General features: G+C 36.1%; 3 protein-coding genes and 1 pseudogene across 4 annotated transcripts; 1 reads left to right on the forward strand and 3 right to left on the reverse strand.

The window, feature by feature from the left end:
- Window positions 1-19807: 19807 nt before the first annotated feature.
- LOC122038493 (probable RNA helicase SDE3) lies at window positions 19808-25812 on the reverse strand. Its single transcript, XM_042598264.1, has 3 exons — window positions 24614-25812; window positions 21158-21382; window positions 19808-20919 (listed from the first exon to the last, which is right to left on the reverse strand). Exons 1-3 carry the CDS (start codon window positions 25694-25696, stop codon window positions 19987-19989), a joined length of 2241 nt encoding a protein of 746 aa, XP_042454198.1. The 5' UTR covers window positions 25697-25812; the 3' UTR covers window positions 19808-19986.
- A 2141-nt stretch (window positions 25813-27953) lies between these two features.
- Window positions 27954-30344, reverse strand: LOC122038495. Of its 2 annotated transcripts, none has more exons than XM_042598267.1 (7): window positions 30029-30344; window positions 29812-29901; window positions 29179-29396; window positions 28959-29079; window positions 28795-28880; window positions 28548-28639; window positions 27954-28403 (listed from the first exon to the last, which is right to left on the reverse strand). In XM_042598267.1, the coding sequence occupies exons 3-7, from the start codon at window positions 29361-29363 to the stop codon at window positions 28144-28146; spliced, it is 744 nt and encodes a 247-aa protein (XP_042454201.1). In that variant the 5' UTR covers window positions 29364-29396; window positions 29812-29901; window positions 30029-30344; the 3' UTR covers window positions 27954-28143. The 2 variants fall into 2 exon arrangements, with proteins under 2 accessions (XP_042454201.1, XP_042454199.1); XM_042598265.1 differs by having other exon boundaries at window positions 27955-28403; window positions 29682-29901; window positions 30029-30343.
- A 5174-nt stretch (window positions 30345-35518) lies between these two features.
- On the reverse strand, window positions 35519-49047 carry LOC122038494 (annotated as a pseudogene).
- A 13215-nt stretch (window positions 49048-62262) lies between these two features.
- On the forward strand, window positions 62263-63978 carry LOC122007220 (cytokinin dehydrogenase 6-like). The gene is made up of 3 exons (XM_042563037.1): window positions 62263-63174; window positions 63273-63553; window positions 63645-63978. Exons 1-3 carry the CDS (start codon window positions 62263-62265, stop codon window positions 63976-63978), a joined length of 1527 nt encoding a protein of 508 aa, XP_042418971.1.
- Window positions 63979-72089: the final 8111 nt, after the last annotated feature.

The raw sequence follows: 72089 nt of genomic DNA on the forward strand, positions 1-72089 counted from the left end.
CTTGTGATTTCGTAACAAGTTTTTGACGCTGTTGTCAAGGACTATTTTCAATGCAAAGTATAATTTTGATGATGAGTAAATGTTGAACATCTGCAGTGTATGTGGTAGTCTAACCCATCCGAGTGTCATATGTCATCTCTTCTAAAATGAAGTTAGCCCTTCCACAAAACCTATTGATTATACTTGCACAGTTTGTGGCAGCTCATCCCATCCAGCTGTTATATGTCACTTCTTCCAAAAGGCTGCTACCTCTTTCACAGAACTTCAGAATCTATTCCAACTTGTACAACAAGGCATATATGATTCAGTTCCTAGTATTTCTAACTATGATTAGGGAGATCATTAGAGTCAGAATTTTCAGCCCCAGCACACTTCTTAGGAGGATGAGCAGTTACTACCGCAGCAACACTTCTCTGACTCACCTCAACCCTACAATCAAGATTGGGTGCACCATTAAAATTTGGACTATAACTAATATTCAAGGTGTTGAGAAGTCTTCTCAAGCAAATTAGAGTCCATCAGAATTTCAAGATGACTTACTATCAGATGGACCATAACTATTGCAACTGTTGGAATGTATAATAAAAGCTTAGCTTTTGTATAAACATTTATTTAGAAATAAAAATCACATTGGTCAAGTATCTATATTTATACTAAGTGTAGTCATTCAATTAATTTATATTGTAGATAACACAGTGTGTAGTGTCACACACAGAAGATCATGTTATCAGTTCTTTATAAATTATAAACAGTTGCTCACGACTAAGATAGAAAGGAACAAACCGTCGGTAAAGTCGTAGTGTGATTTGGGATTAGTTTATCTTGACTAATAAATTACACTAGTACACTCTGAGTGTATTGAGTAGGACCATTTAAGGTAAGTTCTTTTTATACTGATTTAATAAAAGAACAAGACCTTAGTTATTATGGAAGTGTGTGCTCTTAATCCTAATATAATAACAAGCACATATATTTAGTATTTATTTCTTTGACTTATCAATAGGTGAGATTTAATCAATAAGCCCAATAAGTTGAAAAATGATATTACTTATAGTGTGGAAGTAAATATATGAAGAACCATTTTAGTTCTGTTGAATTTCATAACCTCCATTTTTCGCTTCTATGTAGCGAAATCTCCGTCGAACTTCGGGGGATGGATGTTCGCGCCGGCCATTGTTCTGATCTTTGTGCTTCAGATGGCGGTTAGTCCCTCTGAGGCTGTTGGGCTCTGATACCACTTGTAAGTGCAGCGAGGACCGGCAAGAGGGGGGTGAATTGCCTGCGAATAAAAACTAAACCCTCCTCGAGGCTTTCAACTTAAATAATAAAGCAACAGTTATGAAATTCAACAGAACTAAAATAAACAGAAATAGAAGACTCAGCTATTTACTTGGTTACAACCAAGAAGGTTGTTAATCCAAGGTAGTAAGAGAGCGCACTAAAAGAAGTCTCCTTCTCTGAAGGCAGAGTAGCCTTTTACACTTGAAGAGCACAGAACTGTTGCTTAGGAAATGAGAGTACAAAAGTTGTATTTCGAAATCGTTGTACTCCAATAGCTACCCGAGACCCCCTTTATATAGGGGTTCTAGAGCCTATATGTTAACCTGATCTTCGGGATCAGGTTTGACTCGAGAGAGATCGGTCGACTGATCCCCAGGTTCGGTCGACCGAACCTGCTGTACCTGCCCATCTTTCCGTCCAGGTGCAATCTCTGTGAATCAAGCTCAGGTTCGGTCGACCGATCATTGTGTTCGGTCGACCAATCGGCCACGGTCTTCTTCTGCGCTGGCCCGATCAAAACGCTCGACTGAGTCTCTGGATAAACGTTGGTTCGGTCGACCGATCAGTCCCCCAACGGCTGGCTTGCTGACGTGGCTTTCGACGTGTCTGTTGCGGTTGGCTTCGGTTAATGAAGGGTTCGGTCGACCGATTAATAGGTTCGGTCGACCGAACCGTTGACAAGTCAACTCTAGTTGACTTGCTCCGGTTCGGCTCCTTGGGTGATTGCGACCACCCGAAATAGGGCTCACCCGAACCCAGTTCCCGGTCTTCTCCTCGAGCAGGCTTTCGTCCGGCTTCTCGTCCCTCGAACGCCGCATACGTTTTTCTCGCTCCACCGGAGTACTCTTCCACAGCTCTCTCATCCTTCGGACACACCGAGCCCGTCGGCTCCCTTCCCGTGCCGTCCTTCTTGCTAGCTGCGTCTTCCGCTCGACTTCCTGTGCTTTTAAGTTCCTGCACACTCAGACACAGGGTTCAGACAAAACACAGGACCTAACTAACTTGGTTGATCACATCAAAACTACCACGGGGTCCAACAAAAATAATATATGGAATAAAATGCAGAATGTAAAGAAAAGCAAGAGTGCAAACTAAAGGAAAGATGCAGGAAAAGAAAACAAAGTCTAGTCTAATCTAGTATAACTATCACCAATGTTATAGACGTAGTCCCCGCAATGGCGCTAAAAACTTGTTACGATTCCATAAGTGCACGGATTCGTCGTTAGTAATATAAAAGATTGTCGGACCCACAAGGGCTGGTTATAAGCACTAGTAATGGCACACTTAGGATTAGCTACACTACCGATGGTTGTAAATAATCTAAGAGAAGAGATTAGAAAGCGGGGAACGAAAACTGGCAATAAAAAGAAATCAACCTAGTTAATCAAGAGTCCTAAGAGTTCGGTTTCATTGTGGTGGTATTGATGTGTCTTATACTATCTTATACTCATTGTTCATCGGCATGCATTCACCGGAAGCTAAAGCAACTATCTTTGAGCACCAGACAAAGACGATCCCTACGAAATCCTATTATGGTTAACCCCTATCACTAGGGTGCCTCGGTAGATCACAAGGACACGACTCTTACTGATTTTATCAAGGATAGAATTAAGAAGCTTAGTTTGGTCTCTTATTTCCTTGTGAAGGAGTCGTCTCTCCTTTCAAGGAAGTACCCTAGATGTCCGTAAATGGGTTACCCCTGTCACTAGGGCCCCTCGGGTGTATGATCTAAGGTATTCCCTCTACAAGGTAGGCAATTCCTACACAATCAATCAACACGACAAAGAGATCGAGCAATCGAAACAAGGCAAGCGAAATCATCCAATGAATATAAACGTAATATGAGTTTTACATCAAAATCAATCCATAATTACTCCCTCATCCTAGAACAAGTATTCTACTCTATAGACGCTGGAGAAAAACCTGAACACATGGTGAATCTAAACATACAATCCTCAAAAACAAAGAGAGAAAGAAGAAGTATGTTTATCCAATGACGAGTGATCTTCGGGTCCAATCTTTCGCTTCTGGAGTTGATGTGGTGATGGAAGGTTGCTGGATCGATGTCCTAGACGATGTGGAATGGAACCAAAGTGAATCTCCTCTTGACGGCTCGCATCTCGGCTCTCCCCTCCTCAAAAAAGGGGTTAAAACCCCTTTTATAGGCTAGGGCATGGCGCGGCCGTGCAAGGATGGCACGGTCGTGCCCTAACTGGGCTCTAGATGCGTTGCACGACCGTGCCAATTGGCACGGTCGTGTGATGCTGGGACTTGGTTCCTGGGGACACGGTCGTGGAGGGTTGCACGGCCGTGTGCTACTTGACCTCGGTTATGGGGGGCACGGCCGTGCAGGGTTGCACGGCCGTGTTCTGATCCGCCTCCGGATTGGTCGCACAGCCGTGCAAGGGTTGCACGGTCGTGCATCTCTCCTCTTCTGTTTGGCCACACGGTCGTGCAAGGTTTGCACGGTCGTGCTCTCTAGATCACTCCGGTGCGTCGATAAATGTTGTTTTCGCTCCGAAAGTTGTTCCTGTTAACACAAAACCAAACAAAGAGTAAATATCTGTACAGAAGAGTATATATGATGAATACACGATAAAAGAGGCGATCATACAAAGAATACGTACGTATAAAGCAAGGGAATGTGCGTAAAAGCATGCATAAATTATCATAATATTTACGCACATCACTTGGCGCAACGGTAAAGTTGTTGCTTTGTGGCCAAAAGGTCACGGGTTCAAATCCTGGAAACAGTCTCTTACAAAAAGTAGGGTAAGGTTGCGTGCAATGGATCCTTCTCCGGGACCCCGCATGGCGGAAGCTTCGTGCACCGGGCTACCCTTTTTATCTTCATAACATAAATGTCTCAACTAATTGGAGCTCATCACTTGGTAACTTCTCTAACTTCAAAAAATCTACTCCATATTTCATTTCTAGTTTTCATTGAGACAATAAAAAATTTAAGTCTGGGGGGATGTGTTGGGTTTAGTTTAGTTTTTACATATTTCTTTTTCTAGTTACATCATTCATCACGTCATGATTGCTTATTTCTTAATATAAAATACTAGCATGCTTGTTCTAAATTTCATGTGATTTATTAGTTACTTATAGTGATAGTATATTTAGTGATCTATCTTTTTCTATCTATGATATCATGAAGTGAGCAATGGTTTTACTGTAGAGTTTAAGTATTAGCCTTATTTTAGGATCTCTATAACTATGTCTAGTTTTAATGATAGATAGCTCTGAAAATAGTCATGATTCATATAACTAGACTAGTACTTGTGTTTTTAAGGTGGCCTTTTAATTACATTTTAGTTACTAGATGATCTCAAATCATGACAACTCACTTGGAAAAATCAAAATTCCTACATTTGTATTTGCAACGTGTTAATGCTACATTTTTCAAGCACCAAAAAAATTTAAAAAAAAATCATATGAATAAGAGATAAAAAAAATAGTTATAGTGAGTGAAAACTAACAATTTACCTCTTTGAGATAGAGTTAGGTTACTGAGGAAATAAATATTATGTTTCTCTTGATTCCGAATAGTCCTTTGAGACCTTATGTAGTTTTAGATATATAAACTATGTGTGTGGTAGGTAACTGCCTATCACCAGAAGCGCAAGGAACATAATTTTATGATGACCTGACTAGGCTTTGGGATTGATACTTGACAAATTTATGTCACTATTACACTAAGCATAGATAACTATTACTTAGGTCGTACTCAAACAACTTTTGTATCTTGCTCATCAATGAACTCATTTGATAGGATTAGATTGACTTGCTAGAGATGATGATGCACTATTTAACGACATAAGTTTAGATGTAGTTTTTGTTTGAGAACAAGCAAAGGTTTAAGTCTAGGGGCATGATGTGCATAGATATATATACTTTTATGCATATTTTGATGTACAACTACTTATATTTTATGAGCATAATCTATATTTATTGCACTCTATTTTAATGTAATATCATATTTCCACTTCCTTGTCGGAGATCTACTCTTTGTGTATTTTCTTATTGTCAGGATGCTATTTGGAGTGAAAACGACGTTGATAGACAATTTAGAGAACAAACGAAGACAAAAGGACTTGGCCATGTGGAATCCACAAGACCGTGAAACTTACCAGAGGAGGAGATGACCCTGGCCGTGTGGATTCCACACGACTGTGCAATGAAGTAGAGAAGAAGATAGCCCTGGCCGTGTGGGTTTCCAGAGGCAAAGCAGACTCTAGCTGTGTGGAATTTCTAGAGAAGAAGCAGACTTTGACCGTGTGGAATTTCGCAGGGGTCGTGCCAAGCTCTATTTAAGGGGTTTTTCTCCCCTTTTCACTCATCTTGGAATCTTGGACCTTAGGGAAGGGTTCTCCCCCTTAGGGGAACCCTAGGCTTCATCCTCGCTGATCTTCACCGATCCGTCTACCTTCGGAGTAAGGGAACACCTCCAAAGACGTCACACTTCAAGGATAAGTATTTTCTTCTCTTTCAATCCATGTTTTTTGAGTTATAGATGTTATATTTATCATCTCTTGATTATACCTCCCTTGTAATGGAGTAGGTCTCTAGATCTAGAAGGTAGGAAGTAATTATGTTGTGATGTTGATGTATGAACTTGTATTTGGATATTTTTCCTATACAATGATATGTTTACTACTTGTTCTATATGTTATGTCTTTTATGTGTTTGACAAAATGTGTGAATGTTGTAAACATGTAGAAGTGAGAGGTTTATCTTTATATTAAGGTTGCTACTTAACTAGATAATCAGGGGATCCTTAGTGATAGAGGATACTCATTCAACCGGATATATTATGCCCTTAGTGACAGAGGATATCGATACTTATCCACTTTCTATAGGCAAAAGATCTTAATATAGGGACTAATCTGTAAAGAGTTGGTCACCATATAGAGGAGGTGTCGTGGATTGTAAGATCATGGGATCCGGTGACAGGGGGTATCCCCTACTTTCCATAATATTCCCTTGAAATAGGGATCAATGCTCTACTAGGGGTTTCAATTAGAGTTTTAGGAGTTTTCCTCAAGTTAATGTTAGGAAGTGGATGTGTAATTTAGGAACGTATGACCATAGACTCTCCGGTGCAACCTACATAGGAGTGCTAGGATTTAGTTAGAATTCCTACACGAGTGTAAGCTTAGAGTTAGGTAGATGAACAATGCATAGGGGCATTAACTAGCATCATAACAAAACTAAAATCTTAGCATCTATCATCCATCCCCTTCCAAGATCATCTCTTATTCCTTCTCTTTAATCTTTCTCTCACTCTCTCTTTTCCAACCAACCTTTCATTTGTCTAGGGAATTCACTGTACGAAATCAACTCGTGCTTAATCAACAGTTCCTGTGAGATTGATATTTTTATTACTAGCGATGTAGTCGTACACTTGCGGCTTTATAACAAGGTGCAGAGTACTTGATAGATGTTAAAGTCCTAGTTATGAACTATAGTAATTAAGTCCTAGTGGAGACAAGCTACGTCTTGATTGGGACAAGTAGAAAAAATGTCTAGTTGTAGGCTAGGTGAATCAAGTCTAAGTGATTAAAGTTTAATGGACAAATTCCTAATTGGAGGCTAGTGACTCAAGTCCAAGTGTGTGGAATCACCTGGAGGATGATTGCTTGGTAAAAGTCTAAGTGTGTGAAATCATATGGATGTTATAGGATCGAATTAAGAAGTGTTAGAGGGGGTGAATAGCGTGTGTTGCTTTTTTACATTTTTAAAAAAATCAAGAGATAGTAGAAATAGAAATCAAATACAACGCTAACACAATTTCTTTTTTACTTGGTTCACAACATATGTTGCTAGTCCAAGGGCAACAATTATTGATTGCTTCCGATAGACAATCCATTAAAGATTCGATGTTTACAAAAATCTAAGTATGAAAAATAATTAAAGACAATAATAATAATATTGATAATAAAAGGAATGAAGCTTGATCATCTAACATGACAGTCTTGGGACTATCTGGTCTTGACTTTTGAATGTTTAATGAAACCTAGGTTAGACTGATGTCTACCATTCCCATTAAGGAAACACATCCTCACCTACTTCTCTTGCCTTATCAAACATCCGATCCTTCAGACCTATTTGGACGTCTTGCTCAACATTCGATCCTCCGACCTCCACGACGTCCTCTCGATTTTCAATCCTCTAGACCTATCGACCTGCTAGACCTTTGGTTCTCCGACCCGTCTAGACATTTCTCTTGGGGTACTCGATATGCCAAGTCTTCTATCTAGTATGCGGTCCATCTGACCTAGTAGGGTTTTCCCTTGCCTAGTATCCAGTTAACTTAACTTAATAGGACTTTTGTCTTTGCCTAGTATCCACTAGGACTTTTGTAATACCTAGTATCTAATTAACTTGACTTACTAGGACTTTTTAGTTGAGCTACCTGAACGCTTAATCAACCTGATTAAATCACAATATAACTTAACTTTGAACTATTTGCCAACATCAAAATCAGATTCAATTATCTAGTACTTTCTTCACAAACAGAGGTTTTATCTTTTCAATTCCTATGAAACTTATATTCAAAATATTTCTACTTGGAAATAAAATTTTAACTAAAGAAAACTCTAACAGAACTAACCAACTATGATAAAAATTAATATTCAGTCGACTGTATACCCTCCCTCCCCCCCTCCCCTCCTTGTGCTGTCAATCGTATTCCCTTTATAAAACCAACATCGGGCAACCACCAAGGTTCAATCCAAAACCTATCTTTTGATTTGTTTCATGTTCAAGACTGGATTTGTATTCCTTTCTCAAGTTCTAGTTCTCCTCCCTTCCAATCACCATGCCTAGTTAAGTCTTCTTTATTTAATTTTGCAAATCATTTTTTTCTCTCACTTTGATTATTTCTCTTATTACATCTAGATGTCAATCAACTCAAGCCAATACATCAACAAATTTCGACTCTAGATTAGGCTTAGGTATAAACAAACCACCTATATTCTCATACCTCCTAAATTCCCAAGTCAATAATTCTTTTCAGATTATTGTTCAGACATTCTCGAAATTATTTCACACTTTGGTTTATATAAATATAAACTCATCTATTGCAACCAGACAATCAATCTTGATTTGTACTCTGAAATCTATAACAACTTGACTAGAATAACAATCTTTCTTACATATCTCTAGATGGTGGTATTGATATTACATTTCCACCCAATCTAATCAAGGACGTCATTAACTTTCGATATGGTAAACTTCAAGCTAAAGATTATACTTTGTATAAAGTCCTTGTCTCATGTATCTTATCAATTCACGCTCAAAGTCTAGTTGTAATACGGTTCTTTCACTCATTTCTCTTATATGCACTTAGACAAAAATTGGATATTAACTTAACCTTACACATTTTCAAAGCCATCATTCATCATGGAACAACCAAGTCCTTATGCCATACTATCACATCTTGACTCTCATCTTCAAATCTTTCGATATCCATGTTAACATAGGAAATATCTAACCCTTAAATAATTCCAACACGATAGGTTATCCAGTTTAACCTAGACAAAATGGCCCTTAGAAGAAATATATTAGTCTGGAAGAATAATAGACAGACCTATATAGAGATTGATGAGATCCCAACTGAGCTCATTATTGATACAGATTAGCTACCCACATCTCTAGCACCACAGGCACCTACCACAACTTCATCATCTTTAACCTTAGAGGAACTCATGACTCAACTCGAGACAAACATCATTCGTAGATTTCAACTTATGGAAAAATAGATGATCTCAACCTACAAGCCAGCAAATCCGGCCTTCTGACTAGACCAACTTGTCTTAGATCATTTTAGAAGTTATCATTAATTATGTTTGACTTTATCTTGACATGGATTGAAGTAAATTTTAATAAATTGTTGGATTTATTTATTCATTACACTTGATCTTATTTTACCTTGATTTACTTATTTCTTCTTTCCTATTTAGCTCATTTTTTATATATAAAAAAGGGGGAAAGAAATAAAATAAGTATTAAATATCAAGTAAATTTATTGTTTACAAATTTAAACAAACCTTATATGATTAAGGGGGAGCAATATTTAAGGAGGAGAAAATAAATTAAATATTCGTGTATTATTGCATTTTCTTTCAATTATTTTATCATACATTGAATATACAACTCACAATTATTTATTATTAGCTATTATTTACTAACTTTAACTTAGTTTTTATACTATCAAAAGAAAGAGATTATTGATGTTGAGTGTATGACATTTAACCTAGAATTTTGATACATAACTAAGGTTAAACTTAGATTTGTTAGTGATCTAACAACTTGGTGCCAAGTATACATGTGTAGGTTACTTGATGGTTGCAAAGTCTTGGTGAGTGAAGCTAACCAATGATGAACTCATGATTGAGAGTTAAGTAGGAGCTAAGTCTTAATTGGGAACTGAGCAAAAAAAGTCCTAGCTAGGAGCTAGGTGAATCAAGTCCAAGTGTGTGAAATTGGCTAGGAGCTGATTGCTTGGCACAAGTCCAAGTGTGTGGAATCAGTTGGAAGATGATTGCTTGCAAAATAAGTCTAGTGTGTGAAATTAGCAGGGAGCTAATTACTTGGATACCCAAACTAGATGAGTTCAAATCTAGTCAAGTAAGTGTGAGTAACTTTAAATTTTATATCCTACTCATTACATGTAATAATTGTAGGGAATCGGTTCGACGGTTCCAGACAACCGAAGGAAGTTCGGGGTGACTAGCTGGTGGTGATAATTCTTGATGAAAGATTTAGGAATGTCTAGGAGATTGTAGTTAGGTGGGGGCAACTGGAGCGTACGGGCAACCGGAGTAGCTTCCAGGCCACCGGAAAGATGGCACTTATTAATAATCCAAGTAAGTCAGGTCAAGATCAAATTTAACCTCTAGGCAACCAGAGGATTATGGGAGACCAGAGTCCAGAGAAGCTTCAGTAATGTTATCTCATGAATAGAAGCTGTAGCCACATCAGCATGAATACAGATGCCTGGAGAGCTTTAAGCGACCGAGAGAGTGCTAGAAAAGGAGATTCGAGACAAAGCTCGAAAAACACCAATTTATCATCATTCTTCTCTATTCTTGTGCTCTTTTGTAATTTTTGTGTTGCTACATGCTACAACTCTGCACTAAAATTCTAATCAACAACACCTGAAGTACATTTCCATTTTTTTTATGTTGCCTCATTTTACAATTAAGTTTAATTTTTTAGATTTTTTTCTATAAGATTTCTCCATTTATTAGAAATTACAAATAAGAATCACATTTTTATTATTATTGTGTGTGTCCATTTCTTCTTTGTTTTAACTATGCATAATTTGTATTCCTGATTTAAAATTGATAAATTGTTAGATTAATATTTATTTCTTCTATGCTATTACTTTGTTTATCTATTATTTATTTAATTATTAGTTCATAAAATTTGTAATATTATTCACCCCCTTTATTTCTCAACCAAAGTTATGCTACTCAAATTTTGTTTTGCCTAAATTCATGCAAGCTTTGAGGCAAGAACAATGAGATGTTATAATACATACTTTATGATATGTAAACAAGAATAGGGAATAGGGAATCTTGCTCTAAAAGCTTTTCTTCCCAACTCATCATGCATTGTAACTCAAACTAGGCAAGTAGTCCATTGACTTAGTGCATCTTGTTATATATTTTTTATTATTCTAGAAGGATTTCCTTTGTCTAACAAAACTAAAAAATAGATGATTGTCTCAATATCCTCTACGGAAGCATAGTGCAAGTTAATGACAATAGCAAAAAGTGAATTGTAGCAACACTTGGAGTAGATTGCTCACAGCTAATGCACTTTTCATCGAGGTATTTGAGGGAATTATCCAGTCTGAGATCAAGGATGGGATGACTCAGCAAAGTAACTACAGCCGCGTACTTTTGTCCGACTGGATATCATCGGGTTGATTTTCTTTAGGTCAAGCTTCAATCAGGCTGGCTCTCCTCAACAAGCTAACAGGATGGTAAATCTACAGATCAAGAGATTAGTCTAGAGATCGACAGGTCAGGAGATTGACAAGTCGGGAGATCGATAAGTCTAAAGATCGGCAACTCGAGAGGTTGGCAACTCGGGAGGTCGACTTCCAATTGCTGAGCACTAAAGGAATCTTTAGACAGAAGTATAGAAAGACTCAAGGGAAATGTTAGAAGGAGCCAAGGCTAGAAAGACTCAAGGGAAATGTTAGAAGGAGCCATGGCGAACTTACACTCAAGTCAGACCTCAGAGAAAAGATGGAGAAAACGAATAGAGAAAATGAATAGTAAAGAGAGTAAAAAATAATTGAATTGTCTCCCTTGATGTCGCAACCAATTACCTTTAAATAGAGAGTGAAGGATAGTCTTAATTCTCAAAGGACATACCTCTTCCCTCTTGATCAAGAAGACACCTCTTCCCTCTTGACTGAGAAACACACCTCTTGATGGTCAGTGAAATATCGTGTCGAATTAGAATTCCAAATTGTGGCAGTCCAAAACTCTAATGTGACTTGAATGAATTTGATTTGAGGTCTTCTAGCGAGGGCCAACTCAACCCAAGCTCGGTTTGACTGAACTCGAGCTCGTTTTGACTTGACTTCTAACTCATCTTGACTTTTGACTTGACTATGTCACGTGGTGTTAACTTTCTCCACCACATTACAAGTCTATTGCCAAATCTAATCGAAGGAGATAGTAATTCGACTAACTGGATGTTTGTGTTGAGTCAGCTTCATCTGCAAGATGAATGATAGCAAGGCCTATGTGGTCACCTATTGTTGTCGAGCCACCTAATGTCGCCTCAGGAACCTGAAAATGGCGACTATGCTCGATGCAGAGGAGATAACAAGCAGTGGCATGGTTCCGAATAGTGGAATGTTAGGAGGCAACCTCGTGCCAGATGGAGAAAAATTCAAAGTTACTTTGTCCCTAAGACCACTGTTGATAGTAAACAAAAATATAACTTCATTAGAAATGAGATGGCATATTAAACTTGGAGATGACAACTCTGACAGAGGGAAATGTCCATGGATGCCTCCATCCCTGACAGAGGGAAATGTCGATGGGCAATACATTTGTCAAGAAGATAAACTGAAGGAGGCCTCTATACTAGACAAGAGGGAATATGTTGATGAATGCCTCTATCTCAGATAGAAGGAATGTTTATGGACGCCTCTATCCTAGATAGAGGGAATTATCGATGGCCGACTCTATCCCTAACAAAGAAAAAGTTGATAGATGTATTTATCCCAAATAGAGGGAATTATCGATAGTCGACTCTGTCCCTTACAAAGGAAAAGTCAGTTTGGAGGTAACTTGCTTGAAGAGATTTACATAGACTAACAATTCTCTTAAAGAAATATTTAGGGTAATAAAGCATTGCAGCATAAATATTTTGAGAGAACATATAAAAAATCAAAATAAATAACTTAACCCAAGAGATCCTTCTAAAATGCGGTAAGGTCGGGGATGGAAAGCATTCCATGAATGACCGAGTATAACAGAAGTGAGGGGTGATTGATTCTAGCCATGCGATAGGACTCCTTCCTTCGGTAACAGGTCCTCATTCTTCGTGACTTTTTGAGGTGTCTCCCATCTCAACATTTTAGCTCAGATTTTTCACAAATGGCACCAATTTAATTCAATTTGAGATCAAAGGATAGGATGACTCAGCAAAGTAACTATAGCCGAGTACTATCAGCTAGCTAGATACCAGTCAGGTAGACTTTCTTCAGTTTCAAGTTAGGCTTCAGTTAGGTCAGCTCTCCTTGGCAAGTTGGTAGGATGGTAGATCAACAGGTCAAGAGATTGGCATGTCTGGAGCTTGACAACTCTAGAGGTCAGCAACTCGGGAAGTTGGCTTCCAACTACCAAGCACCAAAGGAATATTTGGACAGAGGTCTAGAAAGATTCAAGGGAGACATTAAAGGGGAGCCAAGGCAAACCTTGGCAAGGTCCCTCCGATTCTCAAGTTTGACCTCATAGAAAAGATGGAGAAACGAACGGAGAAGATGAATAGTAAAGAGAGTAGAAAACAATTGAATTCTCTCCCTTGATGATGCAACAAGCTACTTTAAATAGAATGAAAGGATGGTCTAGGTTCCTAAAGGACATACTTCTTCCCTCTTGACCGAGAAGACACATCTCTTCCCTCTTGACCGAGAGACACACCTCTTGATGATCAGTACACTAATAATTGTCATTTCGAATCAGAATTCTAAATTATGATTGATGAAACTTGAATGTGACTCAAAAAATGAATTTGACTTGAGGTCTTTTTGACTTGACTTTCAACTCAGCTTCACTTTTGACTTACTCTGACATATGGTGTTGACTTGCTCCACCACATCAGGGAAAATGATTTTTTTTTCCTACTAGGCAAGTTAAGTGGTGCTGACTTGCTCCACCCTATCTAAACATTAAACAATTTTAAGTATTGATTAAATATTTCAGTAAATATTTATATAAAGATATCCAAGATATACAATGCTGCCTTTAGCTAACTATTCATGTCTGACAAAATGTCATATCAGAATAGATGCTCAACGAGTTATATGCATGTACTTGTATCTTCTTAAAAGTCAAACTAACATCAAAATAAAGTTCTCTGACCGCTCGGCCTGTCTTCTTGTCCGATCGACTTCTCGTCCAATCTACTTTCTATCTGATCGAATTTGTTCGGCCTTATTGTCCGGTCGGTCAATCTACTGCTTGTTCGCCCGTCCATTAAGTCCGCTCGGACTTTGCTGCTAGGACTCGAAGCTCGGTTTGTACTCAGCAATTAGTAGAAACTAGCCTCTGCTGGCAATCTGAGATTATTCGCTCATGTCATCTCGACTGTAAGTTGAATTTAATTCAATGTAGTCTAAATTCAGCTAATACCTCATAAATCTCCGGCAACAAATTGTTTATTCCAACAATCTTGAAACAGACTCGATTCTGTTGAGATGACCATAGAACATATATTGAGGTGCAACAGACTCAATACCTAAAGGCTCCCTCCGCCCCGATTGACACTGTGTCAATCAATCATGGGGAAAAGCCAGAGAAATCAGTAGACTAAACTTTAAGAGGTGGCAGCAGAAGATGCTCTTCTACTTGACCACACTCAACCTGGCTTGGTTCTTGATCGATGACCCTCCCAAGCGTGCTGAGGATGCTGATGCACAAACCATCAGTGCACTAGAGGCATGAACTCATTCTGAATTCCTTTGCCGAAACTACATCCTCGACTGCCTTGCCAACTCGTTGTACGCTGTGTATATCTTGAAAAGAACGGCTAAGGAGCTATGGGAATCCCTGGACAAGAAGTACAAGACGGAGGATGCAGGGGCCAAGAAGTTCATCGTGGGCCGATTCCTAGATTACAAGATGGTTGACTCTAAGGCGGTGATCAGCCAAGTCCAAGAGCTTCAAGTGATCTTGCATGAGATCCACTCAGAAGGGATGGTTCTATGTGAAACATTCCAGGTAGCTGCTATCATTGAGAAGCTGTCTCCCAGCTGGAAGGACTTCAAGAACTACCTAAAGCACAATCGGAAGGAGATGAATGTGGAGGAACTCATTGATAGACTTCGCATCAAAGAAGACAATAAGAGTTCAGAGATGAAACTGTTCTCTCAAGCTACTGTGAAAGCCAACGTGGTCGAGCACGGTCAAAGCTTGAAACGGAAGAACCCCAAGTCTTCCAAGATAAGACCCAGAGGAGGCATCAGCAAGAAAAAGTTCTCTAGGAAGTGCTTCAACTGTGACATAGTGGGTCACAAATCTTTGAAGTACAGGAAGCCGAAGAAGAAGCAGGAGGTCAACCTGAATGAGGGACCAAAAATGGACGACCTCTGTGCAGTGGTCTCAGAACTAAACCTGGTCGGTTCAAACCCGCAGCAATGGTGGATCAATACTGTAGCCACCAGGCATATGTGCTGCAACAAGGAGCTACTCCACAACTTCGAAGAAGTTACTAGAGACAAACTGTTCATGGAGAACTCAACAACCTCGAACATTATAGGCCAAAGAAAGGTGGTGCTGAAGATGACATCGGGCAAGGACCTTACTCTGAACAATGTGTTGTATGTTCCAGAGATTCGGAAGAATCTAGTGTCCGGATCACTGTTAAGCAAGCATAGCTTTCACATTGTTTTTGAGTTGGACAGAGTTGTATTATTCATGAATGGAATGTTTGTAGGAATGGACTATGTATCTGATAGGCTATTCAAGCTCAATGTAATGGTCATTAGGCCCAAAATAAATAAGAATGAAAGCTCTTCCACTTATATGCTTGAGTCTTCGTGTTTGTGGCATGGTAGACTAGGACATGTTAACTATGATGTATTATGTAGATTAATAAATATGTAAAGTATACCTATATTCCACCTTGACCCAAAACACAAGTATGAGATTTGTGTTGAAGCGAAAATGACAATGTAATCCTTTCAACATATTGAAAGAAGTAACGAACCACTTGACATAATCCACACTGATGTGTACGACCTAAAAAGTATGCCAACATGTGATGGTAATAAATACTTCATCACTTTTGTAGATGATAATACAAAATACTATTATATGTATCTTCTTAAAAGTAAGGATGAAACTATAGAGAAATTTGCTCTCTATAAGAATGAGGTTGAAAACCAACTTAATAGAAAGATTAAGGTGGCTCGAAGTGACCGAGACAATGAATATATATCACCGTTTGTTGAGTTGTGTGCTGAACATGTGATCAGACACGAAACAACAGCTCCTTATGCTCCTCAGTAAAATAAAGTTGTTGAGCAAAATAATCAAACTCTAAAGGAGATGATGAATAATTTTCTATTGAGCTCTGGATTGCCAAAGTTCATGTGGGGGAAGCTGTATTAATAGCTAATTACCTTTTAAATAAGGTGCCCCGAAAGAAAATAGATAAGAGCCCTTATGAGTTATGGAATGGAAGACAATCGTCCTACAAATACTTACGAATGTGGGGGTGTCTTGCTAAAGTGTTGGTGCCTGATCCGAAAAGGATTAAGATAGGATCAAAAACTGTTAATTGCATATTTATTGGATATGCACAGAACAACAGTGCTTATCGATTTGTTGTGTATGAATCATAAATACCGGAGATACACAAGAACTCGATAATATAATCGAGAAACGTCTCATTCTTCGAGCATGTGTTTCCGTATAAGACCCGAGAGGATACTAGCTCTTCAAAGTAGGCTATAAAACACAAGGTAAAGATGATGAGGAACTAGTGGAGGTTGAGCTTAGACGGAGCAAAAAGAGCTCGGGTAGAAAAATCTTATGGATCGGATTTTATCACTTTCATGTTAGAAAGTGAGCCCCGAAGTTACTCAGAAGTTACAGGCTCTTCTGATGGACCTCACTGGCGAGAGGCAATTGCATCTGAGATAGATTTTATCTTACAAAATCACACTTGAGAACTTGTAGATCTTCCTCTAAGAAGTAAACCACTAGATTGCAAGTGAATCTTCAAGAAGAAATGAAATCAAATGGCATAATTAATAAGTATAAGATCATATTGGTAATCAAAGGATACCGACAACAAGAAAGCCTTGATTACTTTGATACGTATTCTCCGGTATCGAGAATAACTTCCATTAGAGTATTGTTAGCTATTGCCGCTCTATGGAATCTTGAAATACATCATATGGATGTAAAGATTGCCTTTCTAAACGGAGATTTAGAAGAGAAAATCTACATGGAGCAACCTGAAGGATTTTCTGTATCAGGACAAAAGAACAAGTTTTGTAGATTGGTGAAGTCATTATATAGCTTGAAACAAGCACCAAGGTAGTGGCATGAGAAATTTGACAATGTCATGAAGGAATGTGGATTCAAAATTAATGAATGTGATAAATGTGTCTACATGAAAGCCACAGAGAATGACTACGTCATCTTGTGCATATATGTAGATGACATACTTATGATTGGGAGTAATGATAAGATAATCAAATTCACTAAAGATATGTTAAACTCAAGATTTGACATGAAAGACATGGGCCTAGCTGATGTGATTCTAAGAATCAAAATTCTTAAAATGACAGAAGGACTTGTTCTTAGTCAGTCCTATTACGTGGACAAGATTCTTGAGAAATTCACCAACGGTGATACTGCGTTGGCACAAATGACGATAGATATGAGTCAACATCTATCGAAAAATCAAGGTGAAAGTATCTCACAGATAGAGTACTCTTGAGTGATTGGAAATTTGATGTACCTGATGAGTTGTACACGACCAGATTTGGCCTACGCAGTAAATAAACTGAGTAGATACACGAGTAATCCCGGTGTTGCGCACTGGAAAGGGATAACAAGAGTACTGAGATACTTGAGGTATACTCGTGAATATGGATTGCGTAATACGAAACATCCTGCTGTGATAAAAGGATATAACAATGCGAGTTGGATATCTGACATAAAAGACTCCAAGTATACGAGTGGATATGTATTCACTCTTAGTGGTGCAGCCATTCTTAAAAATCTTCTAAGCAAACCGTAATAACCAGATCCACGATAAAATCTGAGTTTATAACTCTTGACAAATGTGGTGAAGAGACTGAATGGCTACAACAATTCTTAGAAGATATTCCATGATAGTCGAAACCTGTGTCGGCAATTTGCATACATTGCGATAGTCAATCAATAATTGGTTGGGCACAGAGCCATCTATATAATGACAAGTCTAGACATATACGTCGTAGACATAATATCATTAGACAACTACTCTCAACGAGTGTTATCACTGTTGACTATGTGAAGTTAAAGGATAACCTAGCGGATCCGCTAACCAAAGGGTTAAATTGAGAGTTAGTTGCAAGTTCATCACGAGGAATGGGCTTGATGCCGTTATCAGCGATCAGTGCAAAGGACACCCAACCTATGCTGACTGGATATCCCAAGAACTAGATTTAAAGGGGCAACTAATCAGCACTAACTAGACACACTGTGGGGGATAGCCCAATGAAACAGTGACTAGACCAGGGTAAGCCGATGGGCTTTTAATGATCAAGAAGAGTATATGGCAACTCTTGAGGGATCACCTATGTAAGAAAGAAGTGGGACCACTTCGAAGGGAATTGGAGGTATAATTCTTAGAGCTTCTCACAGAATCAAGCATGTTCATGACCAAGAACAAACACACTCATGAGAATTGAGTTGTATCAGGGATAGTCTTGGGTGAGATTTGCCACTGCTTATACAGACGGCAGTATAGTTCAAGGACATCGTGTCTGCTATCAGTCAGTAAGCAACCAAATCTTCACAAGGAAAGGTTCAAATGGAAAAACCTACCTATCCTATACTTGACTCGACTGTTGAATGCTATCACATACCCTATCTCCATTCGTATGAGGGATTGTTGAATACGTGAATGGAGAAGATGTGGAAGAGGATAGAAGCTCCATTGTGAATGGAACTTTAGTCCCACATTGGGAGTTTTATGGCATGTTGGTTGGTTTTATATTGATTCACATGCATTAAGGATGTGAACAAATGCATGGGGAGAGGCTCTCTCTCACGCGTGGGTGTGCAAAGGGTGCAAATCCAGGGTCCGCATTGCACTGAATCATGTTGACTCGTGTGCGGGCACGACCTGCGCGCGCCGAATGCCCAAGTGGAACAACCAACATTTTACCACGTAAACCTTTTGTTGTCCTGTAACGGATGCATTAAATTCGAGATTAATGCAGAATCAAAACAATCGAGTGATAATGAGTGAAACGGTGGACGTTTCATTGCTCGACGAGTAATGGTCATTAATCGACCATTAACGTTGTCGTTGATCTGAGCTCCTATATAAGGAGGCTCCAATAACAGACAGATCAGGACACTCAGCAACACAAGCAAAAGCTCTCCACCTTCATTCCCTCCTCCTCTGTCGTGCAACTCTTGCTCGGCAGAGTGCCCGTGATAGCAATTGAGTGTCACTCAGTTCGCCGTCACTATCAGTGCTTGGTGGGAATCACGGTCAACCGTTGTATCCCAAGAAACAAACGACCCTAGTGAGCCTCGAAGTACATCCGGAGATGAGTGAATCTGTTTCAAGGAAATTACGACTCTCGCAAGCCTCAGTCCTTTTTCCCGCTCAGGAGGTTGTTCGCCCACTCGAGCTCCTCTACTCCTTCAGCCGCTTGACCTGCTTCGCCCAACCTGCCTCTCTGACCGCTCGGCCTGTCTTCTTGTCTGGCCGGCCTCTCACTCAGTCTGCTCTCTGTCTGACCGAACTTGCTCGGCCTTACTGTCTGGTCGGCCAATCTACTACTTGCCCGCCCGTCCATTAAATCTGCTCGGACTCGAAGCTTGGTCTGCACTCAACAATTAGCAGAAATCAACATCTGCTGGTAGCCTGAGATTATCCGCTCATGTCATTTCAACTGTAAGTTGAATTTAATTCAGTGTAGTTTAAATTCAACTAATACCCCATAAATCTCCGACAACATATTATTTATTCCAACATTTCTAACCGATAATACTTACTAAAAATGCTGATAAATTTGCACACATTGCATAACAAATAAAGAAAAAACAACCTCAATGGAAGACTTGTCTTGAGGTTTGCTTATAGTGTGCAAAAACATGTACAATTGTCGTGATTTTGCCATGGCATAGTTTCAGTTCTCATCTGAGGATTAATATACACATACAACTTATTTTATATATGAAATGACACTATAATTTTACTATATACATTCTGCTAGCCAGATCTAATGCTGGCTGCATGCTTAGAATCTATAGAAGAGTAGGGTTCAATCTCCATAAGCCTATGGAACAATGATCTCCTCAGTCCATTCCTTCTCCTCCCAATTTCTGATCTCACCCAACGTGGAAAATCATTCATCGAGCCTGTAATTACGATGACAGTCTTCTCACAAACTAGATTTGCAAGAGCCACAATCGCTTCAGGCTCCATCGAAGAAGATGCATCCACCAAGAAAATGTGACTAAAATGGTTGGCTTCAATTCCCGCATTGTGAAGTCTGAAACTACTCATGTAGGTGGAAGAAACAATGTTGAATTCTCTGAGCCTATCAACAGGAGGACAAGTGAAGCACTCCCCTTTAAACAGGCATGTTGGCATAATGTCATCTGGCACAAGTTCCATGTCTCGGAAGGTAGCATTAGCTCGGAACAACTTGGTCTTTGGAATCTCGTCGAGTAAACTCCTCATCAATGCATCGCACGTCATGTTCCTCGGAGTGCATATTAGTATTTTGGAGCTAACAACATTCCTGTGTATTTGGATGACTGCTTCTTGAATAAATTTCCCAGTGGCAGTGAGTTCTCCAAACTCGTAGGCGAGGGGTCCTTCTATGAGATAGGGGACAAGACCTTTACGGTTTAGGATTCTTCGAATTACATGATAATGCTTAATGGAAGACTGGATGGTTGGAGAAACCATGTTCCCATCCGAGCTTGCATAATCAGTAATGCCTTTGGGATTTGGGAAGAGGATCTTACACAGCAAAGGATTTGTTGCAGCTGAGATTGCAATATGAGATCTTTTCAAGCAAACTCTATTGAAGGAGAAGCTAACATTATACTTTTTCGTTGATGAATGTTGTTTGTGAAAATCGCGTCCAAACTCTACTAAAACAGTTCTGCTCTTTACCACACAAACAATGACTCCCTGGTTTTTTTGGATAAAATGGAAAAAAGAGAGCAAGAGATCTAAATGTTAGATGATAAACCAAGACTACACAAGTATGTCACAGGTGAAAAGATAAAATTGTCTCGAATGTTGTGTTAAAGCATAGCACCTTCAAGACTATCTTTAGGGCACATAAAATATCTAAATATCATGATGCAATGCTGGAAGTATAGCTCAACATTTCCATTGCACATTAAGAAGAATCTGAGAAACAAACCTTGAAACGTTCAGCAGATATCTGGTCTGAGGGCTGCACAAAGACAAAATCTCTTGATAAAAGATAAGGTCTTTCATGAACAGCTTCAATCTCGAATGCTACAAAAGAGTGTTGATCATTCCGACGGTTTTTTGTCTTAGAAGTCTCTCTCAAATTATGAATTTTAGAGTCTTTCTTTTCTCGCAACTCGAGAGTAACTCCTTCCAGTAAATATTCGCTCCATTTCTATGTAAAAAGATCAGCATGGTAAATTGAGACCAATAGCATGAAAGAAACTGAATTAAACAATACATCAAAGATAGAAACTGATTTAAAATTTTTGAGGTAATAAGCTATATAGAAATGCAATACTACAGTAATGAAAAGAATGTGCAAGAGTTCTGTGTTGACAATATTTCAGTTTGGTAAGAATAAAAGAATACCACTTGACAACATTAAAAAAAATTTGCTTGTATTTAGCAAATTATACAACAAACCCCAGGTTTGCTATTCAGCATTCCCAATCTTTGGAAATAATGTTCTAAGGTGTATAGATCAAAGAGAAAATGGAGGACTAGAAAGAGAGGTGGGTGATCGCTGATAGCAAACATAAGTATAGATAATATGGATCAATATATGCACCTTCTGACCAGACCATGTTAATGAACATATGCATCTTTTGATTGATGCAGACCAATATTTGTAAAAGAAATTGCAAAAGGCTACAAGATAATTCTTTTTGACTACATCCTCTTGGGTTGAAGAATATCTCTATATGTGCTTAGCTGTATGGGAAAAAACATCAAAATTGTAAAAGAGTCCAAAACACAAGCACACAAATTATTTTTACAATTTGGTTTGCGAAAAAATAAACCCCCCCCCCCCCCCTATAATGGTGAACAAATAACTTAAAGTGGACTTCCACCCATCCTCTTTCCCTTTCATGTTTAAATCTGAAGAGTATACTATCATCCTCAAAGCATAGTGCTAACCTATCATACCTTTAAAACACTTGAAGATCCACTTAGTTTACTACCATAGTATACATGTGTGATCCAATTGAAAAGGAATACAGAATCTTTGCCATCTCTACTTCTGAGATCTCCCTAGTACCTTTAGTCAACTTAAAATGACTGGATAAGAGAGTTGTGACTGCCTCAGCATCTATATGTTGAACCTTTCTAAAACTTGTTCAACATATTTCTCTTATAAGAGCCACAACTGTCTAGCTTTTCATCTTGAGGAATTTCTATACCTAGAATGCATATGGTTAGCACCAAATTCTATATATTATATGATCTACTAACTCTTCTTCAACTAATCAATCATAATACTATCATACCATATAATTAACATATCATCCACATAGAGGAATAGGATATCAAGATTACCATGTGAGTATAATCTAAAATTTACACATGAATCAAAATCTTCTCTTTAGTAGCCTAAGCTAGTAAATGGGAGTCTACCTTTTCATATCAGTTTCTAGTTGTATACTATAACAAGCTCTTCTTCAACCATATGTTTCTTCCTCTTATCTTAAAATTCAGATGGCTTCTCCATATATATCTCCTACTCAAAGTCCATGCAAGAAAGCGAACTTGGCATCACACTGTCCAAGCTCATGATTCAAGCTAGTTTCCCGACCCAACACAACTTGAATAGATGTTATCTTCATAAGTGGAAAAAAGCTCTGAACAAAGACAATACCCTTCTTTCGACCGAACCCTTTTACCATTGGATGAGCTTGTATTGAAACAACTTATTGTGACCTTTCTTCAACTCAATCACCCATTTGTTCTTTATAGATTATATATCATGTGGCAACTCAACAAAGAGATTTCATCTCTTCTTGCATAATTTTTATCCAAAGATCTTTATTTGCATAGCATTGTACCTCTTGCATTCAATTTGGCTCCATTTGTTCTATTCAACCTCTTTACTATAAGGTTAACAATTGGTGGAAGTTGCTCCCCAGTGCTACATCTTTTTCTGACTATATTGTCACATTTTATTCCACACCTAGCCACTTATATATAAAAACTCCAGGCCAGTTATTGATTCAGGAGTAGACTATAAATGAGTAGAAACTGCTGGGAGATCTACAATTTTACTTTAGGTAAATTGCAAGTCTTCTTTGACCTCTCTATATCACTATAGCCTCATGCTAATGGAGGTCTATTTCTCTACTTCTTATTATCTTCTTCTATTCAGGATCATAAATGTACAACTACACACTACATTTCTATATAGAATGAATATCAAGGTCCTCATGGCACAGTGAATAAAAGCCCTACAACCAACTATTCTCATATGATTATAACATATATTATTTTCATTGTAAGCTCACTCTAACAAACTAATAGAATTGATGGAGGAACTATTCAATTGATGGGGGAACTAGTCAATAAATATGCTATTTCATTGTCTCCCTTCAAAGAAACTCAGATGATTGTGTCATCATAACATGCTCCTCATTTTCTCCACAATGGCCATTCATCCGCTCGACAACTCTATTGTATTGAGGTGTCTTAAATATTATCAGCTCTTCTCCTTTTGACCTGAGCACGTGATGATTACATGGGACTCCAATTTTTTTTCCTTCTATTTTGAACTTCCATATCCTATTAATGACACATTCATCAATTTTTCTTTGTATAATCTATCCAACATTTCTAAGACTCCTTTAATTGCCATATGCATACATATTCCCTGCCTTTCCTTTTCTTATAGTCAAAACTATAATTCATATATATATGTATATATATCTTAGCTCCACTTAATTTAAATTTTTACTTCCAAAATTTCTCTCCACATTTTCAGCTTTTAACTTTATTCTATCTATACTCTTATCAAATGAGACAACATAATTTCTAAGTAAAATACATCAAAATTGCTTATCTTCTTTAGGAATAGCAAGTCAATCTAATATTACTGAAACATAATCTGTGTTAAGCTAAATCTTTCTGTAAACCTATAATTATAGGAAACTAATTTATTTTCAATATCCCTCACACTAATAATTATATTATTATTCTTATAGCATTCATTACATTGATATAATTGCTATATATTTCATCTAAAATCCACCATAATAACTATGTAGAAAGTCCATCACAAACCTTTTTGTCAATGAAAAGTTATGTGCGAATGAGCATACATACACATATTCCTTTCTCAATATTTCTCCATTAGTAATCTCTTTTAGAAAGAATCTATAGTTGATCTGTTCAGCATATAGTCAAATTATGTTTCAATAGTTCATTTTCCATATCTTATTCTTCTCACGCTTTCTAAGAGTTTCTCATGATTTGATTCATCAACTTATTCCCCCTATAATTTGAACAAAATTATAGATCACCTTTGCATATTTGATTCAGAAGTGACAACCTCAAAAGCTTAAACTGTTAGAAAAGTGATCAGCCTTAGTAATATTAATGCCAAGAAATGAGGATTCGCTTTGTGACAAGAGAGTACCTCGAGTTCATAATCTTCTGCGTAAAGCAAAATACGGAAATAATCAGCATAACCGTGTGGGTTTAATGGCATCATTGCAGGCAACATATCGATCTTGATCAGCTCCTCGATATCCTCAGGGATCTCGTATCTTTCAGCAAGTGTACGTTTTTTGGAAAATGGAGAAGCCTCGGATGAGTGGGGAGTAGTAGATGATGAAGAGTCGGAAGAGTAGTCCTTAAATATCAGAGTAAAATCATGACGACTAATCTCAGGTTTCCGTGTCTGTTGCTTTTGGAAAGAAGATTCAAACGTATCTGTGAAGTTGGAGGTATTTGATGGAAGAGTAGTCGATGACAAAAGCGAAGATTTGTCATGGTAATTCGAGGTCGATTGACGCTTTTTCCAGACTAGAGTGGAAGGCCCATGCGATGATGAGGCAGGATGTTTGGATGAGACTGAAGAGGTCAAGGGAGAAGCAGAAGCATTTAAGGAGGGTTTAGAGGGCTTCGTCGTGGCCTGATGCGTAACCCAAATGTGAGTGGAATCAGGCACCTTGGCAGAAATCTTCCCATTCAGTTCAGGATTTCCGTCTCTTGCGTCAGGCGTGTGCTTTTGCTTGCTCGTGGTTGTTCCCGGCGATCTCCAACTGGCATCAGCCTGTTGGAACTGTGAACTGAAAGGTAAAGTCTTCGATTCCGATGGGCGAGATGAAGACAGTGGACTGAAAGGCAAAGTCTTCGATTTCGGTGGGGAAGAAGAAGATCGGGAAGCTCCGGAAGAAACTTTTGGGGCAGAATCGTTAGGCTGCTTCGATGGGAGAGGACCGGAGGCGGTGGAAAACCTAGATAGCAAAGAGGGGGACGGAGAAACAGAAGCATTTAACGGCGGAGAAGTCACTGAAGGCTTGCACGGATACGACACCGACGATGAGGAATTTCTAGATAGCAACGGCGATCGTATCGGAAAATCCTCGACGCGATGGTAGTTTCCCCAGTGGTTGGTGCTGCTGCTGCTCCACCTACTCACGTTTAATCGATCGAAAGCGTCGTCGTCATCTCTGCAGCAGAAGATGCAGCGCAACACATCGAGGAAGCACCCCATGCTCGATCTCGATCTCTAGTCTGGAGAGACGAACAAAGGAGCAGAGACTTAGTGGAGACAGTCACTGCTTTTTCTCGTACATGAGAATGCTTCCGCGGACTTGAAACATGAAGTCTTTGTAGTTTGTAGCGAAGGAAGAACAGATCGCCTGTTTTAATTCGATTGCCAAACAAACAATTATGATTTCTGATTGATCAACTTTTCAATGATTAAATTCAGTTGCATTGCTGTCTGTGTTCGCTGTTGTAGATGTAGGAGAGAATCATTGTAGACTTTGACTGACCGCGCGTCATGATTTTTAAAAAAAAAAAAATCATTAAAGGCGGAGTTTGTTTTAATTTATCATCGAAACTATGTTCGCTTTGATTTTTTCGGGAATATTTACTCTTCCAATCTTGCACTCTCACCTGCCCATAACGATAATAGAAAACAACAATAACACGTCGGTCACCTGCTATTGTTAGAGCATTCACATAAAATTTTCCATAGTCTACATGGCTCCCGTGAAGGAGCCTCCTCACTACAAGAGAGGAAGCTTCCTCATTTTCCTCATTTCTCTTTATTTCAGGAGCCGCTTCTTTCTCATTTTTTCTAATTTTTTAATTTTTATTTTAAGTTTGTTTTTCTAAATAATAAAATATTTAAAATAATAATTTATGAGAAAATATGAAATCTATAAATCTAGATAGCGGAAAACCTAGTTGAGAACCATGCAAAGAATATCTAGTTGGAAACTAGATGAAGAAAGTTCAAAGGAGTTAGCTAACAGTTAAAGTCTTGCCAAGAAATTGAGTCTTGGCAACTAAGTCTAGATGGATCAACTGAGAGCTAAATATTTAGCTAAGTTATGTGAACATAATCATAATATATTTTATTATAAAGATGAAGAAATTGAGAAAAATATTTTAAATAGAATACATACAACATTATTAAAATAGAGGAGAATGTCAGATTTTTTTTTATCGTAAAATTATTTTAAAACTTAAATGACACGTTTAAAAGAGTACGAACATATACTTAGACGATCAATAAATGTTCAATTAGGCAATATAAAATTATAATAAATGTGCTCACCGTGAGATTTTTTTTTCCTTTGACTAAAGAAGATTTTTAAGAAAGTAGCTTCTAAGAGTTGACTCACCACACAAGTTCATATGCGGCAAGGGGTTCCAAACTATGTAAATATATGTGTTTCTTGTATTTATATTTCCACTACATTTATTATTTTACTTCTAAATTTCTCCTATTGCACTATTCACCCTTCCTATATCATCACACTCGATCTTGCTTTTGGCATCAAACTAAATTCTCCAAAATATCAAATCGACATCCCATCGAAATGGCCAACTACTTTTATCTTCCACCTCTACCATATGAAGAAGTCTCTATTATTAGTAAAAGATGATAGCGCACTACTTCTACATTCACTTTGAATGTTAGATAAGCATAAAAAAAGATTTCAAGCACCAAAAGTCAAAGAAGGGAAAGCGCTCGAGAAGAAGAAGTTCAAGGTAAAAGGTAATGAAACTATTAGGCTGTACTTTGCTTAATGAAGATTTGCTCACGATTGGTGAGTATGTGGACACAAAGAAGTTGTAGGACAAATTAGTTATGATTCATGAAAATCCCACATTAGTGCATGAATCACCAAAAGAGTGCTACAAGAAGAACCACTTGTTATTGATGGAGTAGTCGAAGACGAAAGACCATTGACTCCTACCTCCACCTCTAAAGAGGAAAGCCAGAACTTTAAATCTCATCGAACCAGTAGTAAAGGAAAGCACCATAGTTCCTTCAAATCTCAGTCTCAACTATGGAAGGTACTCTAAATTTCAAAAACATATTATAGGCTTTGCTTACAGGGAAAAAGGTCACTATCAAGATCGATGTCCTCAAGTAAAAAAGCCAAATTAAAGAAGACGTCAAAAAAAGGGAAACTCCGAACCACTACAAGTATCAAGATAAAGTAACCAAATCACAGAAAAAAAAACAAGAAAGAAATGTGTACTCGAGAAGATGTACAATTTTAATTTTATACAAAAAATGAATGATTTAGTTAGATCTAGAAATATGATTCAAGGTTTGGAAGATCAATTGAAAGGACTAACTATCATGGGTTTGTTTGTGTTACGAACCAATACCCAAAAGGAAAGTTTATGCACACTCCTTCCATAGAATGTTATATAAGTGCAACAGATCTCAGTTCATTGGATTTGTCCAAGGAAGTCATTCCTAGACTATCTAATAAATTCAGTTTTTTGGTCCCAAAGAACCACATCTGTTGAAAAGAATAAATGAGCCTCTACTTCAGAAACTACTTTAAGATTTAGTTCAGAATAGATGCAATGGAGAAAATCTATAAACATATCTAGTCTAGAATTTTCTGTTTCCTGTAATTCAAACACTCAATTATAATCTAATAGATTCCTTTCACTAATTCTATATGCTCAAAGAAAGTGTGTGGTAAAGTAAGTGAAGTCATGGTGTTGGACTTTGAGCTTCTTCAGCCATGAATCTGCAGCAGTAAATAGAGAGGTGATTCTTTCCTGGTCTCCTGATTCTGGCATTGTCCAAAGGTTCCCCTGAAGCTTGTAAGTTGCCAATCCAAATGGAGGAAGATAGATGCGGCTGCACTTTTCCTTAGATCTGAATTCATTCTTCCCAGATTGGATAAAATTCAAATCAGTTATGCTTCCATGAACCTCATCTGTAAGATTCCAGTAATTCAGTTGATAATCTCATACACATTACTAGTTATAAACTAGAATGTTAGTTGATAGTAGGCTTTCCGAGATAAATACTTACACTACTTTTACTAAGTACACACCTTGACCTCAAAATAAAGACATACCTTGAAAGAAAGAGGACAAGGTATGATAAGTCAAGAAACACACAGACAACTCCTTCACGCTACGTCTTGTTGGGATATGATAAATAGGATACCTGTTTGACAAAAGTAATTGAACCTTGAAATAAAATAATGCTCATTTATAACTTTCAGATCAAAGCATTTCCTTTGTTATACTTCCAAACATAATCAACGATAAAAGTGAAAAGTTGTAGGTAACATTCAGTGAAAAAATGTAGGTATGGCATACCAGGCTACAGACATCCAACTGGCTGGTGAGAGTTCTGTACTCTTGAAAGAAAACAAACCTGGGTGTGAATGAGACAACTCGAGTACCTATCCCAAATAAGAGAAGAATTAGAAAGCAAGAAATTGAAAATGTTTAGAAGAACTAACCTCATAAGCACAACTTACCTTGTCTAGAAGAGGAACTCTTCCATAAGGGGAAGTACTTTCAGAAAACTCTAAGTATAAGTGTCCAACTTGCTCACCATTCCAACTAACAGTATTATTCCCACCATTCTGCTTAACATCCCTAATCCATAACAACAACCAGTCCAACTAAATTGCAGCCTTCCATTGAATCTGAAATTATAACTACTCAGTAATCAATGAATAGGTACAGATGGAGAACCTGGCACCCGCAGGAGCTTTGTTAGTGTAAATCTGAACACTAGATAGGTATGGCACATAATATTGCACAACCATCTCCTCACTTTGTAGGCAGACCGGGACGCCGGCGCCATAAGCACTCCATTCACAGTACTGCTCCCATAAGTCTCCAAGGTTGAAGAACTCGACACTGTCCTTTCCGACCATTTGCCAAAGATTGTTCAGGTCTCGACACCATGACTGTGAAGAGTTGTAACTCAGATAACTAAAAGCACATGAATTGTGTGTAGTTGAAGTAACAAGTGAGCATCAATTAGATAGTTTCAAATGTTATTCTTAACTACTAAAACTATGCGTTCTTACACACACACACACGCGCACACAATAAAAAAAATGATAGATTTCATCATAAATTTGTGCAGATATGCGAAGCGTCTTAGCAAAACCAAAAATATCTTAGGAAAAAGATCAAACAGTGCGGAGGCATGTTTATGAGATACCAGCAGGTCAAGAAAAGAGTGAGACCTTGGGGAGTTTGTGGGACGGCATCGAAGGAGTGGTGGAGTCGAGGAAACTCTGGAGATTGGAGCGGCCTCGCCATTTCTCCGTCATTATGAGAGGGAAAGAAATAGACTAGCGTTACAGGAGCGCAAACCTTACGCAAGATTCAACCTTGACAAGCTCCTCGCCTCCCAGCGTCATTCTCGTCTCGCCTTTCGAGCAAAAATTGATTCTTTCGCTCCCCCTAACGAGAAAAAGAAGAATTAGAACAAAAAAGAAAGCTTTTTTCCTCCGTTTTAGGGATTGAGGAATAAGATCTCCTCTCTCCTATTATTCTTGCAAAGTTGGGAGCGAGATTTAAGCTGCTTGACCTTGTCTCCGATATTGCTCCCAAAAGTCAAATTTTGGAGGAAACAGATTGGTGTTCGGCGATTGGTCATTCGCTCAACATGGAGAGAAAGCCAGAAAAGCTTACGAGGCAGTCAAATCTTTTCTTTTCTCCGTCTTAAACTGGAAGATAGGAGATGGAGGTTGCAGGAATCACCGAGTGTAAACGTTTGACTTTGGATCAGCATATGAAACTGATAGGTTTCAGGAACTGCTGTTGGAGAGGAAACAGAGACAGAATTGGAGTTATCAATGGCATCAACAAGTTGGTGGAAAAGGTGAAGAGCATGGAGTTGAAAAACAATTAATTAATGCTGGTATTTGAATTCAGGTCAGGATAAGATCTTCAACCATGTCTTTTTTTCTCCAAATTATCTGATGATTTGGATTAGTTTCTTAGAGAAGTATGATAACTTTTTTGGAATGTATATATATATCTTCTAGAAGAAAATTTCATGAAAAAGTCAAGAAACTCGGCAAGAGTTGATATCTATTGAGTTGGCATAGCGTATCAGGTAATCCAGTAAGGGCAAAAAAAAAAAAAAAAAAAAAAAAGTTTAATAAATCCTTTTGAAATAATAATAATTCTTTGTTTTTTTTGTTAGAGTGAGAAATAATTTTTTGCCCCGGAGTGGAACAATTGGTATTTTGCATTGATTGTTGTTCTAATATATCTTAGAAGTTAATAAATCTTTTTGAAATAATATTAATTCTTTATTTTTTATAGTGAGAAATGATTATTTGTCCAGTATATGAGTTAGGGCAGTTGATATTTATGTTGACGTTTGCTCTGGTAGAACTTTAGTTAATTCTAAAATAGATCGGTGTCTGACATAAAAGGTTATTGTACTATAATAAATGCCCCTTTTTTTTAACTATTTTAGAAAATGTGGGACAATCCTAAGAGCAACGGTTTCACCTTTTATTTTAATAAATAATAAGCACATTTCTCATGCACTCAAGATTTAAAATATAGGGAATACAAAATATTTAGATTATTAATAATAATTATTATTATTATTATAATTCATTAGGATCGATTTTAATGACATGTTGACTTTGATCCGGCTGTTTTAAAAAATTCATTTTCGATGTGGATTGATATTTAAATTTATACGATTTTTTAAATACAATGTTTCAGAGTTGCATGGGGCATCAGATCTATTTAATAAATTATAAAAGGATTAAATTCTGATGACCGCAAGAGATTTAAGCTTTAAAATTTAATAAATTTTGGTGGCAGAAAGCATATTTTTATCCATATAGTTAAAAAAAAGCTTTTCTTTTTTAAATAATTATTAAATCAGCACTCTATCTATAATTTAATATTTAAAATAGTCCTCTATACTCTATCTTAAAATAATTTTTGATTAAAATTTCATCATCTTAAAATAACTTTAACTAAAGTTGCATCACCTTAAAAGAACTTTGAGTAAAATTACACAACTTTAGAACAATTTTGATCAGTTTTAAAAAGTTACACCGCCTTGAAGTAATTTTGATCAAAGTTGTTGTTCCATGATGATGCAATTTTAATAAACTTGAGCAAAGATGTTGTTCGAAAATGCTGCAATTTTGGTCCAAATTATTCCACGAAGACATATTATTCTAACGGCATGGATAACTTCAATTAAAACTGTGCCACTTTACAGTAGTTATGATGAAATATTTTTTAAAATGAGCACAAGGATATTTCAAATAAAAAATAATACCCTTTTACGATATAAATAGATCATGCTCTTTTTTTTTAAAAAAAAAGATCAATTTGGAATGGGTGTAATAATTTGTTTTAATATTATTAATATAACCCTAAAACTTTATTAACTCATGCTAAAAATTGTAATTAATCTTCTAGCTAAAATAAATGAGCTTTATGAAAAACGTCAAACGCCACTTTCAGCATCTCACACGGTCAATTTTACAATCATCTATGAAAAAATTGATGGTAATCAGATTTACGGTCAATCTCACAATCATCTATAAAAAGATTGATGATAATCAGATTATTTCTGAATTAAGAATTTTTAAATACTTTTTTATTATATTTTATTCTATTTTGATCCTCAATCCGACTTGAAAGAGGGGCATATGATGATAACTAAATTTATCTCCAAATCATGGGATTATCTTTTCTCAAATTCAAATTATTTCCATCCAAATATTTGAGGCAAGATCTGCCGAGTAATATAGTCAAAATCTACCGAGCAATAGGGTTAAGTTCCTCCGATCAATATGACGAGGATCCTCTAGGCAACCTAGATCACCAAGCAATAGGATAAAATTTTACCCAAGCAACCAAAATGCTTGGAGCTAGAGTAACTATCCATTATTATCCTAACTGCTACAATAACCTTCACGGCTACAATTCCTCCAAATATTATCAGGGCAATCGCTGCTTGCAGTACGTCCAATTATTATCTGAGAGATAATTGCTACGGTAAACTTAGTTGCTATAGAAACCTCCAATTGTAATTCGAGGAATCATTGCTATAGCAACCTCTAAGTATTATCCGAGCAATCATTGCTACAATACCCTCCAATTATTATCCAAGCAATCACTATTATAATATCTCCAATTATTATCTGAGCAATCACATTCTCTATGATACATGGTAACCTCCCGTTATGTCCTCTCGGGGTGGTGCGATGATTAAAATATGGGGTGTTATCATATGAGATTTTGGGGTCGAAACTCGGCGTGACCGAGCATAACCTTCCCCATGTCTTGGCCATTTGCACTAATGGCTAGTAGCCACCCGTGATTTACCTCCTCCGTGTTGGCCTAGGGACTGGTTAATGGGGGCGCTGGGGGCGAGGGAATCATCTTTTTACCACATGGTAACCTCCCGTTATTATCCGAGCAACCACATTCTCTATGTTACAATATCACATTTAGGGATAATCATGAATCGGATTCATTTAATTATTGAGGTAAAAAATTATCCTTTTACCACATGGTAACCTCCCGTTATTATCCGAGAACCACATTCTCTATGTTACCGTATCACATTTAGGGATGATCATGAATCGGATTCAAGGTAAAAAATTATCCCATCCTATTAAATCAAATAATGTAATAATATCAGGACCCTACACCCAACCTTATATTTGACGGTTCTTATGTATCAGATATCCGACAATTTGCCAGTTATTTAGAAATCCGGCCCTATATCCAATGAAATATAAAATATAAATATAAACATAATAAAAAAATAAAATATTTTAAAATGATAATAGACATTACCCATTACACGTTGTAGTAGCTAATTAGTAATAGCTACTACAACATATAGCAGCTTATCGACAGTAGCTGCTACAAATAGGGGTGATCGTGGATCGGGTTGGTTTGATTATTGGGATAAAAAATTATCTAACCCTACTAGATCAGATAATGCAATATCAGGACTCTACATCTGACCCTATATCTGGTAGTTTTTTTTCGGTACGATTTGGATCGGTATGAACGAGTTGGTCGGTTTGACAAATTTACTGCTCACCCCTAATCACACTGCTACCGTAAAACTATAGTAGAATAAAGTTATGATGCTATTGAAATCAATCTATTCTGCCAAGTAATATAATTAAGTCCTTTTAAGCTTCAGAAGCTCAGAAATTTTTGGTTAACAATACATGACGATTAGAGAGTCAGAGAAGTAGACAATAGGTGTCATAGGTGATTTCTTTGATTCCTTATTCTTCACCAACGTAACTCATGAGAAAAAGTGGGAAGAACATGAAGAATAACGTGAAGATCGCTTTCTGATAGTTATATAAGCACTAAAAGAGATTACAATGATCTTCTTATTCTTGCAAACAAAAGTAATTTTTCTCTACCAAGCTCTTTTTTTTTTGTCTTTTTTTTCTTCTTCTTCTTGACTGACTTGAGCATGAACAATAAACCGGCCTAAATTTTAATATATGTTACATCTCAGGATACAAGATCTGATCACGAGTTGAAAGGTGGATCCAAACTTTGGACAAAAAAACCTATAAGATATAAATTAGAAAATCGAGCAGAAGGATAGACTACAATGAGCATATTCCTTATGGAAGAAGCATCATTTCCCTCATTTTATTCGTTATCCAATTAGTGCTTGGCCGATTTCTACTCCGTACCTATAACGAATTATTTAGCATTACATATCGCTATCATGGGAATAGACAGTGACTCGAAACCTAATCAACTGTGAAAATCCATATATAATAATTAGGTTATTTTGTTTCTTTTCCTCATATAATAATTAATTTATCGGACGCGAAACAAGAACAGCAAGTCAATACATGTGCATATTGGAGCACTTTGTCAGTGTTTTAGATCTAGCATGAGTAGGAATTGGTGTATTTCTTTATACTTATTTTGAAAATACAATAATGATAATAATGATGAAATGGAAAAATATAATAATAAGGAGAAAAGGAAGAACAAAATGGCTTTGTAGCTGTAGCAATCTTTAGAAACGGTTGATAGTAATTTTTGTTTGAATATTCTTATAGATCGATTTTATAGGCTTATTCACGCACATACATACACACACAAAAACACATTTACGGCTTTAGAGTCGGTAAGCATTTAGCATTGTGATAGAGTCGAAACGAACCTGAGAATCTTGAAGAAGACTTGACTATATCCTCCTTGAACAAAGTCAGTATCAAGCTATATGTTTCTCTACCAAAGCTATCCAGTAACAAGTTGTAATGAGTATCAATTTTTGTGCCAGCTCGACTAGTCCATAGTCTGCAGGAGATTGCCTTGCTTCATTAAAAAAGATAGATGCGCTTTAACGGCTTGCCTTGCTTCATTAAAGATATTGCTATTTGTGTATGCCTCCAGACGTGCCAAAAGGCCAAGCTTGGCACATGAGATCGAGGTAGCATTTTATGATGCTTGACAAATCTGAAATCCATGAAGAAGCAGGGTTACTGACAATATTAATGAATATCAAGGCATGATTTACCACCCTTACTGAGTGATCAGTATAGAGTGTTGGGATTGTCATGGCAAAACAAGCTACACCGTTGAGGTGGAAGGAGTATAGCAATTTCAAATTTTACACCTTAATCTCCGTCCTACGAGATTAGATAAAACACAAAGAAATGCATGGAAAATGCTTCAGTTAGATTATATAAATTTATTTGTTATAATTTTTAGGACAATTTGATCTTTTTCTCTTTTATATTTAAAGTTTAGGGTTTTTTATCTGAACTATATAAGACCTTATACTTTGTATTTTTATACATCAATTTTTAGATTCAATAATATGACTAGTTTTTTCTTTTCTTAATTTCTACATTGTATCAAAGCGGTTCTCCTTCTCTGACCTAATTTTTTTACCGCCCCTTGTTATTGCTTTCTGTTGCCGTTGTTGTCTCCTACTGCTGCTATTAATTTCGGCGCGACATCTTTTTCTACTGATTTCGGCGCCAACACCTTGTGTTGCCAATTTCGACGTGAATAGTGACAAATCAGAGGCAAAACAAGAATAGTGACTATAGGATTCCTTCAACTCATCATCATAACGCTAATTGCACTAAAAGTGGCAAAGAAATGAATACTTGAATTCTGGTCATTGGCATGACACTGTTTATTCAAGTTATGGATGTGTCCAGATATATATATATATATATACACACACACACACACCATTTTGCAGTAATATTTCAACCTCACCAATATCATACCATTGTGCAGTTTCATCCTATGTAACGCTAAGTTCCTTAAATCACAATGCATGAGATGAAGAGAAATCATAGTACCAGGATCTCAGCTTCATCCCAAGTCGTTCAGACTCCTCGTCCCAATATCTGACCTGCTATTTCTACCTGAAACACTTAATTACATTTTAACATAAACTAACTACTTTGTTTCTGTTTTACATACAACTATACAAGAAACCTTTAGAAAATTTGTTTATAAATAGTAAGTTGAAGAGGATTCCAGAGATAAATGCCATTGATTGAGTTTTGAAGTTCCCATCAAAATGACCTAAACAGTTCATACAGGAACCAGTTTTTACAACAAAGGCATCTTTTGCTGTATACTATGGTTTGGAAAAATCAGCCCAACCCCAATCTGGATCAAGATTGGACAAATCCAATCCAATTCCTACTAAGGCAACATTACAAAATCAACAAATTTGCTTAAAATAAAAATAAAAAAAAATAGAAGTTTTACAGATAGAATTGAGTAAGACATGATACCTTGTTTGAAGGAAGTGAGTTGGAGAGATTGTGGAATACTTGTTTGAGGCATAGGAAAAGTCCAGGGCGCCCTTGTATGCAAGTTCTGTTCGAACATGGATGCGTGTGAGTTTGGCTATTCACAGGATGGGGCAAGTTCGAGAACTATTGTTCATGAGTTTGTTGCATGAAGGCAAGTAAGTTAAGAGTTTTATCTAACTTTTAGTAATGCCAATAACTAAAATAATAATTAAAATATTATAATAAGAAGAATAAGATAAGTGTTTTAAACAAAATAAATTAGAGTTTTAAACATATTAAATTAATTTAATTAATAATATTTTAAATATCATATTGATTAAATTAAATCAGATTTTAACTTAATTAATTTAATTACGATTAAATAAATTTAAATTGGATTTTGAATCCAATATAATTAACTAAAATTAATAATATTGATTTAATCAGAATTAAATTTGATTTAATAAAACAGATTTTAATTTAAATAGATTAAAACATGGATTATATCAGACTTAAAATAAGAATTACCTTAAATCAGATTTTAAACTATTAAAGTAATTTAATTAATCAAATTTTAAATCATAGATTAATCTGATCAATTGAATTTTATTCTAATTAATTGAACCGCAATTACATCAACTCAACTTAGATTTTGAATGTAAGGTTATTAACTAAAACTAATTGTATTAAATAAATTGAGTTGATTAGAATAAAAATTGATTAAAATTTGTTGTTATATTATATCCATATTTTCCAAAAAAATTTACCAGTTCCAATTACACTATCTGATGCGGCTGAAATATAAGTTTTTAAATTTCCAAAACTAGCACTGATGTTGCCAACCATGCGTATACATCCTCAAGGAATAATCTGAAAGAAAACCTGAAAATTTGGGTACTTACTATTTGTGAGAACCCAGAAAAGAATAATTTTGGTCAATTTGACACAGGAAAGGCCTTTAAAGGATGTTTACCTAAACCATATCAATTAGAAGAGAATGGGTTCAGATGTTTATGAGCTTATTAGCTTCAGACAAAATACCAAATGTATTCCAAATACTTGGTCATACAATGGTCCACATTTCTACTCATAACTTGCAATACTAAGCAATCTCAGAAATGATATGCAGAAGGAGATCAGATACAATTTTGTGTCCAGTAAATGAGTTTCTCGGAATTTCTCAAAGTATCTACTACGTGGTTTGCAGTTGACATAAGATGGTAGCCATGACGACAATGCAGTTGACAAACGATGGTAGCCATAATGACAATGCAGGTGAATAATTAGTCCATTATTTATTTACCTCAAACTAGAATATCAAAAATAAAGTTAAAGGTTGGAGGATAACCTGTGTAGATACTTCTCCTTTATTAACTGCAACATTTGAAACTAGAGACTCGTCATTAAGAACAAGGCTAAAACCCTCCATAACACACTGCACAAAAGAACAATAAAATACGAGGGGGAAAAAACTGGAATATGCAGAGAAATGCCATCAAGAAGTGGTGATACAGACAAGTTCTGTGAGGGAAGTGACAGAAGATGGTCATTGTGAACCCAGTGATCTTTGATCCATTGTACGAGAATCTTCTGAAGTACTTGCAACTGGCAAAACATCATTTCTGGGACATGACTGATAACCAAAAGAAGATGAATCATTTACAAGACCATGTTTCTTGTTCTCTGAGAACACACATATATCTCCTGTGATATTTGGGCCAGTGAGAGAAGTCTTCAAGTATTTCTCTGGAACAAAAAATGCGGATATCATTATGTGCACAGAAAAAATTCTTTAACATATGATGACTGCAAAAGAGTAAAATGAAAAGAAAAAAAAATAAGTAAACAAGGTTTCAAGGATAATGTGTAACAAGGGAAAACTTCTGACAGGGCAAGGTTAGAATTAGATTAAATCGATAAATAGATATCACATTAATACAAAGTTCTAAAAGGCTAATAAAATACATTGTAAAAGGAATTGGCACAACTTCATGAAATGGAAACAAGGAATTATGAACTGGAAAAAATCAGTAAATTGAATGTCCTCTAGCATTAGGTTAGATTTTTATAATTCCAGTATAGCAACTGTAGCAAAAGATGTACCAGCCAGATATCTAAGGGATATCTCAGCAGCTTGCTGTAGAGCTTCCTTCCTTGTTTTTCCAACACCATCACCTAACTTTTCCCCGACAAACCAAATCTGGGAAGAAAATGGATGTGTCTCAAGATACTTAGGAAAAGAGCAAAAGTCAGCAATAAAATCCTTCAAAATTTTTATAATTACATATTAAGCTACTCAATTTTCTTTCTTCTACCATATGTCAGCAATAGTTAAGAAGATAAGCTTAAGCTACCATTTGATGCAAAAAAAAATGAAGAAAACAATAAATTGATTTTAATAATTTTCTATCTTAGGTGTTGGTATCTTTTAATTTGGTAGTAATCTTTGATGGGATTATGGTCTATTTTTTTCCTAATTTGGTTAAAGTTGAGTCTATAAAAGAGTTGCCCTATCAATATAATATAAAGTTTTAATTAATAAAATTTTGTTAATTCTCTGTGTGAAATTTCACCCCTTTATGAGATTCTTTTTCTCTGTCAACAAAATTATTCATTCTCTTTTGTTTTATCAACTTTATCCCAATTTTCTGTCCAATTTTTATTGTATTTTAAGAGTTTGATTTGGTATTTACATTAATTGGTATAAAAGTCTAATGCCTTAATGATCTCTTCTCACATTATTCTCATCCATCTACTACCACTTTTGCATCTCATCTACCTTCACCATCTTTCATCATCAAACTACTCCACCAGCCTACCACCTCCATTGTCAATCCATCCATAATCACCATCACTACATCCCTTTCAACTAGACCTGGCTCGGACCCATAACCGAGTCAACAGTCTAATTACCCATTGACCTAGTTAAATGGGCTAAAATCGTAATCAGTCTGTCCCCAAACAGGTCGGTTACACTTCAAGCCCAGCTTTAACCATGAACTGGTGGTTCAAACTTCAAGCTACTAGTCCAAGCAATTTTTTTTACCATTGGAACCAGCAATTCTGACCATTACAGCAGTTTTTTCCTCTTTTTTTGAACAGATGAGATTATTTGACTAATTTTTTATCAATGGCTATGTTCAAGTGACCGTTATTCCCCAATCTCTATAAATAGGCTATTCATTTCATTATTTTTACATCAACTACTCTACTCTACTCTTGTCTCTAAATTCTAAAATCTCAATTGTTTTCAACTTCAATTCTATAATGAAATAGCAATTCTGAATGTGGATCTCAATGATATTCAATTTACCGATGATAAACCAAAGCAACTTCTGTTAGATGCAAGAAAGTATTGAAACTTCTAAGGTTCAGGTTACTTCAACTTTAAAATCAATTATTTTTACTAAACATTTGGAAAAAATTATCTTTCGTACGAAGAAATGCGTGCAAAATGTAAATATTGCAAGGTCTCTTATAAATTTCAATCGAGTGACGATTACGAATTATTGAAGGACACGCCACCGACTCAGTTGAGAGCCGAACATTCTCAAACACAACTGTCTAAATTTTCATTGACTAGTTTATTAAATATTCTAATATTAAATTAAGAGAATCATTTTTAGTTTTGGGTCTAAATGCACATTTGAGAATTTTTGTAAAGAATCACTTAACCCAATTGTTAAACATGTTCTCCGAACTACACTTACTCGTACAATTAAAAAATTAGTTACACAGGAAAAAAAGAAAGATTTAAATTTAAAATTTTAATAAATTAAATAATAAGGTATTTTTATGTTCTCATATTTAGAGTGGCCATTGAGTCTTTGATGAAGCAAACACCTCTCACAACATATCTCAATTAATTTGTTTAATTTTAGAAGAATATAGAATTAACTTCCAAAATATTTTCAATATCATTGGATAATGTTAGTTTTAATACTGCAAGTATTGACGAATTTAGGTTTATATATTAACTTGCTATTGGTGGTTTATTTTTTCATATTCGATGTGTATGTCATATTTTAAATTTATGCATCCAAGATGAATTAAATTTTTTATAAAAAAATCAAATTAAATCAATTAAAATTTATATTTCTTATTCGTGGTCACATCCTAGTATAATGAAACAATAGGATAAATTTTGTAAAATTAATAGAATAAGACCTAAAAAAAATTCCACGTGATGTATCGACACATTAGAATTCAATATATAAATTATTACAAAATTCATTTCAATATAGGAAATTATCGTATTTATTTTTTACACAAAATACTAATAATAGTTGTAATAGATGTAAGATCATATAGAATAAGATACCCCTACTCGAAACAATAATAGAACCAAAATAATAATGCAAACAAGGAACCAATTTTAAATTTGAATGATGAACTTGTAATTTATTTTGGTAATTGTGCTAGTATAGGCATAGAAAATTTGGTATCTTTTAACTTTTGTAAGGGTTCTTTTAATTTGATGAGAATTTATTTATATTTTTCAATTAGTGATATTTCTTTTCTAGTTTAATTGATAATATAAAATATCATATATCTTTGTATTAATCAATTTTCATTTAATAAAATTTTCCTTTGATTAATCTCTGAGATGTTTTCCTTTGTGAGATTCTTTTTCTGTTTCTCTATATAGTTATCCCTTTACTTCATCAATTTTGGTTCAATATTTTTAAGTAATTTGAGGGTTTAATTTTGGTGTTGAGTCAATTTAGTATCAAAACAATCTTGTGCTACATCAAATAAATTCCTAAATCTTGATATATCAGTTATGCTAACCAAAGCATAACTGAGATAAGATGGCATGAAACAGCATGCCCCTATTAAAAGAAAAAAATAGGAATCTTAAATCTTTATATATGAATAATGCTTACACAAATTAACTTAAAAGAATCATCTGAGAAATGAAACTAGTGCAAGAGGATATTAATGAAAATAAAAAAAATGGAATTTGGGTCCCAAAAGCAACATTGTTGACCATATTCTTACCTCAATAGAAAATTGCAGTTCTGTCGCATCAGAAAGAGCGGTTCGAAACTCCATCTACACAAATGTAGAGAAAGAATATATAGTTAACTCCTTGATATCAATATTTACTATATGAATATCTTCCTTTTCAACACATCTTGTATTAATATAAGCAGGTATACAAGTCATTCAGTAACACCTTATTTCCACATTTTGTTGCTATTTCTTGTAAAACTCTAGCAGGGGAATCTGCTCTCTCTATGTTAGCTTGTCTTTGTTCAAATTGGGCAGCTTTGTGACTTAAAATATTTTCTCCCACCAGCATCTCACCTTCAATATTGCAAGTTTGATTAACATTGAATGGTCCATTGATTCTAAGAAGGGTCTCACCAACTTAGTTGTAAGCAGAAAAGGAAAGATTACAAACAAAATTGTCTTGGAGAAATCCAGCAAATTTTGAGCATTAAACAATTTATCTTAAGAAACAAGAGATACATAAGTGAATGTGTTTCCAGCAAATGTACATCTATGATGTCTACCACCAGCCATTTGAAAGATAAATTGCTAAATCAATGAATGGAAACCAAAGCAAGACATTATTTGATAAAGAAAACACAATGTGCATGATAGGCAAGAAATAAGTAACATAATATATAAAAAGGCATATTGTCCAATAACCAAGTACGGGTGCATCATTAGTAAACAGAGAACAGATTCACAAATTCAGCTGTCTTCCAATGGCAGGTATCCTGACTGGTATAATAGGCTCATCAGCTAAAAACAACAGCATGTTTGGACAGAACTCCCTCCCATTTATACGTGTTCAGATATTATTAATTAGAATAAAGAGTCATGTTTGCATCACTAGGTACATCTATCAATGCAATAAGTGTGTCTACAATAACATATTAGAGTAACAACCTGAGTCATGTCAAGAAAGATATGGCATCACTCTTCCACATTCAAACCTCAAATCATCCTCGAACTTGGCCTAGCCTGTCTTTCCAAAATGAATTGGACAGTAATAACTACCTCTCCAAGAGGAAGCATCAAGCATTAGGCCATGATTGATGCACTGTTTTGATCAGCAAAACTGCTTCAATATTTTATTGTCCGTCTCAAAAATGATCAAAAGTGATTGATACATCAAAAATTAAGTGCTAATGAGGCCTAAGGTTACACAATCTTTCCCCTTTAATCTGAGCCCTACATGTATCACTACCGTTCAATTGAGCTCAACCAATCCAATCTATTCAACAACAAGCCTAGATTGATTGAGCATGGATCTATCTCGAATGGTGAGATAAGACCTATGTAGCCAACTTAATTAGTAGGGATTCATGGATTCTTGTTGTTGTAGAGATTGGATGGTTGAGTTCAAAGTTAGGATATTGATAGATGTCAGGCTGCGATTAAAGAGGAAATGTTAACCTTAGGTCTTTATAGTTTTTTGACGTATCAGCCACATTTGATCATTTCTGAGCTCAACCAGCCACTTTTGTTCTACACAACAGCAACAAACCATGAGTCCCTACTAATTGAGTTGGCTACATGGATCTTATCTCACCATTCAACATGGATCCATGTTCAATCAATCTACCATCACGTGCTAGTACAAGAAAAGGGTTATACAATAAGAGGAACAATAAAAGAGCCAAGGTTCAAATCCCAAATTGGACGAATATTCTAGAGGTCAACTTCTAAGTATGCATAAGTAATACTTCGGATTTACCCATTAGACAAAATAGGGAAAGACTATCAACCTTAAGGATTAGTCAGATGAAGCCCGAACACTTGGATCACCAAATAAAAGGCCTATACAAGTAAGACACTAAGTGTAGGAAACTAACATGTTAAAATATAAATATAAAATATAAAAAGGTTAGTATGTTCCAACTTCAATGTCCTATACCAATTCCACTCAGACTATAGTTGTGAACATTGTCAAGACATATTTGCTACATAATCACACTTTTAAAGTTTTTATGTTGCACCAACTAATTAGAGCTGCTTTTTTTACTTGACAATTATTTGGACAAGAAAGATAATAGTCAGTATTCATGAACAAATATTCACATCTAACTGGTAGCCTAAATATTGATCCCTAGATAAGACACGGGACAACAATGCAGCAACTTCAAGCGCAAATACAGCAGAATGGACAGAAATCTAATAAATATAAGCAGGCATAACAAGAGACAATATATTATTAAAATTAAGTTTTTGATAAAACATAGCTAGAAGAAACTAAATTTGACAACCTTGTAAATAAAAAAAAAAAAGGCAGCCCGGTGCACGAAACTCCCGCCATGCGGGGTCTCGGGGAAGGATCCATTGTACGGAGCCTTACCTTGCTTTTTGCAAGAGGTTGTTTCCAAGATTCGAACCCGTGACCTTTTGGTCACATGGCAACAACTTTACCGTTGCGCCAAAGCTCCCCTTCTTTGACAACCTTGTAAATCCAAAGAAAAATTCTTTAACTTTTAAGCACAAATTAATTCAACATAGAAAGTTGCACAAGTAGAGAGCTATATGGTCAACCAACAAAAGTTGGAATAAAAAGAGTGTTGTCAAGCAAAAAGAGCACGAGTAAAATCAAAAAACATTTTTTTCAGAAATATGATAAAAGTCTAAGAGGGATCAGTGAATTAATGCAATCTTTGATCATGCATAGTACCTTGGAAGGAATTGAAGTTTGATGAATAATTTGGGCGAACACATTTGCCTCCATAGTGCAACTGAGAGTCATTAAAATAGTAAACATAAATCACACAATTTCACAGTTGAAGACAAATTTGCCAGGTCAAGACCACACACTACCTGCATGGTAAACCTTCTAGTTTCATGAAGAACTCTATCTGAAGGAACAGAGTTATCTCTCCCTTGCATGAAAGATGGATGCCTAGAGCATTTTCTGTATCTCGCAGGATCTGGATCTCTGCTTAATTCTTTAGATGTTCTGTTCTGCTGTCTTGGGTTCATCGCTTCTTCTAATGGAAACCAATTTCCTTGTGGATGTGCAGGAGATATTGAGACATGAAGTGGGGGGCTCACAGGAAATGTAGCAGTAGATTCTCTTGTGTCCTGACCATGTTGCAATATAAGAAGCCTTCTCCTCGTGTCTGGATCTAATTCTGATTCCGGAACTTCACCCTCTTCTCTAGCGGGAGAGCCTTGGAAGCTAGTTTCTGGAAAGGTTAATTCACTTACAGACCTACCTACTGTAACAGGCTGAGTAACTTGATTATTTGGTAAAGGCACCATCATTTGCATAGCTTCCAAAGAAGTGGTCCCTAATGTAGGAACTACGTGTTGTGGAGAAGATACTGGCATTGGCCCAAAGTTAGTAACCATTGGCTGAATTACTTGAATGCTGCAGCTTGTTTCCTGAAAAATTGAAATTGGCAATGCTAAAATAACATCTTTTATGCATGAAATATCAAAACTAAAAGAGAGAAAAGAAAGAAAGAAACCTTCTTTTTTCTCTCGGCCTGAGTATCAGCTGTACCATCAAAACCTAGCTGATCTTTTTTTATATTCATTGTTGAACAATCATCCTAAACCAGGCCAAAAAAAACTAAAATAGAAGTGAAAAAAGAAACACAAGTCCTAAAGTTAGAAACCAGGTTTACCTCAGATATCAAGAAGTTGCCCACATCAGGAGCAGACGGAAAATCTCTCATTTCATCTTCATAGGATATTTCACCAATCCGTGGTAGTATACTCTCATCAAATTCCCTAAGAAAAAGAAAAGAAAAAAAAAACTGTCAAATGAAAGATCTAATAGTACGGTAGCTGGAAGCATGCATAACAAACTCAACTTAATGAAGCACTTACCTGAAAAAGCCTCCTCTAACGTTGCAAGCAACATTTCTTGCAACATATAAAACTGGGATGGTGATATTTGTCTATGAAAGGTTGAATCACTTTTTAATATATAGTAAGAATGATTACAATATATAAAGCATCTCATCCATAAAGGGATTCACCATACCTCTGCTTGAGGAGCATAATATGGGGAAAAAGCAGGAACAACATGAACTTGTGGTTGATCTTTTTCATCCCATACTTTCAGACGATCATCAATTACAAGTGCCATCTTTGGATGGCATACCCCATCGTGGAAGACATTAAGCAGTGACTTTCTTGAGCCTATGGTAGGATAATCAAATAACACCAATACATAAAAAACACAACCTAGGCCTTCGGAAACAGAGAAAAATCAACAGATACATGCAGAGATACCTCAACAGTTGTGTAACAAGTATTCTTAATACAGGAGCTTGCATATGATAGTGTACAAAAATAATATAACATGTACCACACTAACAAGATGTGTGTGACATACCTGACTTAACACAAATTATGCGGTCAAGGAGCTTTGATGAGTTGATCAAGTTAGACTCTGGATCTAAAAGCCTCCACATTTCCAAAGCATAATCTCTTTCAGCCAATGTACACACATAGACCTCAAAGCGCTTGCGACCTCTTGCCGTTAGATAACTTCAAAGATCTTCCCAAGCAGGCCTCAATCGTACAAGAACACTTGTATCTCTTATCTGAAATAGAATTAAGTAAAATTGTGCTCTTTACTCAAATTGATTTTATTCCATTATCATGCAAAATATGGTGTCAATGAATCATGATTAACTACTATTTTCAAAGTCTAGAAAGAGCTAAACTAAATAAAGTGCAATTGGATTTTAAGTGGCAGTATAAAAAACATACCAATGGATTTACACGTGTCAGGATAATGTTTTTCTCTTGTAACCTTATTACTGGTCGTGCAATCGACTGATGGCTATCAGACAAAGGGGGAACCATCTCAGCTTGAACCTTATAAATTTTCCCATTCTCAATGACCTGGTCATTTTCAGCATATTGTTTCAAGAAAGATTTGTCTTCTTGGTATCGTTGGATCTCCAAGACCATGCCAGCAATGCGTTGAGGATCTGTCGCATTGTTTACTTTTCGTTGAAGTGCATCAATTCGATCCTCAAATGAGCGCATTGTATTAGCAACTAGAAGTGTTTCATCCAGATCAAACACTATAGCAAGGCACCTTAGATTCAACATTGTAAGAGATGAATCATATAATCCTGATGGAAGAATAAACCCCCAGAAACAGGGAATTGGAGTAGGATTTTTTTTCGAAGCCATAGCCACAAGGTGCAACTCTGCTTCACCTATTGGAACAACAGCAGTCTGCATGCACATTGAAAATCAAAAAAAAAAAACGTGCAGCATTACATCATAAACTTCGTTCTTTCTTCTAATAGTTTCCTAGGCCTTCCTCTACCCTCCTCACAAGTATTAATCATAAGCCTGGAATAGAAAATTAAGCTACAGTCTATGAAAGCTTATTGAGCAAATAAAGCAATGTTCATAGTTTCAGCATGATCGCCATATGAAATATTGACATGTTACGTGCCTTTTCAATATCACCCAATAAAAAACCTTCTTGAGTTATGCAGAGATAAGGAATATGAAGTTCAAATACCTCATTGCCTCATTGGTAGATCCAAAACACCTTGCATACATACAAAGTTTACTATGCAAAACAAAACAGGAAATTTGCTTAGCAAATCTAAGAGTAAATTTGCAGCCAAGTAGGCCACAAAATGTACTAGTATTTTTCAGCATTGGCGTAAGAACAAAACAATATAGGATTTAAAAATCAAGGAAAGATATTTACAAATATATTTCAAAATATATTTTTTTATGTATAAACTTTATAAGTAGTGAAAAATAATATTGATTTATTCCCAGAATATCCATCAAGAAAAAAATTGGTGACGTAGGAAATATCAAAAAATTGTTACCTAAGGCAGGACAAGGAAATTTACAAACACACACACACTTGTATATTTTTGTCTATATCAAAAACAATCTTTAATTGGCAAAAAAAACCTAAACTAAATCAGTAAAAAAGTCAATGATTTCATTCTTTTATATCTTTAATCACGCTTAAAAATGATTCTGTTGAACAACAACCACTTGCTATCATTCTTGTTTACACAGCCATGAGAATTCTATCCCCTTCATATGTTCCAGTTGTCTCATGCTTCAAATTTTAATGCAAGACAATGTGATGATAGCGAGGAAATTCACAAGGAATGAATAAAGTAAGTCAATTCCTCTTATTTTTAATATTGTTAAAATTCATACTAAATGGTTTATAAACACTAATTTACCTGAAACAAAATTTACCCAGTGTTAGAAGTTTTATAATAATTGTTTAAGACAGTCTCAAAAGGGGGAAAACCAAATAAAATAGAAATTATTTACAAAAGTTGCAACGGATGCAATCAAATGTCTTTCTTAGCTAGTGAATCTTCACTTTTACCATAATCAACTAATAAATGTGATCTCCCATGATCTCTCATGTAAGTTAAATGTACAAATCTACATACATGCAAGCAAAATATGCCACAATCAATCATAATATATATATGGCCGTTTCTTGTTTATCAATAGCATGCAATGCAAAAAAAAAAAAAAAAAACGTGTCTGCAAAAAATTGATCACTTGAACCACACAAGTATCAAAACACTTCACAAATCAAGCAATCAACTTAAGTGAATATTAATAAAACTTATCTTGAATATCTTTGTCCCCCAGTTGTGGGCACAGCAACTAAAGAAAATCATCTTTAAACATCTTAAAATTGATCACTCCGACTAGATAATTAATGTAACACATCACAGATCAAGCAATCAACTCAAATGAATATTAGTAAAACTTCACATAGTAATTTAAGAAAATTATCTTTTCCTCTTTAATCATCGTATCTTCACTTATTCAAATAATCCCAGATAACTAAGTTTTGCTAGAGCGACATTTGTCTAATCAGATCATGAAAAGTGAATTTCAGCAGCTTATTCCCTCCTCAAAAAGAACGATCTCTAACAAGTTCATGTGCGTGATATTTTTACACAGTGTACGGAAAGATTCACTCTTAATCATCCAGGAGTTGTCATAGAAGTATTTTGGTGTGTGTTTTGTTTCCATTTGGGGAATATTACCTTATTCTCAGTGTCGAGAGTAGAGTGCAAAGAGAGCAACCGCGAATCGTTGGACAGTGGCGACTTTGACTCCATCTTGAAGCAGACGCCACCGGAAGCAACAGCGTGTAGAACAGCAAGAGGTGGACATCGTTCGCCAGGAGGGGATAGATGGGAGATCCGGATCTCCGTCATCCATGAACCAGAGTTCGAGTTCTGGGGAATGATTTCCACTTCCCCAAGGAAGGAATTTTCGTAGTAAACAGCCGATTTAACCATTTTTACAGAATCAAGATGGGAATTTGATGATCAAAAACCAAATTTTCTTCAGCAAGATCAACAAATCTAGGTCCGATCGTTCAGTAAACACTTAGAATTCAAAGTCCGGTCTCAGAAAGGAAAAGCAGAGAGAAAAAGGGAGTCATAGATCTTTCAGCAACCAAGGAAAAGGAGTTCAGTTATGATCTTCACTCCTGTAAGAAAAGACCAAAACTTTCTGAGGTCCGGGTTCATCTTCCAAGTGGTGCAAATCTGTAATTCGAGGTTCTCAGAGGTTAGATCTGTTCTTACGAAAAGGTTTTCTTTAATCTGTCCTGCTGGAAGAGGAATTATCGCCGGAGCTCGGATTCATTACGGGAAGAGGGGTTTAATGGCTCCGCCGTTTGAGATCGGAAATGTACAGTTGGTTTCGCGAGGGAGGCGATTCGGGGGTTCCTAGGTGTTCTTCCCCGTTTCGTTTCGCTGGCTCTCAGGAGCCAGCGTTGGGAATCTGAAACCCTAGCGCTACGATTGGAAGGGTGACGAGCGAAAGCGATCGCTTTAAAAGCCAAATAACATTAGTTAAATGTGAAAACAAACATAATGGTTGATCTGTACCGCATTCGAATTAGCAAATTTAAACACGCTTTTCTCACGGACCACGTCACCGTCATTCCAACCCAAGGCTGATATATTTTTTTTTTTTTTTAATTATATGTTTGATATTGTATATCAGTCAATAAATTTATTTATCATGAAAAACTTCAAAATTATCCGTTGCTAAACAAAAATATATTTTACGATAAAAAAGTTTAAATAATTTTTACAAATTCAAAACTCCCAATAATATAAAAAATAAATCAATTTAATAAAGATTTAATCATTAAATCATGATTCATTTCAAGATATTAACTTCACCAAAAATGGCATAAGACATGCTCTACCTAGACATGAACATGTACCTCTATATAGTTTCATTTAATTTATAGATCCTAATACAAAAGGTATATAAAGAAGGATCTGCCACTGAAAATAAATTTTTATCTTCAATAGTATTTTCATTACTCATAGCATGCTGATATTTAAGAATGAGAATAAAACATCAACTTATCCAAAATATTCTTGCATCTTTCTGCTAGACACCCCAAAAAAATTCTTGCTTTATCCGGATATTTAGTGAGAAAAATGTAGCAATCATCAATCTAATTTTCTTAAACTCCAATAGTAATCAACTCATTGTAAATCTCATTCTTTATATAAACTCTAGTTCTAGAATTTTGGAGAATGAAAATCTCCTCTCTAATTACCTCAGCAACATTGTCAAGTGCAAACTTTAAAACCTCAAGTTCTTCATCATTTGAGACTTTTTTTTCTTCCTTTATGAATTTGTTGAACCTTGATTCTTTTTGTCGTTATATTTTCAATATGGTGCATCCAAATCTTTACTTGAATAGCAAAAGTCTTCCAAACTTATTTCTTTTTCACACACCAGCCGATCAATATTGATAATACTTTCAACCTGCACTCCATTTATTTTATTCATCCAAAGCTTACGTTTTTCTTTTGTTGTTTCAACACCTCATCCTGTTGCTCTATCTTTAGCAAAGAGTTCTTCCAAATTATTATAGTTGCTCACAACGTTTGTCTTCCACTTTATGACATCAGGTTTCTCCTATAAAAATTAACAAAAGACATATCAATTTCTAATGAAAAATAAATGAAACAAAATAACAATTAAAATTCTAATTAACACCTACCTTTATAAGTTGTTCCCAAACTTCAAGTTCAACCCATCAAGTTTTTGTAAATGGATTTCAAGAAAAACCACTTAATTTTCCATTCCTAAAAAAATCATAAGATTCATTGAAATGTTCCTTGAGTGTCTTCATTCGATTCTTTAAATGGTCTTTAGTGAATTCCTTTGAAGATTTTCTTTCAATTTGATGATAATGTTATTATATGCATTAGTTGTAAATGTCTCATCCACTCGAAATCCTTGGTAGTGCTGATTTAATAATGCCTCAATAAATGTTTCATCCATACGGATTGTCCATTTCATGTTTTCTCTCTTCATGTTGAGAATTTCTTTTAATCTTTCTAATTATAACAAATAGTAATCCAAATAGAAAATGTCACATAATAGAGTTACAGTCAATATATATTAATCAATAATAATTCATAAGTTAACTTACAAAATCAAAAATTTGTAGCATTAGTTACAAAAAAAAACATGCTAAACAAAATGAAGTCCACATCATATCTGATAATTTAGCATGTAAAATTAAAAATCACAAGGTTACAATATGGCACCGTCTGTGGGACACTTCTACTCCTTCCAAGTCTCCGGGCCCGAAAGTAATTTCCGGTCCACTTGCCCGCTCTTGGCTACAGCCGACTGCGTGGATCTGCAGCTGCCGGACGCTCGCCTTTCTGGCTCGATTGGAGTCTCCTCCGGTCGGCCCGCCAGCAATAACGTTGATCTCGCCCCGGGAAGTATTGCTCCTGTTTTCTCTGGACGCCCGGCAATTCTCCTGTCTCGGAGATCGGTGCCGATCGGGTGTCTATTGATGTCGCCTTTCGGTGCGGGTCCGGTCAGCTTCATGGGTCCTTTGTCTCCTGTCGATGGGAGGAGACCGTCGTTCGGCTTTCCTGGGAACAAGATTGGCCACAAAGGGAAGGCTTCGGCAATCCCTCGTGTTGTGCGTATCCGTCTGGTGGAAGGAGCAGAACATAGGGGTCCACCTCTTCTTTGGCTTGGGCCGAGTGGCAGCTACCTCTTGTACGTGAGATCTGGCGTGGGGGGATCGGATTGCTTCAGCCCTCGGTCCTCTGGGCGGCTGCTGAGCAGCTTGTTGTTTCCGCTCGGCATGAATAGGTGCCCGCTCGGACACATATAGTCCAGTCAGTCGGACTCACTGCCTCCTTCGACTAGACTTGAAGGGAAGGCAAGTGATCCGGCGGTAAGAATGGGGGACCCACTTCCTGAAGGGTCTCAGCTTGAGGACCGATGAAGGGCTGACTAAGCGGTTAATGGCAGGAGCTAGAGATAACCCATCCAGGGCTTGGGTTTCCGACGCCAAGGCGGGAGGATCGAAGGGCCGATAAGGGCGAGGGTACAAAGGTGGCCGAGCGGCCTATGCGCTCGGCTCGGGATATGGGATATCAGCAGAAGCATGTCTGATGATTAGGCCGTACACAAGATCGCACGATGGAGGATCTTGCCGTCACATCATGGAAAGGTTGATACAGTAGCAGTATGGCCTCATGGACATCTTCCTGACAGATCCATATCTGGGCATGGCCCTTCTGACAGACCCATACCTGGGCAAGGTCAAAGGTAGGTGGTTGCTTTGATTGGCGCTCCCAGGCTTCTTCGAGAGGTCTATATAAGGCCTCCATTTCTTCACCGGAGGTATGAAAAATCTTCATCTTGAGGCCACCTTCTTGTTATTCCTCGCCTGACTTGAGCGTCGGAGGGCCGTCGCCGGGACACCCCTCCCGGCTCGGTTTTGTTGCAGGTTCACCGGAGCACCCGAGGATCCAACAGGAAGCGCCGCATCCCCAGCGTTCGTTGACCCTTGGTTCGAACAGGATCACAATACATAACGCTTTGTATCTTACATGGATGTTTGAATGTCAATCTATTATGCTAGAGTGGCTTTTACCCTTAGTTCCGAATGACATTATCATAGGTTAAAATACGACTTGGGACTCCTTACTATACGTATTATTTTAGTCTAGTTCCAATCTTTATTAATTTGATGTGCCACGTGACATGAAAAAGACCGACACCAAATTTTGGCGCTGTTGCCGAGGAAGAAATAACTAGTAGCATGTGTGAATTTTAGATTGAACATTGATTGGTTTATTTTGTTAGCATCTTGATTGATTTGATTGCTTATTTTTTTTTATATTTTCATGTTGGTTTGTTCTTGAATTATTAAGTGCTTTAACTGTTCATGTTATCATGTGTTTGAAACTTTATGCTCTTGAATCTTCTAACATTGATTTTTAGTGTTGTAGTGAAGAACAGGAGATTTCTTTAGCATGGATCCATATTTTCAGAATTTTGGAGGTGGAATGGAAAATCAACATTTTCAGCCTGAGTATCAATATTACCCATACATGGATCAATAAAATAGGTATGAATCATTTCAAAATGGTTTTAATTCTAATTGGGTGGATCATTCATGTTTCAGGTATGAAAATGCACAAGGATAATTTATTGAGTCATATCCAGCTTACCAGAGTTCATATAGATTTCAAGAGGTTTCAACGAATTTTATGCCACAATCTTTTCAACAAAGCAATCCTCAGATGGATGAGTCAACATGGAAACTCAAAGAGATTATGCAACAAATGAGAGAGCATCAAGAGCAACAATTCTCAAGGATACAGAATATACATAATCAGTTGGATGAAATTGCATCATCCATTCAGCAGTTACAAACACAAAACGCAAGTGAGGAGTTGGATTGTGGAGCTCTTGTCAGGTCTGACACTGCATCTACTTCTTCACTAGATTCTTTAAGTACTTTTTATTGTTGTGATGATGTAGTTGAATATAATTTTGATTCTACTAATGATGTTGCTCTAGATGTTGTGAATGATGCAGGAATTGACAATTTAATTGTAGAAGATGATTTAAGTGTAGGGGAATGCTTACTGGAAGCATTACCTCGAGAACCACCAAGAATTGAAGATGTAAGTGTAGGGACTTGTGCTGTGGAGCCCATCACCCAAGAATCACTACATGAGGATGAGCATTCACCAGAACCAGAGCTTGAGCATTTACATGATGAAGAGGAGGTAACAATCACCACTCCAGGTACCATTCAAAACGCCAAGGTGAGTATTTTTTGTGATTCATCAGAAAATTTAATAGAGGTATCGTTCATTGATTTTATTAGATGTGATTCATTTATTGATATATTTTATACCCACACTAATGTTCTCCTATCTTTTTCTTATCCCACATGCGCGTGGGAGGGGTTTCTTTTTATTGATGTTGTAGGAGAATACAAGCTTCCGGAGTGGATGCTTGAACTGAACCGCCTCCGTCCTCCAGAAAAAACTTTGAAAGAAAAAATGAAGAATAAAAAAAATTTTAGTGGAACAATAATTACACCTCTACCGGTGTGGATTCTTTTGCTAAATCTTCTTCGACCACCAGAATGAAAGGGGAGTTGGTTCTAATTTAGTTTTCTTTTGCATTTTAATTCATGCTTTGTTAATAAATTCTTTTTATGCATTTCTTTAGTTTCATACTTTGCATTTTGCATTTTGTTTCTACATTTGCTTTTATACTTTGCATTTTGTTAGTACATAGCCTTTTCATTTTGAAAAAATTCTTCATGGGAATTTTCTAAGTAATATTTTTAAGATAATAAAAGTTTATTAAATTTAATCATCAATTTTAGGTCATGTGACATGATTGGATGCTTTTCTTGCATGATATTGGTTAGTGTGGTAGTGGATTCCTATTTGATCAATTGAGTTTGATTGCAATAAAAATACCTAAAGAGGACCACTTTAAGCCTAAACACTATTTTATCTTTGTGTGGCATGCACTCATAGCAATTGAAACTCTAGAACTTGCTTAGTTTCTTTTCCAAGTCACAATAACATTTGTGTGCATGGAAATTGAGGATTTTGTCAATTTTGTTCCCCTTCATACTTTTCAATTCCTTTCCTCACAATTTTCTTTATACATTCTCATCTAGCATTTTAATTCTTGATAATCTTTGCTGATTATTCTTTTATTGAGTGTTTTGGTTGAATACTTGATGAGTTAGATTTTGCAAGATAACAAAGAATTAAATGTGGGGGAGGGGTATAATGATTTTGAATGTTTGGATTCATTTGTTAATGTTTGGGATTCAAATTCAAGCTAATGATGGAATTTTGGAAAGATGCAATGGAGTTAAATGCTAAAGGTTTTAAGGTTGGAATTTCTACTGTTCTGGAAAAAGAAATGTTGAAAATGTTGTTATGAATGAATGGCTCTAAATGTTCTGTGCTAAATGTATCCATAACTTGAGTTTTATCATGTCAAGAGTAAACTCTAATTGCTTAGAATTTTAAGACTTGATACTATGTTGACACATTCAAGACCCTAGGAGACATATGTTGAAGGAACTGGAATCTGACTATTCTGATGGTGTGGCTGTCCATGAGCTGTGCTATAGCTTTTAGGGAATTTGTTTATCATTAATCCTTAAAAAAATCTGGAACAGAACTACATTTTAAGTGCATATTTTAAGGTGCAAGAATACAAGTTCTGAAATTTCAGAAATTGATCAGTGGGCATTTTAAGTGCAGATTTTGTTCTTTCATTGATCATTTGGTATTACAGGGATTTAATGGAAACTGAAGCAACTGATTTCTGGAATTGTGCAAGTGCACTGCACTGTTTAGTGCCAAGATTATTTGCTGATTTTGAAGAGTAGGAATTGAGGGCTTGAAGAATGGGTTCAGACCATGAAATCCTGCAAATCTGGATTTCTGGAATTGCACTAAACATTCTCTTTGATGTTATGAAGCTGAAATAGGATGGAAATCAAGCTATTATCTGATGAAATGATTGTACAGTCATATAGAAGTAATTTGTTAAAGCGTGAAATAAGGGAGCAGTAGCATCAGAATTAGCAATTAAGTGTGCCAATCTGGAAATTCAGACTCCTGTACAGTTCTGTAAACGGCTGAGAGCTGCCAATTGCTGCTTTGCAGGAATGGAAAGCTAAAAGAAAGTAAAAGGAACCGCCAAGGAATTGGACAATTATCACTGGTCCTATTCATTTAGAATGTTCTTTCCTATAAACTCTTGAAGGAAATTCCAGCCAGCTCGGGAAAATCAGTTTCGTTTATGAAATTGTTATGAAGGGGTTGCTGTATGGTGCAGCAGTGAAGGAATTGTATGAAGATCTGTATTCCACATTCTGTATGCAATACCTATTGAACATTTGAGTGCCAATTGGAACCTTAATTGAAGCTTTCTGGAGCTAAATCTGCAAAGTTCAGATGTCTTTACTGAAAAGTTGGACTAGTGCATGTGATTCAAAACCTGTCAAAACCAAAAATACTATTTCTGAAACTTAAATCCAGGGATCTAACAAATGCTACTACTGAAAAAAAAGCAGAGAATTTGTTGCTGGAATAGTACAGAATGTGCAGAATTAAAATGTATGAACTATGAAGAGATTGCTGAAGATCATAGATCCAAACTTTTATATTTTGCAGCTTCATTTCTAAAGTTATTTGGACTGATATCTGAATTTGACCTATGCATTCATGAATTGCGGAGATTACTCCATTCTAGAGTCTTGGTAGATAGGGGATTGATACCAAACAGAAACACACAACTGGAAACTGGAACCTGAAACAATTCTGCAGCTTGGGTTTTATCCAGAACTGTAATGCTGAAAAATTGCATTAAAGATAACAACTTGGACGAACTGTGGAGTATTAAGTCGCTTGAAGGTTTTTAAGTTCAAGAGAATCTAAATTCTGAGACTAAATCTATAGGAGCTGATCTCTGAAATATGTTACAGAAATCAAAGTGATGAATTTGGCTTCCTCTGGAAATGAAATAGTAAGAAGAAATTGTTTGAAATGTTTAAGAGAAGGAAAGGAGCTGGTGTCTTAAACTGGAAGTTGACTAATGGAGATCCTTAGTGTTCTGTGGTATCTTGTTATGCTGAGTATTCTGATCAGTATGCTCAATTTTAGATGCTGATTGTAATTAGTTATTGTTTACTGTTGCATCTGTTTAATTGGATTATATAACCATGTCTTTTGCAATTCTAAGGGAATGAAGAGTGGTCAGCCAGTGTAAGGAAAAGAGGTTGACATGAAGCTGCAAAATGGAAAATCTGTAGGAATGAATTCGAAGATGAAGGATGCTGATTTTTGAAAGGTTTCATGTTATTGCTGTTTGGAAAATCAACTTGGTTGAGATTTCTTACTTTGTTAATCAAGGGATATGTATAATTTGGACTTTACTGATTTCTAAAATTTATTCTGTGGAGTTTTAAAAAATAAATGTAGTAGTTTTAAAAAAGAAGGGGATGGTTTCATTACTGATGTTTCAACATGTTGCATGCTAAGTTTTCATTGAAATTCTCTGGTCATTGAAGAATTAAATGCAGCAGCAGATGGGAATGAATTAAAAGTATTTCTCAAACTATCCTACCACAACAAATGCAGGAATCAGTAAAAAAAAAAGAGTTGGTCTAAGTTATGATTCTGAAAATGAAGTCTGCTGGAGATTGTTATTCAGATTCTGAAATTTAAGTTCTAGAAATCAGAAGTTATTAAGTTGAATTCTTGGTGGTTACAATTGCATTGTTGAAATTCCTTCTCATAGATTCTGATTTCTGAAACTCACATTGATTCAATTCATAAATTGATACTCTTGATCTGAAGTGCTCTAGAATCTAAAATCTGAAGAGCCGATTAGTTGTGATTTATAGATTTTCTTGTAAAGCCTGAATTTGGAACATTCACACACTTGTGGTGAACGAGCTGTTGCTGGATTGAAAAAGCAAGAAAGTATTTCTAATACTTGGATACTTGTTCAGTTAGCATTATGCTATTTATAGCAGCAATGCCAACTGATGATGCTGACTTCATCAGCTTAATTCTTACATAGCTGAATGATACCCTGTGCCATACTTAATTCTTCATGATTCAAGCAAATTCCTTAAATGAAGATTGTCAATTTTCTAATACTGCAATTCTATTTTGCATTATAGTTATTATCAAAACTGTTCAAGACTAGCAACTACCTTGAAGCTAATTTTTGAAATTGAGTCCTTGAACTGATTTTCTGAACCCTTTTGTTGAGTTGTTAAAATGCATACAGGAGTTCCACTAGAGATGGCCTCAGAATTGATCAGTTTTTGCTTCAGAATTTAAGTTCGAACAGAGAGAATGCTTGCTGTTAAGAAAGGAACAAATGGTTATCTTGCATAATTAGGCCTTACAAATTCTGTTACAAATTTCTGAAAAGATACAAAGTGTGAAAAATTCTTGAGGGCTTGAGGAAGCTGTACAATGAGTTGTGTAAAGAAATTTAATCAGTTATTGGGTTTTTCAAATTGAACATCCATCAAAGATATCAGTTCTTAGTGTCAAAAATTCTTTTGAAGGAGTTTGTAATTTCATTCAGCTAATTTCAAAAGTATTTTCAAGGAATTTAAAAAGTAAAATCTTTCAAATATATATATATATATATATGGGGCTTAAAATATTTTTACAACACCAAGGTCTAGAAGAATGAATGCTTTAAATTTTTTTTCAGAATATTTTCAAAAATATTTGACAAGGAATAAGAGTTTTCGTAAAAATAAATTTCAAAAAGATTTGCAAAGAGTTTTTCAAAGTATGAAAAATTTTTAAAGGAAGTTTCAAAGTATGATTTTTTTAAAAAATATTTTAAAAAAAAAGAGTTTGAAGAATATGATTTTGAAAAGATAATGCTTAAAAGCATATTTGAAATCAAAATTTTTCAAAACTCTTTTTGAAGATAAAAGTGATTTTAAAAAATATTTCATTTTGAAAAATATGTCTTTCAATATAGTCTCTCCCCCTTAACCAGACACTCTTTTTAGATATCCTTCTTAATCACAAGAAAGACATTCCTATATGTGTCTAAGGGTCATGATTAACTTAAAGATCTAAAGATTTAAGTGAGAAACAACAATAATTTATATAGTTAATACACCCAACCAATAATCAATCAAAGTTGAAAAATATTTTTAAGAAAATAGATTTATAGGTTTTCAAAATTATTTTCAAAAAAAATATTTTAAATTTACAACTCAATACACACGATAAAGAGAGGAGAATGTTTATCTATGTGTCACTAGTCTTCTTGATTGCAATTCTTGCTCCGGAGGTGGACAAATCGGGCAAATCAGCAAAGATGGAGGTTTTAGGGTTCTCCCAAGAGGGAAGAACCGTTCCCCAAGGAAAGGAGCGGAGCCTCAATCCTATATTGGAAGATAAGATGTGTGAAAAAGGGGAGAAAACCCCTTTTATAGGAGGGAGCATGACCCCTGCCTGGCCCGTGTCATGGTCGTGCCTCCTTGGCACCGCTAGGGCATGTGCCTCCCCTGGATGGGGAGGCATGGTCGTGCTTAGGGCATGACCAACCTTTGGTTGAGCTCTAGAAGGGGCCACGACAGTGTGGTTTCACAAGGTCACCCCCTGACTGACTTCTGGTAGTAGGCACAACTGGAGCCTACTTCATCTCTGGTGGGGGGCATAGCCATGCCCTAAGGGCATGGCTTGCTCCTGTTTTTGCTTGGGAGAAGGTACACGACCATGCCTCTTGGCACGACCCCTTTTTGTTGATCTTTCAAAGTTGCTTCAATGTGCCTTTCCACTCTATTATACTCTAAATTGCATCTAGTCAATCAAAACAAGTCAAGAGCAGATTTCCGAATAAAAGGAATAGAAGTAAGACATTATAAAAAAATATGATGCAATAAATATAGATTGTACTCATGAAATGTAAATAAATGTGCGTCAAACAATGCCTAGAAACATATATAACCTATGCAAAAAATCTGGATTTGAAACTGTTTTTCTAAGGTTGTTCAGTCCAGTGATCAGCTCTTTGATCTTTGTGTACAGTTGAGCCACCTTCTCTCTCTTTTTCATCCAAAGGTTTGTCAATTGATTTCAAAGGATGTTCCATCTTACTAGCTTTGTCTCTGATGTTTCTTCATGAAGTTCTAGAAACTTCTCCTAGAGTTCTTTGATAGAGTTGTAGACATTGATCCGATTGACTTTTTAGGGTAGTAGTACACTCAGCAGATGGAATTGTATTTTTTCATTGTCCATAAAGTCAATCTGCTGCTTTTTATTCCATTGATACTCTTCCTTTTCTTCTCCGTTCTCATCCCTATGTGCTTCAAAATCATATTTAATTATTAGCAATATATCAAAATCTATTTTGAAAAATACCTCTATACGACCCTTCTAAAGTGTGAACTCCCCATCGAACTTAGGTGGGTGGATGCTAGATCTGACCATCTTCTTATTACTTTAGCTCGTGGTTAGTCCTTTTAAAGTGGTTAAGTTCTGATATCAATTGTTGGTGCAGTGGAAGTGGTTTGTAGAGCTAGAAGGGGAGGGGGGTGAATAGCGATCTGTAAATTTAAAATAATTTTTCTCTTGCTGAAGAACTAGCAAAGACATACACTTAATAACAAAATGAAAATAACATGTAAAAGAAAGAGGCCAAGTGTTTACTTAGTTTACAAGTAGGAAGTCGCTAGTTCAAGACTAAGAAACACACTATCAAGATCTCATTCTTCAAACACAATTTACAGATGAAGAAGTCTCTTATAACAGTTGAGCATAGTACGAATTTGAAAACATAAAAGAAAGAGTTAAACAGGAGTGTTGTATTGAACTTCGAGCATCAACCCTCTTTTTATAGCCTTCGTCTTCGATTTGACGATTTGTTAACGTGGCAGCTGTCCGAGGGTCTGAATTCGACAATCTTGATCCACTCTAGCAATGGTTAGCTCAACATCTCTGGATGACTTTTCCGATCTATGTGCCTAGAAGCAATCTGGGCGCTTGGAGTCCGTTGATGTGGTCGTCGTCCTCATCCGCTTTATCAACATATCTTGCTAACATGGCCACCCAATCCAGGTGCCTAGAAGGGATCTAGCGCTTGGAATTCAGGTGCCTAGAATGGTCAACTTTCGGGTTGACCATTCTTTAACCTCCGTTCCCCTCAGTGATGGTTCGGTCGTCTAGAGTTGAGTTCACCTGAACCCAACTCTGACATTCTCCTTGAGCAAACTTTCTCCCCAGCTTCTCATCCCTCGGATGCTACGCGTTCATCCTTCTCGCTCTATCGGTGTACTCTTCCCAACTCTTCGTCTTTCGGATGCACCAAACCCGTTAACTCGCTTCCCGTGTCATCCTTCTCGCTCGCTACATCTTTCGCTTAACTTTTTGTATTCCTAAGTCCATGTACACTTAGACACAAGGTATCAAATCTGCAGAATCTAATTTCACTCGGTTGATCATATCAAAATTACCCTAGGGTGCTTACAATTTGTTGCTACAATAGCGACATAATTAATTTCCTTTGCTACATTAGTGATGAAATTAAATTTTCATCGCTAATTTAGCAATGAGAGTTTATTTACGTTGCTAATATAAATATGATTTTTGGCTAATAACGATCGATATTGAGACGGATTTATAATTCTATCACTAAATCAGTGACCGAATATTATTTCAATCACTAATTAATAATGAAATTATAATTCTATCGTTAATTAGGAATCAAAATAATATTCGATCACTAATTTAGCGACATGATTAGATAATTTTGTCACTAATTAGCGGCTGAAATAATATTTGATCACTAAGTTAGCGATAAAATTTGTAGTTGTATGAGGTTTCCTTGTAGTGTAAGCAAACAACCAGGGTGAAGCAAAATTAATAAAATAAAAAGGAGAAAAAAATAAAATTAAATAAAAAACTTAGAGGGCGTTTGGTTTGTCCCATTTTCATTTTTATTTTCTGAAAAACGCGCGTTTTTCGTTTTTCAGAAAATGACTTTTTCGCGTTTTTCGTTTTCTTAGAAAACGCTCTCACATTTTCTTAAAAATGAACGTGGAAAACGCAAACCAAACGTGTTTTCCATTTTCTCAGAAAATGAAAACAGAAAACAACATGGAAAACGCAAACCAAACGCTCCCTTACTTATTTATCTGCGTAATTTATTTATACTAACTATTGAGCGTGTAAGTTGCATATGTAATATAATATATGAATATGTAATATAAAATAACTATTGAGCGTGTAGGTTGCATATGTAATATAATATATGGATATATATAAATTAATATTCCAGACCTATAAATTAGACTTGATAAGGATATGTTACATCCATAAAAAATTAACTTAATTTTTATATTAGACATTAAACTGATAAGAGTATATACTACACTTGATCTTAGTTAAAAGATCGAGAAAATTATACTTTTTAACGTTGTCAGCCCAATGTATTTATAGAAGTTTCTCCGCTCGCCGGTAGCACCGATGGCTGTCATCGTCGACAGTCGTCGTCGCTCGCCGATAGCGCTAACGATCACTGACGACTGTTGCCACCGCCTGCCACCCACCACCGTCGATCGTCACAACTCCGATGGCCTTTGTCATCGCCGTTGACCGTAACCGACAGAGATTATAAGATATTTTTATCATTTTATAATAATACAAATTATATATATATATATATATATATATATATATAATGGACATAAAATAAAATATAATAACCCTTTAATCAAATGATATGGTATAACTCTGTTACTAATAATAGAATATTAATTATATCATATTATATTATAAATTTAATTCCATTACACCTAACAAAAATGACCTAATAAAATAAAAAAGAATTTGTTTAAAAATGTAAGAGCATTTACAACGTTGAGCGTTAATGGCAATATATTATTATTATTATATATATAATTTTTTTTCAATCTGTTCAACTACAGTACATCTAGGTAAATATTAACAGCGATATGGATGGGGTAGAACACATATTTTGAGAATGAAGTAAGTATTTGGATAGAATACACCTTTTAAAAAATTTAGAAAACTGAGTGAAATACAGCTAAGATATTCTTTAATATAAAATATTCTGATCAGCAACAGCCAGAAATGATAAATCCGACTCCCTCCGGCCATTCCCTGTCAAAACCTGAAACTAACCGTCACGGTCGTAGCAAACAGTGGACATGGTGATCCCAATCTCACAGTGGATCGACAACATCCCACGTGGGATCGCAAGCAAGCTCAATTTCGACGGTGACTCCATGGCCCCATTCGTCACCGACTACGGCGGCATCAACCGCGCTGCGCCTCCGACGGCTATTTTCTGCCCCTCGTCGGCAGAGGACATCGCGGCGCTCCTCCGCTTTGCGTACGACTCTGACTCGCCGTTCCCCGTAGCTGCCTGGGGCAACGGAGGCTCCACCCGTGGGCAGGCCTTCGCGCCCGGCGGCGTGGTCATCAACATGGCGGCGCTCCGCGTCGGAGGGCGGAGGATCAGTGTGTCGGTGGATGGGATGTACGTCGACGTCGGGGGCGAGCAGCTGTGGATCAGCGTGCTGGAGGAGACATTGCGGCACGGGCTGTCGCTGCGATCATGTGTGGACTACTTATACTTGACGGTCGGAGGCACGCTTTCGAATGGCGGTATTGGCGGCATGGTTTTCCGGCACGGCCCGCATGTTTGTAGCGTCCTCGAGTTGGACGTCATAACCGGAAAAGGAGAGATGATAACTTGCTCCCCGGAGTTGAACTCGGACTTATTCTACGGAGTCCTCGGCGGCCTCGGCCAGTTGGGCGTCATCACCCGAGCCCGGATCGGTCTCCGCTCAGCGCCGGCGAGGGTTCGGTGGCTGAGGCTATTCTACACCGACTTCGATAGCTTCACAAGGGACCAAGAGTTCCTGATCTCGTTGTCACACCCCGACGGTTTCGACTACATCGAGGGGCAGGCCCTCCTGAATCACCAGAAAGTCGACGACCCGACCTTCTACTCGAACGAAGACACCGAGAGAATCAATCGGCTCGCTGCCGAGTTTGACAGAATGTACTTCTTGGAAGGGGCCGTGTTCTTCGACTCGGCCTCTGAGGCAGATCAGGTTATAATTAATCATATAGCTAGCTAGATCTCGCTAAACAGTAAGAAACCATAATTAGCAGTACCTGACGGATTAATTGTACGTATTACTGATCGCAGAAAGTTGAAGGCTTGCTGAAGCAGCTAAGCTTCAACCCTGGCTTTGCCATCAGCAAAGACGTGAACCATCTGGACTTCCTGAATAGAGTCCACATCGAGATGACACATAGACAAAGCTCCATGACTGGCGACGACTCTTGTACTACATGTTTCCATCCATGGATCCATATCTTGGTGCCCATGTCGAGAATCCGAGACATCCACGATGGGGTCCTCAAAGGGATCCTTCAAAATACTATCCCCAAGGGCGTTATATTATTCTACCCCATGAACAAGAACAGGTATATATAATCTATATGCCCCATTTAAAGTAAAGTTGCACACAAAGTACTTAGCTAATTCTAGCATGCATATATATATATACACACACAGGTGGAACGATATCATGACTGGTGTAGCTCCTGATGAGGAGGTCTTTTACACTGTGGAGTCTCTTTGGACTGCCAGTACCGAGGAGGAGTGGAAGAGCTTTGATGCCCGTAACAATGAAATAATAGAGTTCTGCGATCGACAAGGGATCAAATTCAAGAAGTATTGGCCTCATTATACTACGCAAGCCGATTGGGAGAGACACTTCGGACTAACTAAGTGGAAAAAGTTTGTCCAGTTGAAGCAGAGATATGACCCAAAGGCAGTGTTGTCGCCGGGGCAACAGATATTCAAAGTAATTGAACATCAAGCTACGCACGTAAGCATGCATGCGTAGACAAGACCTTCACTGCAACAATAAAACTAAAACCCAACGGATTTTATCCGTTATCTTTGCCATTCTAAAATCATTATAACTGATACTATCAGTGAAGACCTCCCTTAATGATAACGGTTTTTAAATTATTATCTTTTAATATTAATAATAATAATTTTATAATGTTTAAAAATCGTTTTATCATTATTAACCTTAATATCAATTATGAAATAATTATAAAAGGCTTTTTTTTATCATATTTTATTATTAATAAAAGATAAAGTTAATTATTATATTTATTTCAAGTATAATAATATCCTAAAATAGGAAGTTCTAATCTACAACATATCAATTGGTTGAATTGATAGTGAGATATTGTAAATATATATAGAACACTACTCTTAATTATTCCTAGTCAAGCATTAATATGTAAGGACAATATTAATGGGTTGAGACTAGCATGTATGTCAACGGATGACTTAATCTCACAAGTTATCACTACTAGAAAATTAGGCTTTTGAGACAATGACAAAATTCGTCTCAAATACTAAGTAATTAAGACAGTAATAATAAATATCTCAAAATTTTATATTGAGACATTAAATTTAAGACAGTATTTAAGATTTTATCTCAAATTCAACTAATAAGACACCTAATAAAGACGGTTAAAAATATAATTATATAAGACATTCAAATAAAATGCTAAAAAAAATATTTGTCTTAAATTATCTTGAATATGATTCATCGAAACGATCGCAATAACTGTCACAGATTCTACCGTTCAACTTCCAATATTATTTCACAGAACGATCGTGACTATTGATAATTTACAATAATGAATTTTTTTAATTTATAATTTATGTTTAGACTATTGATAATTTAAGAATTATAAACATAAAGCATATTAAATATTTAATGATGTACTAACTTTTTAGGATATGCCTAAATCATTAAATAACATAATAATAAAAGTAAATAATATATATATATATATATATATATATATATAGAGGGTGATAATATTAATTAAAACTAATTAAAATTTAATCTAATTATATTTATTTAAGAAAATAATAATAATATAATTAATAGTTAATAAGAAAATAAATTTATACGATTATATAGAATTTTTATTTTTTAAAAAATTTAAAATGATTATTTATTATATTATATTTTTAAATGATATATTTTAGAAAATAAATTTTGTTATCAAAACTAAGTCCTAAATTTCTATTAACATCATCGTCTTCTCATTTTCTCACGCTTCGAAACCTAAAAGCCGCCGTTGTCGCCGCTTCAGCCGTCGCTGCTGCCTCCAGCTTCGTCTTCTTCTTCTTCTTCTTCTTCTCACCCTGTCGTGCCCGCCCGCTGATACATCCGCCGCTTTAGCCGCCGCAGCCATTTCCATTGTCGTCGCCACTGCTTCCTCCGCCGCCGCCGCCGCTTCCTCCCCTTGCCGCTGCTTCCTCTGCCGCCTTCTTCTTCTTCTTCTTCTTCTTCTCGTCCTGTCATGCCCGCTCGCCGCTGCTGCCATGTTCTTCTTGATGGAGCCATTGATTTTGGACAGGATGAAGAAGTTGCAGAAAATGATGAAACATATTAGGATTATTTTTTGTATTGTTATTCTTTAACGTTGATGAGGATAATGCATTTGAAGAACCTACTTTAGGCTCAGCTTTCTCGAACCTAGTGAGCTTGGAAATCATTCTCTCAAGGCTTTTTTCTTACACATGGAAGTGGAGAGTTGAAAGCAGATAATGTTTTGATTTGAGAACTGATAGTCCTTGGTTGGTATACACATTTGCCTTTTGTTTCCGATTCCTTGTCTTCTTTTTTCTTCCTAATTTATCATGCTCTAACTGATCAACAATTCCAGTAACAGTAGTTGGAGTTCTTACATCAGTTGCATCTTTAGCATTGTTGTTTAAGTCGATATGTGAATACACACTACTCTTCACCATTCCTTCTCCTGCGACAAGTCAACTTTTTTTGTTCCATTTGCATTGCTATTTTCTTGGACAAATGTAGTTTCAGAACCAACTTCACCATGCCTCATATCCCTTCTCTTTTGAACTTTACCTGGTTCAATAGGAATACTTCAATACCTTTGTCGATAGGAGCTTCATTACTAACCAAATTGGCTTTCTTAGTCCTCTTCAACATAGAGATTTCTTTGGTTGTGTTACTATCCATGGAGTTCTCCACAAATTACTCATCCATTCTGCCTAATCCTGGTAATAGAACAACTTTGCATCGTCCAAGCAAAATGAGCTTCTAAACTTTTTAAAGAGGTCACTAATTGCAATGGCCATCAATTTTTATTCTTCTTCATTTATGTTTGATGTATAATCAATTTTTGAGTATTAGTTTGATTTATTTATAATTTAGTAATTGGTCATCATTGTTTTCTTTTTTAAGTTTAGCTTCAAATGTGTAATTGACATCTGGACTAATATGTTGATTTTTTTTTCATGATAGGTCATTATGGTTAGACAAAAAAAGAAAGAGACAACCATGCTAGAAAAATTGAATAGTGATCAAGCAAATGTGGTAAGAGGTAATTTATCTCAAATGCATCCTCCCACACGTGTAAAAGAGAAACTACAACAAGAAAAACTAAATAACATATTACGTCCAATAGTTCATCCACAAACAAGATCCAAGCATCAATAACAAGTTCAGCATGCATCAATATTGCAAGCTCAAACTTTAGAGCTCATTGATGAACAACAAAATTCATAATCAATTGATGTTGGTGATGTAGTAGTGTACATATTAACAATTTTGATGATATAGTAGTGTACATATTTTTAAGTTATAGATAAATTTATTTTACAAGTGCAACAACTTGAAAGTCACAAAGATATTGACAAGCACATGAACCATCATTTCTTATTACGAGATGAAGAGGTTTGTTTAACTTGGAGTTGTTTGTGTTGTATATATACATAGTTGCAAGAAAGAGGATTATGTGTTAAATGATGATATTTCTTATTGAAAAGTTCTATTTATTGATTTTTTAACAATATATATTATAAATCATCTTTTCCTCTAATAAGAGTTTTTTTTTTAAATGTTCAGGATTCTGACAAAGAAGGATTATAGAAGTTATCTCCAGATCATGAGGAGTTGATCTTTAGACTTTCTATTGTGTAACTTTTAGGGGAATAATAGTTGTTTTTCTTATCAAATTAATAATGGATGTGTAGATATTTCTATTATTGCATGAATGTTGGATGCACTTCAATTAATGATTGTAGAATTTTATATTATGTATATCATTTTTAATTTATAGAGAGAATTTTTCCTTTTGTTTTGGAATGATAATTCAATAAATCTGATCTAGATTAATTTGTATAGTAAATATTCTTTTAAGATTATTAATTTTAATCACAAATGTTGCATCTAACAAGTTAAAACATTAGGGACAATAATTTATTGTCTTCACTTCTATTTGAGATAGCACATTACCATCTCAATTTAGTGTCTCTAGTTTTTTCACAGGATAAGACATAACATTTGAGGCAAAACAATAGCTGTCTTAAATACTTTTGAGACAATTGAACAACTGTCTCATCACCGTCTTAAATAGCATTTGAGACAGTACAACTGTCTCAATATTTTTTTGAGACGCTTGTATTGGGGACGACTACATTACCGTCTCATCACTGTCTCAAAAACATTTTGAGACACTAAATTTATAATTTAAGACATATTTTGTTGTGTCTCAAAAGCCTAGTTTTCTAGTAGTATATGGATATGAGATATCAGGTTGACACATGAGTATATATTAGAGAATATATATACTGAATGACCCGCCGTGAGAATATTTCATGAATCATTATATGAGTGTCATAAACATTCTCATGTGACTATTGGTATGAATAGTTTTTAGACCTGAAGTTACTACGGTTCCCTACATAAGACGTTGTATACTTTGGTATCGACAAACGTCATTTGTAATAGAGTAGACTATAAAGTCAATCACTGGGTATGCAATAACTTATACGGAGGGATGTAAGTGATGTAGATGAGATCTATCCCTTCCATATGACGGAAGTGATATCCGCAGACCCCTTGATTAGTAGGACACAAGAATACATGGTTATGCTCAAATGAGTCAATATATGACATTGAGTTTATTTATTTTAGTGTGTCTACTTAGAGATCAAGAAACACAAAGATTGATAAGATGATGACATGATCTATGCCTCATTGATCAATCTAGATATCAAGGATAGAAGGACCAAGTCATACAAGATAATAGCCACGGAAATGTTAAGTTGGATCTCGATATTCTCGTCACTTGGGTAGCAATGATGTCTTGCTAGATGTCACTCATTGCTTATGTATCTAAATGTTGATTTGGATACATTGTCAACGTTACGAGAACCTATTGGGTCACACACAAAGAACAAGTTGATATAGAGATGAGTTCATATGATGGATCATTGGATTGAATCTAATCCAAATTAGACTCAATTGGATCTAATTATTAGATTGAGTCTAATTCAGATTAGATTCATGGAGCCAATTTGGATTGATGTTCATGGAGTCAATTTGGATTGATATGGTTCAATGAGTTAGACTCATTGGTTGATGGTTCAATGAGTTAGACTCATTGGGTGAACTTGAATTCAACTAGGAAGATGAATGGTTAATTTTGAATCATTGGATTGAATGGTTAATTTTAAACCATTGGATTGGAAGACCAAAGGAAAAAACCTTTTGATATTCATGAGATGGATATAAATATGATTTATGGATGATATTTTCATTAGACGAAAAACTTTTAGTCTTCTTCTTCTACCTTCCTCCTCTTGGCTGAAACTCAACCTTATGGTTGCTAGCACAACCAAAGGTTATTTCTTTTTCCACTTTGTGAGTTTGTGAGACAAACGAGAAGCTTGTTCGTGTGGATACCATTGGAGGCGCGAACGTGTGATCGTGTTAGAATCCAAGCTGTCTGAAGTTCATGTGCACACATTAAAGGTATAACTCCCTACATCATGTAGAAACTTAGTATATGGTTTCATTTCACATGGATCTTCTGGAGGAACTAGATGTTTTCCGCTACGCTTTCACGTGTTTAGCGCCCTAGTTCCTTACACGTTGTTCTTTAAATGTGATAGACAATAGTTCTAGAATGATTTTAAACTATTATCTTTTAATATCATAGACAAATAGAAGATGAATAAAAATCAAATCTACTTCAATCAACAACATATTATTAAATAAATAATCAATATAAATATGTAAATTATCATCCTTACACTTCTATAATAAACATAATTACTCACACACACAAAGAAATTTTAATTAGAAGATATTCAATACTACTCACGATTATATCTTATTGCATGAACTTAAAAAATCTTGGTAGATGCTACTTATCCTCCTATCTTTAATGTTCTTTGCTCATTAGCTTTAACCATCTTCTCGTTTAAATCCCAAAGCTTTCTTACTAGTTCATCATACTTGGCGTGATTACTCATATCCTTCTCATTACAATCGTCAAAATACTTGCCAGTCACACCCTTAAGGTTGGATGCAATCTTTAAAGTCAACTTCATTATAGCCAGTGCACTCAGTAAGTTTCTTGCTCTATAAATTAAAGAGAGTTTAGTTCTTGACACAATATAGTTATGATATAGATCTATCTCAAGTAGTTATCTTATCCAAGGATGATTTTTTGCATCAATAGTGTATCTAGAAACAAAGACAACTGAAGCAGCAACTAGAGATGACAAGAATATGAGGCATCCATAATCCAACAAGCTCAACTAAAAAATATCCTAGAACTAGATGATTTTTACAGTCAACTAGCTGTGATTCAAAAGTATCAAAAGAAATGCAATGTAAATCAAACATCTGTATCCATAAATAACAATTATTAATAATAAAAATACATATCACACCTCAACCGATCAGAGAGTAACAAGGAGCAAGTCCAACATAATCTTAAGCATCAATGCGAACTTGTGGAGTACATATTGTTTGAAGGAATGTATAATGAGTTAAAAATGCAAGCATTTTGAAGACATAATTTATCAAAGAAAATCTAAAATATAAAAATCCATGATACCTTCAATAGAATATTCTTCGTCGGGTACTATCTTTCCAATCCTAGCCAAAGATACTCTCAGATATAGTATGATAGATTATGAGGAGTAACACCAAAATAAGATTAAAAGCCAAATGCCAATTTCACAGAAACTCCAAAGTAACAAATGAATATCATCATAATCTATCTTTTCTGAACATTTTCATTAAACAATATGATAAAGAGAAGAACTAACATGCACTTATCAGTATATTGTAATGCTTACTCACCCCTGCCTTGGGTTCTTGGATAAGTACATCTTCTTTAGAAAACACCACCAGATTCAAGAAAAACCAGGAATGTCCTTTTTGAGAAAAGATAGTAGAGATTCACCAACTTTAATGAACACATCAACTCAACCATAATCTCAAAACCTTTGAGTTCTAGACAATCACTACCAGTACAACCACTTGCAATATAAAGGTTACTCTGGACAGATATGAAACATATTAGAGAATGAAGAATTTGACTGACCTATTATGAGAAACAAAAATATAACACAGGCTTAGATTCAAATAGAATTATTATGTTACGGACCAACATGACCACACTATTTATCAATACATTGGCAGATAGTGTGATGATTTAGTCCTTAAGAACTTCATTCAGCCACTAATTTATTATTACCAAGTTTTTTTATTATTATTTTGCATGTTTTTCTCATTTCTCTAAATCATAAGATGGAACAAAGGGAATTATTGGTTAAAATTATAAAAAAGTAAATTGTTATCGAATCAAACATTGTCTCCTCTTTATATTTAAATACAGGTGGATTCCAAAAATATTACTAGCATTCTCCCTATCGAAAACTATTCATTAGAAAGGGAGTAAGTGTTACGCTTCCGCAAGTGCACGGATACATCGTCAGTAATAAAAGATTATCGATCCCATGAAGATTGGTTATAAGCACTAACGATTGTTCATGTAGAATTAGCTAAACTACCGTTGGTTGTAAGTTAACTATTTCTTAGGAAGAAAGGAAATGGGGAAGTAGATGTGAGAACTAGAAAAAAAGAAAAAGGTTAACTTGGCTTGGGAAGAGTTATAGGAGTTCGGTTTTGTTGTGGTGGAACCTGATGTATCATGTTCTATCTTTTTCTCATTGTCAATCAATATGCATTCACCGGAAGTTTAAGCTACTATCCTTAAGCATCAAACAGAGAAGATCCCTGTGAAGTCCTGTTACGGTTAACCCCTGTCACTAGGGCGCCTCGGTAGATCACAAGAATACAAATCTAATCGGTATCATTAGGGATAGAGATAGGGGTTTGGTTTGGTCTCTTACTTCCTTGTGGAGAAGTTGTCTCTCCTTTCAAGGAAGTATCCTAGATATCCGTGAATGGATTACCACTGTCACTAGGGCCCCTCGGGTATACGATCTAAGATCCTTTCTTTACGAAATTAGTAATTCCTACACAATCAACTAATATGACAAGGTAATCTCCGCAACAAGTCTCATGCATATCAAATAGAAACTAGACAAGCAAAATCATCCAATGAGTAAAGGCATAAACATGAGTCTTACATCAAACTCTATCCACAACTACTCCCTGATCCTAGAACAAAGGATCCACTCTATAGACGAAGGAGAAAAACCCAAAGACATAATATAAGCAAGCATACAATCCTCAAACGAGAAGAGAGAAAGAGAAGAGATTCTTATCCAATAACGTCGAGTACTCTTCGGATCCAATCCTTTGCTTCTGGAGTTGATGCGGTGATGAAGGTGATCTCGGATCGTTGAACGGAGGTCCGGGATAGCATGGAACGACACCAAGGTAAATCTCTTCCGACGACTCACCTCCCCCCCTAAGGAGAAGAGTTAAAAGCCTTTATATAAGCTAGGGCACGGGCACCGCACGACCCGTGCCATGGCTGTGCGAGATCTGCATGGACAAGCTCTTCTTCTCTTTAGGTTAAGTGGCATGATCGTGCCACATCTGCACGGTCGTGTCTTGCTTTGGCTCAGGTTGCACTTCACGGTCGTGTGAGGTTCACACGGCCGTGTGGATCTTGGCTGCTGGTTGTG

This window comes from Zingiber officinale, chromosome 1A, assembly GCF_018446385.1.
Source record: "Zingiber officinale cultivar Zhangliang chromosome 1A, Zo_v1.1, whole genome shotgun sequence".
NCBI classification, from domain to species: domain Eukaryota; kingdom Viridiplantae; phylum Streptophyta; class Magnoliopsida; order Zingiberales; family Zingiberaceae; genus Zingiber; species Zingiber officinale.

What these genes read in the sequence shown, in the direction of transcription:
- LOC122038493 (XM_042598264.1), bottom strand. Translation starts at nt 25,696, where the DNA reads ATGGGGTGCTTCCTCGATGTGTTGCGCTGCATCTTCTGCTGCAGAGAT. An exon ending in CAGAAGATTATGAACTCGAG is followed by an intron (nt 21,383 to 24,613) that starts GTACTCTCTTGT and finishes CTTTTTACATAG; the next exon opens with AAATGGAGCGAATATTTACT. An exon ending in TATCTGCTGAACGTTTCAAG is followed by an intron (nt 20,920 to 21,157) that starts GTTTGTTTCTCA and finishes CAAAAAAACCAG; the next exon opens with GGAGTCATTGTTTGTGTGGT.
- LOC122007220 (XM_042563037.1), top strand. Translation starts at nt 62,263, where the DNA reads ATGGTGATCCCAATCTCACAGTGGATCGACAACATCCCACGTGGGATC. An exon ending in CGGCCTCTGAGGCAGATCAG is followed by an intron (nt 63,175 to 63,272) that starts GTTATAATTAAT and finishes TACTGATCGCAG; the next exon opens with AAAGTTGAAGGCTTGCTGAA. An exon ending in TACCCCATGAACAAGAACAG is followed by an intron (nt 63,554 to 63,644) that starts GTATATATAATC and finishes ATACACACACAG; the next exon opens with GTGGAACGATATCATGACTG.
- LOC122038495 (XM_042598265.1), bottom strand. Translation starts at nt 29,768, where the DNA reads ATGACGGAGAAATGGCGAGGCCGCTCCAATCTCCAGAGTTTCCTCGAC. An exon ending in AAAGCTCCTGCGGGTGCCAG is followed by an intron (nt 29,080 to 29,178) that starts GTTCTCCATCTG and finishes GTTATGGATTAG; the next exon opens with GGATGTTAAGCAGAATGGTG. An exon ending in AGTTGGATGTCTGTAGCCTG is followed by an intron (nt 28,640 to 28,794) that starts GTATGCCATACC and finishes TTTGTCAAACAG; the next exon opens with GTATCCTATTTATCATATCC.